Here is a 72089-nt window from a genome sequence, read left to right as displayed (position 1 = left end):
ATCGGGGCTACTGAATCTAACTCACTTGCTAATTTTGAGGTAAAGGAATTAGGATCTCATCTCTCTAATTTGACTTCTCTTGTGACACAGATGGCCCAAGGAGGCGTAGCTCAAGTGAAAGCTTGTGGAGCCTGTGGAGTGATAGGGCACGCCTCTTAAGCATGTCCTCAAGCCCAAGTCAATGCAGTTGAGGGTTATCAGAGGAAATGTGACCCTCATGCTCCAGTGTATAATTCAGGATGGCGAGATTACCCTAATCTCAAATTTGGAGGTCAAGGCCACGACTAAGGGCATAGCAATTTCAGTAATTCCAATCAACCTTCATCATCCTCTTCAAGTATGTCATTAGAGGATATTATCAAATCTTTGGCTGACCATTCCTTAAAATTCCAGCAGGATATCCACCAGCTGCAAAAAGACTCCCTACAATTATCTCAGGATACAAAGGCAGGACAACAGGAAAGTAGGACGAGTATGGAAAATTTGGGCACTCAAGTCACACAATTAGCTGTTGTGGTGGGTCGTTTAGAAAACAAGGGTTCTGATAAGCTACCTACTCAGTCAGACCATGCCAATGTGAATTCCATCACACTCAAGGAGCTTTCATCACCCGCACCCTCCTAAAACACTTCACCTCTTCCTAATAAGCCCAATGAAGAAGGTCAGCAAGATGAGAAAAATGAGACCGAACCTGAGGCATGCCCACCTACTCCTAAGGTAAGTACTTATCCTTTGCCTTCAGTTGAACCTTACACACTAAGGCCCTTTTCCTAGTAGGTTGGCGAAGCCAAAGCAGGAAAACAAGGACGAATAGTTGATCAAAATGTTTAAAAAGGTTCAAATCAATATCCCCCTTTTGAATGTGATCCAACAGATTCCAAGGTACACTAAGTTCCTCAAAGAACTTTGCACCAAGAAGAGGATAGGTAAGGATAAGAAGCGGGTTATGGTAAGTAAAATTGTTTGGACTTTGCTTAAACATAATATGCCTGAGAAATGCTGAGACCCAGGTATGTTTACTTTACCCTGTATCATTGGTAGTAGAGTCATTCGACATGCCATACTTGATCTAAGGGCTTCTATCAATGTCATGTCTTATCATGCATATGACGATCTTTAATTAAATTATTTGCAAAAAAAACTATTGTATGTATCCAATTGGCTGATAGATCTTACATTCAGCCCTTAGAGATGTGTTGTTTCAAGTTAAAGATTTGATTTTCCCTGTTGATTTCTATATTCTGAAAATGGATGAGATCTCTTCCCCCTTTTTCTTCTACAATTATATTAGGTAGGCCTTTTATAAAAACTGCAAAAACAACAATCGATGTTGATAAGGGTTGTCTCTCTGTAGAGTTTGATGGAGAAATGGTTGCATTCAGTATCTATGATGCTATGAAATTTTCTGAGGAATATCTATCTGTTAAAAATAAAAGCATAGAGAAGAGAATAACACACAGTTACGTGGAAACCCTAGTACAGGGAGAAAAACCACAATTTAGAGACTTTTCTTATTATTTTTAAAACTGATACACTAAATACACATGGACACACTGTATAAATAGACAGTAGAAAACCCAAGGGGTCTACACAATTACATAAACGCCCCTAGGTTAATAACCCTATTTTCAACACTCCCCTTCAAGTTGAAGCATAAATATCGACAAGGCCTAACTTGCTTACACAATAATCAAAGCTTTGTCTCAGTAACCCTTTCGTAAGTACATCAGTAACTTGTTGATTTGAAAGAATATAAGGGATACATATGTTTCCACTATCCAACCTCTCCTTAATGAAATGTCTGTCTATCTCTACGTGTTTAGTTCTGTCGTGTTGAACTGGGTTATTTGCAATACTGATGGCAGCTTTATTGTCACAAAACAATTTCATCGGAAGCTCATTATCTTGCTAGAGATCTAATAATACCTTCTTCAACCAAATTTCTTCACAAATCCCTAGACTCATGGCCCTATACTCAGCCTCAACACTAATTCTAGAAATAACTCCTTGTTTCTTACTTCTCCAGGTGACTAGATTACCCAGACAAATGTACAATACCCAGACGTCAATTTTCTATCAACCACAGACCCTGCCCAGTCAGAGTCAGTGTAGGCTTCAATAGATCGTTTTTCGGTCTTTTTGAACATTAGGCCTTTACCAGGAGTTCCTTTCAGATACCGAAGGATACGTTTAACTACTGTCATATGATCCTCACAAAGAGCTTGCATAAACTGACTCACAACACTTACTACATAAGAAATATCTGGTATTGTGTGAGACAAGTATATCAACTTCTCGACTAACCGCTGAAACCTTTCTTTATTAATAGAAACTCTATTATTCTTATCACTGAATGATAAGAATGATAGAGTTCCTGTCAACAGGTTTATACTCAGTCATGCCTGTTTCCTTTAGTAAGTCCAGAGTATATTTTCGTTGAGAGACTGATATACCTTCTTTTGAGCGAGCCATTTCCATTCCCAGGAAGTATCTTAGCTTCCCGAGGTCTTTAATTTCAAACTCTTGTGCCATTTCTGTTTTGATCCTTATGATCTCTGCATCATCATCCCAGATAAAACAATGTCATCAACGTAGATAATAAGAACAACTATCTTCCCTAATGTCTATCTTTTTATAAAAAGAGTGTGATCAGAATGTCCCTTAACATACCCCTGTGCTTTTACAAAAGTTGTGAACCTGTCAAACCAGGCCCTTGGAGACTGTTTCAATCCGTATAGTGACTTCCTCAATCTACACACCTTATTCTTGAATTGACTCTCGAACCCAGGAGGGGGATCATATAGACTTCCTCTTCAAGTTCCCCATTCAAAAAAGCATTTTTAACATCAAGTTGGTGTAAAGACCAATCTTTATTCACAGCAACTAACAAGAGCACTTGGATAGTGTTATGTTTAGCCACAGGAGAAAAAGTTTCAAAATAATCTACTCCATAGGTTTGAGTAAAGCCTCTTGCAACAAGTCTAGCCTTATACCGATCAATAGTCCCATCTTACTTGTATTTTATAGTAAACACCCATTTACATCCAACTATCTTGTGCCCTTCAGGCAAAGCCACCTGTTCCCAAGTTCCATTATTCTCGAGAGCTCTTATTTCTTCCATAACAGCAGACCGCCATTCTGGTTTTTTCATTGCATCACTTCTGTCATTTTGAACCACCTTAGTGTCCAAACTAGTAGTGAATGCTTTGAACTCGAATGTCAGATTACTATACGTCATGTAACTATGCATAAGGTATTTAGTACATAAACGAGTACCTTTCCTCAGAGCTATAGGAAGATCAAGCGATGCATCACGTTCTATCACCTCTCTAGGCTTCTCACCATAATCGACTATCTGTGTATCAGAAACTTCAGTAGTATCCTCTACATCATCATTAGCATGAATCATTTCATTCTCTACAGTTTCCCTTTCTGTCACTCTTTCAATACTACTGCTTCCTTCTCCCTTATCTTGCTTGCCTTCATCAGTCTCCATACACACATCAACATCATTAGTTTCAGGGATATACATACCTAGATCTGATGGCGGGTCTGACTCCTGCACTGGAGCCTGCAGTTCTGGTTCGACAGGTGACACTACTTCCTTCCTGAGATTCTTCCTATAGTAAGCTTTCCAAGGAACTTGGTTGGTAAGAAGGACCAAACTGTCATGCTCAAAACTAGGTTTAGACAAGATTTGAATGGAAGTTGACACTAAGGGAATAGCATAAGATGACCTGTTAGTCTTTTCATTCATGTTCTCCCCTTGAAGATGACTAACAAGGAAAAATGACTGATCCTCAAGGAAGGTGACATCCATGGAGACATAGTACTTACAAAATGACAAGTGATAGCATTTATATCCACGTTGATGGAGTGGATATCCAACAAAGACACACTTCTGAGCACGAGGAGTAAATTTTGTGCGGTTTGGACCATGGGAGTTAACAAAAGCAACACAACCAAAAACCCGAAGAGGAACATCAGAAATCAATCGAGTAGTTGAAAATGACTCTTTAAACAATTCTAAAGAAGTATGAAGATTAAGAATAAGATAATGCATCCGATTAATGAGATGGGCAGCAGTGAGAACTGCATTTCCCCATAGGTATGACGGAAGAGTGGCAGATAACATAAAGGACCAGGCTACTTCAACCAGATGATGATTTTTATGCTCAGTTACTCCATTTTGTTGCGGAGTGTAAGCACACGAGCTCTGGTGGACAATACCCTTAGAAACAAGAAAATCCCTGAAGGAGACATTGAAAAACTCTCGCCCATTATCACTTCGTAAAATCCCAATCTTTGTTTTAAATTGAGTTTCGACAGTTGTATAAAATTGTTGAAAAATAGATGATACTTTAGATTTGTTAGTGAGAAGGAAAACCTAGGTAAGACGGATGTGATCATCTATAAAAGTGACAAACCACCGTTTTCCAGTGGAAGTAATAATTGGTGAAGGAACGCATACATCACTGTGAACAAGGAAAAAAGGACTCAAGGGTTTGTAAGGTTGAGAACGGAAAGAAACACGACGTTCCTTGGCACAAATACACACATCACAATTTAAAGAAGAAGTATTAACATTGCGAAATAAATGCGGAAATAAATACTTTATATATTAAAAATTAGGATGTCCCAAACGAAAATGCCATAACATAAAATCATTTTTAGAAACAGAGAAATTTAAGGACATAAACGCAGTTTGATGATTATCTCTAGATGAAGCTTCTTCAGAAAGGAAGTATGGTCCTCTATCGTGTCGGGCAGTGTCAATTGTCATCCCTGATTTCAGATTCTAAAACAAAATGGAATCAGGTGAGAAAATTACACTTCAAATCTCTTGTTATTTTACTGACAGACAACAAATTATACGATATTTTAGGCACATGTAAGGTATCACGCAGAATTAAACAGAGAAATATTGCCATTCCCTGCAACAGAGGCAAAAGACCTATCTGCAATGCGAATACGCTCATTACCAACACTTGGGATATATGACATAAACAATTCTAAAGAGCTCGTAAGATGATCTATGGCTCCTGAGTCCATAATCCATGGCTTTTTACCATTTATACTAATCAAGCCAAATGAAGGACCTGACTGTGCAATTGCACTCACCCCAACCATACTCAAGTTGTGCTTATTGTCAACAGAAGATTGCTTCTGAGTCTGTTCATCTACTGAGTCACTTACCAGGGCACAACTAGTATTAGATTGTCATGAGACTGTCGTCGCCTGCTGTTTAAAGGCTTCCCGTGCAGTTTCCAACATTGGTTCTTTGTGTGCCAGAGCCTTTTACAATGTTCACACACAGGTGGGGGGTTTTATCACTGTCAGCACTAGATGACTTTGCAACGAAAGCAGTTGCATCAGTTGTAGGAATGGAATTATTCATAGCACACGACCAATCCTTTTCAAGCTATGTTTCGGAGCAGACTTCTCTAAGTGAAGGAGTCGGGCGTTGGCCCAATATTCGACTATAGACACCATCGAATTTAGGGTTTAATCCAGCCAAGAACACGTAAACACGATCTGCCTCTTCGATTTTCAAGTATTGGGCTCCATCTTGTGCACAATTCCAGAAAGTTTCGTGACACAAGTCCATTTCTTGCCACAACATTGACAATTTGTTAAAATAAGATGTGACGTCCATGAATCCTTGTTTGCATTCATGGACTTATTTCTGGAGCGTATATAGACAAGATACATTCTATCTTTTTGAGTACATATCTTGTGCTGCCTCCCAGATATCCTTGACGGTTGCAGCATACAATAATGGTCTCCTTATTTGAGGCTCCATACTATTCACCAAAAACGAGCGTAACAGTGAGTCTTCTCCTTTCCAGATTCGTTCCTGCGGATCGTCAGGTGCTGGTTTTAGAATTTCCCCTATCAGGTACCCAAACTTGTGATGCCCTTCCAGGGCCATTCGGATTGATTAGAACCAGGAAATTAATTCTGGCCATTAAACTTTTCCCCTACAAGAAGTCCTGCAGAATTACCCACTGAACCAAATAAATAAGAAACATTCGATAGAATAGGGAACGAGTTTACCGGGTTCTCTGTATAAACTGGTTGAACAAGATTGGGATTTACGTCAAACATCGTATCCAAATCTAAAATCTGTTGTTGCAGATAAGCTAACCATTTTTTCACATCGTCTGGGTAATGAGTCGAACCACAAGTGACCGAAATCGTGTTTACTACTTTCTGCTAAGACGACATCACCGACTGGACAGAGGTCGCCGACACCTGTGAAGTACCCAGCCGATCGAACGACTCGAGGTGATCGCCGACAGACTGGCTCGTCGTTGGGTAGTAAATAGATGGCTGAAACCTACGGGTAGGCTGACTCGCCGTTGGGTAAACCAGACTTAACGCAGATGGACGGCCAGCTCCATTTGACGCAGACGATTGATCGACGCCAGCTGCAAAGGTATCAAACACGTGGTCGACTGTCGTGACGTTCGTGTTCGGCATAGCTCGCTGGAAGTCGACCGGATCTAATGCAAGCTAGCCGATCGACGCGACCCCAACCAACGAAGTCGTCTAAGGAAGCACGATGGACTCTGATGGCATGAACGACACCCTATCACCTGGAACAGTTGGATCGATCTGCCTATGGTCTGTTCGTCTATCAATCAAAGCTTTTATCTGACGCGGTGGCGCCCACGGATGACGACTCTCCATCGACTACTGTTAAACGACCGAAAGTAACTCCGGTAAGGCTGCTTGAAAACATTCTTTTACAGTCGCTTGAATTGCCGTCATCATGTCAAAACTCGAAGTTCCATCTGCAGAAGATGTATGTGCTTGATTCTCTTCCATAGCTGTTAGGGTTTCGTCGCCTAGCTCTGATACCATGTTAAAAATAAAAGCGTAGAGAAGAGAATAACACACAGTTACATGGAAACCCTAGTATAGAGAGAAAAACTACGATTTAGAGATTTTTCTTATTATTTTTAAAACTGATACACTGAATATACAGGGACACATTGTATAAATAGATAGTAGGAAACCCTAGGGGTCTACACAATTACATAAACGCCCCTAGGTTAATAATCCTATTTTCAACACTATCCCTTTGTATGATTGAGATACAGGATCTAGTGGATGAGATTGTTTTACATGATGTTGATGATAACTCTGATAAGTTAATTGCTCGATATATTAATTTGGATTTGCATGACTTTCATGATTTATCTCTCTCTTCTATTGATGTTAACAATCACGAGGGACTTTTTTCTAATGTTGTCGATTTGTAGGTACAAGGGATTGAGTTGAAAGCTCTCCCTAGTCATTTGAAATACATGTACCTGGGGGAAGGAAACACCTTTCGAGTTATAATTTCCAGGGAGTTGACACCCACCCAAGAGGAATCTTTAGTTGAGACCCTGAAAACTTATAAGAAGGCCATTAGGTGGACTCTTGATGATCTTGAGGGAGTAAGTCCTTCTCTTTTCATGCAAAGAATAACCTTAGAGGAAAGAGCCAAAGCCACGGTTCAACTTCTAAGAAGGCTCAACCTCACAATGAAGGATGTTATTCTTAGGGGTGTTCAAAAAACCCGATAACCTGACCAACCCAGACTACTCAACCCAAAGTAAGGGTTGGTTTGGGTTAGATTTTATTTTGGGTTGGGTTGGATTAAAAATTTAAATTCTGGGTTGGTTCTCGGGTTACTCTCTTTTAGGGTCGGGTTGACCCGTCCCGACCCGAATATATATATAAAACAAATAAAGCTGAACCGAAAGGAAACTCACCGCCTAAACATAAATGAAGCTTGACCCTCCCTCACCTCGTGCTTGTCCGGTCGTCCCTCCCTCCCCTTGCTGCCTAAACCCTCGTCCGGTCATCCCTCCCCTGAGTTGCCTCGTCGATCCAGCCTCACGCCTTATGCTTCCGGTCTCACAGACCCAAATCTTCAACTTATTTGGGCCTCCGACTCCGGCCTCACGTAGACCTTACGCTTCTGGCCGTCGATCACAGACCTCATGCCTCCGCTTCTAGCCATCGATCGGGGACCTCACACTTCCGACTACACGTCTCTGACCTCACGCTTCCGATCCGACCTGTTTGTGCTTTTTTTTTTCTTTTTTCATGTTATTTTCTTATTGCTTAATGTCTGAATTAAATATAAAGTATGGTGTTTAGTAAATGTGAATGAGAAAGGAATTATTATAATTTCCTAAAAAAATCAAGTTGAAAGCAAATGGATATATGTTTGAATCTTAACCTTGTTTCACACAAGCCCACAAATAATATATGTTTTTGTTCTATCAAAATATGTATAATCCTTACTAGTTAAATCATAGTCTAACTTGTTAAGGTATAAGTAACACTTTAAAATGTCAAATCTTCAAATTCTTAGCCTGTTGTTTGTTTAAATTTGAGGGAACACACACACACACACATATATAATTCAAGTGTATCAATGCAAGGACCTTGTTGAGAAAAGAATTTTATTGAGTATAGCTTAAAAGGTAAGATATGAGACTTTTCTTTAAAAGTTTTGGTGTGATTTTTTCAAAAGAAAGACAACTAAGGGAGGGGAGATTTAAGCTCAAGATATGGAAGTAACGGAAAAAAAAATGAAGTAACTAAAAAAAAAAGTCCAAATTCAAAATAAAATTTTAAAAAAAAACAGTGACCCAACCCGACCAAGCCCAAAAATTTTGGGTTGGGTTGACCCTTCAAAACTAAACCGATAGGGTTCATTATTAGTCAAGCCGAATTTCCGAGTTGGTTCACAAAATTCCTCCAACCCGGCCCATGTACACCCCTAATTGTTCTTAAAGAAATTATCAAGCTCAATGAGGCTAGTATAATTTACTTGGTTCTTGACAGTAAATGGGTAAGTCCTATCCATGTGGTACCAAAGAAGACCGACATCACGATTATGGAGAATGATAAAGGTGAGTTGGTGCTGATGCGCGTCTGAAACAGATGGAAGATGTGCATTAACTTTCAAAAGCTCAATGAGGTAACTAAAAAGGATCACTTTCCTATCCTTTTTCTTGACCAGATGGTGGAACGGCTTGCCGTGAAGCCATTCTTTTGTTTTCTTGATGGGTTTACAGGATTTTACCAATTCTCGATCTCTCAAAAGGACCAAGAAAAGACTACCTTCACTTGCACTTACAGGATCTATGCCTTTAGGAGAATGTCATTTGGGCTTTGCAATGCCCCAGGTACATTCCAAAGGTGTATGATGAGTATTTTTTATTTCATAGAAAGGTGCATTGAGGTTTTCATGGATGATTTTATGGTTTACAGAGAGTCTTTCGATGATTGTTTGCATGTTCTTGGTCTTGTGATGAAACATTACTTTGAAACTAATCTTGTGTTGAATTATGAGAAGTGTCACTTTATGGCTTCACATGGCATTGTTCTAGGATACTAACGGAATTGAGGTAGACAAGGCAAAGATAGATGTTATTGCAAACCTCCCCTATCGTACTTATATTAAGGAGATTCGTTCTTTTCATGGTAGTGCAGGTTTTTATAGGCATTTCATCAAGGATTTTTTAAGTTGGCTCTACCACTATCTACATTGTTGCAGAAGGATGTGCCATTTGAGTTTGACAAAGAGTGTCAGAAGGCCTTTGACTCTTTGAAGGAAATGTTGACCACCACCCCGATTTTTTTGCCCCCACAATGGGACGTTCCGTTCGAGATAATATGTGATGCTAGTAATCTAGCAGTGGGAACAGTTTTGAGACAGCGGGTTGACAAGAAAAGTCATGTTATTGCTTCGCATTGAGGACCCTAAATCCTACCCAGATATACTCACCATGACTGAGAAAAAGTTTTTGGCAATTTTTTTGCTTTAGACAAATGTCGCTCTTACATTCTTGGCTTTTCTATTACTATTTATACTGACCATTCTAATCTTAGGTACTTCATGACCAAGAAGAAGTCTAAGGCTCGACTTGTTCGAGGGATGCTTCTTCTTCAATAGTTTAACTTGACCATCAAGGATAGGAAAGGAGCAGAAAATTCAGTGGCAGACCACTTGAGGAGGATTGTGCAAGAAGAGGATCCTATGCCTGTACGAGAGGCTTTTCCTGATGAGTTCCTACTCCAGATCACCATATCAACACTATGCAATATGCTGACATGGTAAATTTCCTTGTTACTGGTAAGTTCCCTTATGATATGCCTAGTTCTAGGAAGGCTAAACTAAGAAGTGACTCGAAATACTTTGTGTGGGACCCACTATACCTTTGGAAGATTTTTTTCTAACCAAATCATTAAGAGGTATGTTCCCGATGAGGAATTCGAGTCCGTACTTTTATTTTGTCATAAGATGGTGTGTGGAGGGCATTTTAGCCATAAAAGGATTGCTAGGAAGGTTTTAGATAGTGGGTTGATCTAAAACTCTTCTTTTGCTGACTACTTCGCGTTTTGTACATCCTATGAGAGATGTCAGAGGTCGAGATCTTGTCTAGGAGAGACGAAATGTGATGGAACACGAGACAAACGCAACAGAATTAGGATCTAATTATACTCTAATTGCTTTTAATTCAAAGGAAACTAGCATGTAATTGAAGGAAAAACAATAAATAAAAGTGGATAGAAAGCAATCTTTGTAGCTCCCGAACAACGCTTTTTCTTGCTGAATCTCGACCCGAACTTTTCGGACCACCACTAGAGTTGGCCTACTATCCTCTGGACTCAAAACTGAGTTGTGGGACCCGGTGGATGAAGAAAACCGAGAGAGAGAAATAGATGAGAAAAGAAGATGAAATTTTGGTTTTGGGTTTTCTTTTTTTCTTTCTTTCTTTCTTTCTTTCTTTTTTTTTTTTTTTTTTTTTTTTTGCCCAATTTTTAAAAAATATTTTTGCAAAAATGGCCAAAATTCTTTTAACCAAATTGAAAAGCCTAAATTATAGAAAAAAAAAAGTCATGCAACAATTACATGAACAAAATCCATAAAAAACCAACACCAATAATCCACTATCTTAGTAGGCTTAATGTCTCTACTATAAGCCAACATCTAGCCCACTATTTTGTTAGTGGAATTATCTAACAAAAGTTTGGATTTTTCTACTAACTTTAGTCAAAGAGCAAAATAGTCATTTGGTCAAAGTCAAACTTTGACCAAAAAGTCTACATTTTGACTTTTTACGATTTTTCCGTGTTGACTAATTTTGACCTCCCCAGCATGAATCCGCATTCATTTTCTCAAAATTCAAATCACATTTGAATATAAGGTCAGTCAAAGTTTGACTTTTCAAAGTCAAAAGTCAACTCTTCGACTTTTTACATCTTTGACCATTTCCATCATTTTCGAGCTTCCGAATATGAACGTATTCATATTCTTGATATTTAAATCACATTTAAATATTAAATTTGTATCTCTAAACTGAAAAATTCGACCACCATATCACATATACTTCTCAGTTTCTCTCTCTTCACCTAATTCGAACAATTCGAATTATTCTATCATACTGTTCTAAGTTTATTCCATATGGGCTAGTAGGGGAACCTAATGGACCTGTAGATCATGGGCTCCAACGATCCGAGATTAGCTCGCTAAACTCTTTAGACGAAGCTAATCAACATTCATTAACTAACGGGTCATTCCACTATAGTCCCGTAGTTGTACTCCCCTCACTATAGATATATTTGTGTCCATTTGATATAACCATGATTAGTAAGCTAATCCTTCACAGGTTGTTCGTAATCTCGACTGGGTCATAAAAACCATTTTACCCCCAAGACTACATCGTGTTCCTTAAGTTCCACTGATCCTCTAATTAATAATTGGTTTAAAACCAACCTATAAACCGAATCCCTCTCGGGCCAAGGAGAGGGTGGGGCCCCTTATTCAAGACCTGGATTCAGTACTAAAGGGAACAACCTATCTACTATCCCTATAACGGGTAGGAGTGAATTCCGTCTTGCACCTTATGTTCCCAGCTATCCACCCGATCTTACCCCTAAAATGGGAGGCTTATTGGGCTAGCGATGATGAGCTGCCCTCATCTATGTAGATCTAAGGATAATTCCGAGTGATTAAGAGTTCATAGTTAGCTCAGGATTAAGATTAAGTTACCTAAGTCATCAATTAACGAAATAGTCAGTTTTATACATAAAACGGCATTTAGAACGTAAAAAGTGACTTTTTCATGGTTCAGTCTTATGCAAACTCATTGCATAGGATGCCCCCACTCACATATCTCTATATGAACGATTCAGGATCACATCATTTGTACTAACTACAAAGTGGGCCGCATCCATAGTGTCCCCAGAATAAGGCGCCCAACCTTATTCATATACTATAAATTTGGCTATATATTTGAACTTAATTCACATTTATATCACTACATAAAGTTCAAACTATATTAAATAGCCTCAGGACCTTAGTTTATTGGATTCAAGATTACAATTTCAATAACAACTTTATCGAAAAAAAAAACAGAATATGTTTATTAATTTACAATCCAACAAACTCCCACTTAGACTAAAACTCCTAGTGAAGTAACACAATGTTGAATTTAAATGAGAAATATATGAGTACAATAAACATATGAATACAATAAACTAGGGCATATACCCAAAAGTTCTCCCACTTGTCCTAGTTTACAAACTTCGTAGATCTAGACTCTGTAGGTGACCTTCAAACACTTTAGCCGTAAGGGCCTTTGTAAAAGGATCAACAATGTTTTGCTTAGAAGATATCTGGGCCACTACGTCGTCTCCACGATGTACAATCTCTCGAATCAGATGGTATTTGCGCTCAATATGCTTGTCGCGTTTGTGGCTTCTTAGTTCTCTTGAATTTTCAACTGCACAACTATTATCACAATATAGGGTGATAGGCAGATGCATATTTGGAACGACTTCCAAATCTGTCAAGAATTTCCTCAACCATACTGCTTCCTTTGCTGCTTCACAGGCAACTACCTATTCAACTTCCATTGTGGAGTCCGCAATACAGTTTTGCTTCACACTTCTCCACATTACTGCTTCTTCATTCAGAATGAACACTGATCCCGATGTAGATTTTCTTGCATCTTTATCGGTTTGAAAAATCAGAGTCAGTGTACCCAGTAAGGATAAAATCCTTAGTACCATACACGATCATGTAGTTCCTCGTTCTCCTAGGATACTTGAGGATATTGTTAACGACAGTCCAATTATCATATCAAGGATTGGACTGATACCTACTGACTATCCCTACTGCATAGCATATGTCAGGTCTAGTATATAACATTGCATACATCAGGCTCCCTACTGCGGAAGCATAGGGAATGCATCTCATATTCTCAACCTCTTGAGGTTTCTTAGAACATTGATCCTTTGACAAATGAATTTCATATCTGTAAGGTAACAGACCTTTTTTGGAATTTTGCATCTTATACCTGGACAACATTTTGTCTATATGAGTTACTTGAGACAGGGCTAGTGTTCTGTTCTGGCGGTTTAAAAAAATCTGAATCCCGAGAACATACTGCGCATTTTCTAAATCTTTCATTTGGAACTGCGTTGCTAGCCATTTCTTGATGTCAGTTAGGTACTTCATTTCCAATGAGTAGAATATCGTCAATATATAAAACTAAGAACGCGATAGTAGAATTGACGATCTCCTTGTAAACACAAGGCTCGTCAACATTCTGTACAAAGCAATAAGATTTGATCGAAGTATCAAATCTTATATTCCAAGATCTAGAAGCTTGTTTCAATCCATAAATGGATTTTTAAAGCTTACAAACCTTTTGATCTTGACCCTGTGCAATAAACCCCTCTGGTTGAGCCATATAGATACTCTCCTCAAAATAACCGTTTAGAAAGCTGTCTTGACATCCATCTGCCAGATTTCATAGTCATAAAAGGTGGCAATGGATAAGAGTATTCTAATCGACTTAAGCATGGCAACGAGAGAGAAAGTTTCTTCATAGTTCACTCCCTCTCACTGGGTATAACCATTTGCCACAAGTCGAGCCTTAAGTTTATGTACTTTACCGACTTGGTCTCGTTTTCTCTTGTAGATCCATTTACAACCAATTGGTTTTACATCATTTCGTTGATCTACAAGTTCCCAGATAGAATTGAAGTACATAGACTTCATTTCGAGGTCCATGGCTTTGACCCACTGATCACGGTCCACATCTTTTATCGTCTGTTTATAGGTCGATGGATCCTCTATGTCGTCATTAGGTATGACGACTTGTGTCTTTGTTAAACCCAAGTAACGGTCAGGCTGATGAACAACCCTCCCACTACATCGAGACATTCTCAACTCTTGAGAAGGATGTGACTGACCAGATGTACTAGTTTTATCTACTACTTTAGTAGATGAACTAGCTCTATCTATAGCGTTTTTGGAAATTTCATTCAATACTAGTCTACTGCGAGGTTGATGACTTCTTATGTGGTCTTCCTCTAAGAATGTGTCATTTGTCGATACAAATACCTTATTCTTTTGAGGATCGTAAAATAGACCACCTTTTGTTTCTTTTGGATAACCTACAAATAGGCATAGTTTTGAACGATGTTCCAATTTTTTAGGATTTTGCACCAACACGTGTGCCGAGCATTTCCAAATCCTAAAGTGACGTAAACTGCCTTTACGCTCTTTACATAGCTCATAAGGTGTTTCTGAAACACTTTTAGAGGGAACATTATTCAAAATATAGACAATAGTCTCTAATGCATGTCCCCAAAAGAAATCAGGTAACAAAGCTCATCATTGAGTGAACCATGTCCAACAAGGTTCTATTTCTTCTTTCAGATATACCGTTCTACTGAGGCATATTAGGTGCAGAGAGTTGTGACTTGATTCCGTGTTCTATCATATAGTCCTGGAATCTTAAGTCCATGTACTCCCCACCTCGATCTAATCGTAGTGTCTTAATTGTTTTACCTAACTAGTTCTCAACCTCAACCTTATATTCTTTTAACTTTTCAAAAGAATCGGACTTGTGATGCATTAGGTAAATATGACCATACCTTGAATAATCATTGATAAAACTGATAAAATATTCATACCCACCTCGAGCTTTGACTTCATCGGTCCACAGAGGTCTGAATGTACGAGCTCTAAGAGTATTGTGGCTCTGAGAGCTTTTCCAGTAAAAGATCTCTTAGTCATTTTTCCCTCAAGACAAGACTCACATAGAGGTAAAGAATTGTCTTCTAACTGATTTAGGAGTCTATTATTAACCAATCTCTCAATCCTTTTGAGATTTATGTGGCCAAGTCTTAGGTGCCATAGATAGGCATTAGAAGAAACTTTTTGTCTTTTATTCTGAGTTTCGGCTGTTCTAAACATCTCAGTATTTAAGATAAATTTTTCTTTAGTTGGTCTTAACTTATATAAGTTGTTTTCAAGTATAGCAGAACAAATTTGAATACCTTTTCTGAAAACAAACGCTTCATTAAATTCAAAAGATATTTTATACATTTGTTCCATGATATAAGCGATATATATTAAATTCCTCTTCATAAGAGGTGCATACAAAACATCTTTAAATATGATATATCTATCGTTGAAAAACAACTTCAAGTCTCCCACTGCTTCGGCCGAGACAACCTCTCCTGTTCCAACCTTGAGTGTGATCTCGCCTTCTTCAAGCTTTTTCTAGGAACTAGTTTCATGAAAAGAGAAGCAAATATGATTAGTGGCTCCTGAATCCAATATCCAGGTTGAGATATCATCCTCTACTAAACATGTCTCAGCAACTAGTAAATCATATTTACCTTTGCTTCTTTCAAGGCAGGACCTGAGGACATTCCTCAGTTAAGACAAATCTCAGGTCATCTATTACTAGTGTTAAATTCAGATTAGTTTTCCATGTTGAGTAATTATCGTCGTTTAGTTTCTCGGAAGCTAAGAGTTGATCTAAAGAGCTAGTCATGCTGAAAAGAAAAACATATCCTTTTTAGTAAAAACATTAATCTTTTAAATCCAATCAAGTTTAGCAAAAAACTATAATTACCCTTCATTATTATATTTTGCATCAATATTTCAACGGTTTAGAATAACCTTCACCGAGGAGTGATCGACTATTCCTCCGTTGAACCACGACTATCTTGGCTAGATACCATCACTAGAATAACTCTTATTCTGATAGTAACTCAGTTATCGCTACTTTGGTTAAAAATTTACTAACACTTAGTGATTCTCGTAAGTGTGACCCTTCATTTTCAGACCTCAAAGATCGAAATCATTATGCTCCCGAAGTTGGAAAGACAAGAATGAAAATGGACCTGAGAGACCCTATCTATTTCTAGAGTTCGCGGAGTTCCAAATCTTATAATACAACCTTCCGATTGGTAAGGTCGCTCCAGGGCAGACATGCAGGCGCATTATAGGAATCTCACGGTGCGACCTAATGGAAGAGACCGTAGGATGTGTTGACACACTTTCTTCTCCCACTTACTATGAACAACTTCCCGTATTCACCTTGGTATTGACTCATGCAAACACTCTCTGAATGGAATCTGCTCCCAAACAGCCCAAAGCCAAGCATGAATCTCACGGTGTGAACTCTTAGGGACGTTAGAGCTAAAAGTACATTACTTCTCTCCAGCTGAAGTGTTCTAGACGGTTAGGGTATAAAATACTTAGCGATACATTTCGGCTAACTAAACATATCCTAAGTCTAGGTGATTCATCCGAGTATAACTTTTATACTGGATTTTTAACCTACGATGTCTAGGTGATAAACAAATTTTATTATCTCACACCGCTGACGCATGCTCATAAAACCGGTTTAACCTAACTTAGACGCTGACTCGATATCTAAGTAATAGGTGTTTCGTGAACCGTCAACTTAAAAACCTTCAACCTTAGTCATCTTATCTGACTTTTTGCCAAGATCTTGTCGGGTGAGTTTTCTTGTAACTTCGGTTTTACAAGATATTGACCTATTTTCTATGAAAATTGGGATTGCTTGATGGTTAACCCTAAATGAGCATGCATCTTATCTTTCTTATAGATTTTAGAAGTCTAGGTTATTTTATAACAATTATAAAATAAATTATAAAAATTATAACCCTAGAGCATTCATCTATAACATGCTTCCTTCAATCAAACATGCTTTAATATAACACTTATATTAAAATTAAGCATGCATAGTATATTTTTTATAACACTTATAAGATATAACAAATGCATGTCACATGCTTTTCCTATGGTGGGGTTTTAAAACTATATGGCATACTATATGCATACATAATCATACAACATTATACATCACATACATAATAGGTAAACAACACTAAAGTGGATCGATTTTGGCATTAAAAACAAATAAATAACTAATTTATTACAAAAATTAGCAACCAGTTTCCTGGAATGGGCTTCAAACACTTTGAACCATCTGGAACTGCCAAGAAACCACTCAAACCGGCCTAAAAACACCAAAAACCAAGTTGAACCGGTCAAACCGGCTCAACTAGGCCAAATAGACCGATCCAAACCGTCTGGTCAATGCTCGTTGACCCAGTCAATGGATGCACGGGGCGGGGCGAGTCGACGGAACACACAGGTCACGAGCAGACGGGAGGCGAGTCGGATCTGGACGGGCAGGCGACAAAGCCAAGCACGCGTGCGAGGCAGCTTCGGACGGGAGAAACCGGGTCGGGTCACGAAACCGATCGAATACCTTCAACGACAGCTAGCGCACATGGGCTACTCCGAACCGAGTCGGATTCGAGCTCGCGGGTCGGGTCTTGGAACTTAATTCCAAGTCTGATGGCCAAATTCAGGTCTCTGATGCAATTTTTGTCCAATTTAGTCCATATTTCATTCAACACTTGAATAGAAAGAAAAAAAAAACACCCACCAAAAGCAATTGAGCATAATTAAAGCATGTTCTGATACCACGTGATGGAACACGAGACATACACAGCGGAATTAGGATCTAATTACACTTTAATTGCTTTTAATTCAACTGAAACTAACATGCAATTAAAGGAAAAACAGTAAATAAAAGTGGATAGGAAACAACCTTTATAGCTCCCGAACAACGCTTTTCCTCACTGAATCTCAACCCAAAATCTTTCGGACCACCACTAGAGTTGACCTACTATCTTCTGGACTCAGAACCGAGTTATGGGACCCGGTGGATGAAGAAAACTGAGAGAGAGAAAAAGATGAGAAAAGAAGATAGAATTTTGGTTTTGGGTTTTCCTTTTTTTTTTAGCCCAATTTTGAAAAACTATTTTTACAAAAATGGTCAAAATTCTTTTAACCAAATTGAAAAGTTCAATTTATAGAAAAAAGTCATGCAATAATTGCATGAACTAAATCCATAAAAACCCAACATCTATAATCTACTATCTTAGTGGGCTTAATGTCTCTACTATAAGCCAACACCTAGTCCACTATTTTGTTAGTAGAATTATCTAACAAAAGTTTGGATTTTCCCACTAACTTTAGTCAAAGGGCAAAATAGTCATTTGGTCAAAGTCAAACTTTGACCAAAAAGTCAACATTTTGACTTTTTATGATTTTTTTATGTTGACTAATTTTGACCTCCCGAGCATGAATCCGCATTTATTTTCTTAAAATTCAAATCACATTTAAATATAAGGTTAGTCAAAGTTTGACTTTTCAAAGTCAAAAGTCAACTCTTTGACTTTTTACATCTTTGACCATTTCCATCATTTTCGAGCTTCGGAATATGAACGTATTCATATTTTTTATATTTAAATCACATTTAAATATTAAATTTGTATCTCTAAACTGAAAAATTCGACCACTATATCACATATACTTGTCGGTTTCTCTCTCTTCACCTGATTCGAACAATTCGAATTATTCTATCATACTGTTCTAAATTTATTCCATATGAGCTAATAGGGAAACCTAATGGACCTATAGATCATGGGCTCCAACGATCCAAGATTAGCTAGCTAAACTCTTTAGACGAAGCTAATCAATATTCGTTAACTAACGGGTCATTCCACAGTAGTCCCGTAGTTGTACTCCCCTCACTATAGATATATTTGGTCCATTTGATATAACCATGATTAGTAAGCTAATCCTTCACAGGTTGTTCGTAATATTGGCTGGGTTATAAAAACCGTTTTACCCCCAAGACTACATCTTGTTCCTTAAGTTCCACTGATCCTCTAATGAACAATTAGTTTAAGGTCCAACCTATAAACCGAATCCCTCTCGGGTCAAGGAGAGGGTGGGGCCCCTTGTTCAAAACCTGGATTCAGTACTAAAGGGAACAACCTATCTACTATCCCTATAACGGGTAGGAGTGAATTTCGTCTTGCACCCTATGTTCCCAGCTATCCACCCGATCTTACCCCTAAAATGGGAGGCTTATTGGGCCAGCGATGATGAGCTGCCCTCATCTATGTAGATCTAAGGATAATTCTGAGTGATCAGAAGTTCATAGTTAGTTCAGGATTAAGATTAAGTTACCTAAGTCATCAATTAACGAAATAGTCAGTTTTATACATAAAACAACATTTAGAACGTAAAAAATGACTATTTCATGGTTCAGTTTTATGCAAACTCATTGCATAGGATGCCTCCACTCACATATCTCTATATGAACGATTCAGGATCACATCGTTTGTACTAACTACAAAGTGGGCCTCATCCATAGTGTCCTCAGAATAAGGCGCCCAACCTTATTCATATACTATAGACCATTTTGGCTATATACTTGAACTTGATCCACATTTATGTCACTACATAAAGTTCAAACTACATTAAATAGCCTCAGGACCTTAGGTTATTGGATTCAAGATTACAATTTCTATAACAACTTTATCGAAAAACAAAACAGAATATGTTTATTAATTTACACACTACGAGTTTTAGGACATAAAATCCAACAAAATGCGACTTAACTCTATTAATGTGTGTGAGGTTTTCGATATCTGGTGTATGGATTTCATGGGGCCCTTTCCTTTCCTTCTTCCAATAGGCATATGCTAGCGTGTCTGCAAAAAAAAATAATAGTGTGCACATGTGCATGGATAGAGGTGAAAGAAGTTATCTCTGTCGTGTCTAGTTAGGGCTCGCGAGAAAAGAGTGATAGGTTCCTGGCGGTGAGGTGTGAAAGCTAGCCCTCTAGGTAAAATAAATGCTCTCTATGTTTTGCGTGTATGAGTTTTAGGCACTCTTGGCTAGTATTGCTCTTTGATTAGCAAGAATGGTACGTCTTGGTCTAATAACCGAGCCGAGGGAAGATGAAATGGAAGTAGGAAAAAACTTTTCTAGGCGCTTTTCGATTTATGAAAAAGTTTTCATGCCTTAGTGTTCATTCATACATGGCTTTGATTGTAAAGGTTTTTTACTTTTTTTTTATTTTTTTATTTTTTAAATAATGAGTCTCAGTGGAGTAATTAGTTGAATTTGGATTATTATGTGGTTTATTTTGCGACCCTACGGATTGTTGAGACTTGAGATAGGATTCGATAAATTGAGTGAATAGTTTCTTGTCAATTGCATGATTGAGCGTTTTGACCTTGCTCGGGACGATCAAGAATTAAGTTGGGGGTGTTTGTTAGCTCTCAAAAAGAGCTAATTTTATGTCCTTAATCCTACTGATTTGGATGATTCTTGTGTTCTATTTGTCTTATTTTGTAGGAAATTGATCCCATGAAGCAACTGTGTTGTTGAGATGAAAAATTGAGCCAAAAGGATGGAAAATTGGGGGTCGGATGCACTAAACTGAGCGGCAATGTCAAAAAGACCAGAATGCCATGCTCTAGCATTGCAACGCTCACCAATTTTCTTAATCCAACGCTCGTTTGACACTTGAAGGCAGTATGCTGGTGTGCAGGGCAATGTCACAATGTTGCCTCGAGCGCTATAACACTCCAAAGATCTCACAGCGTCATTGTCATGACACCACCCCAACGCTCTAGCTCAATGCTACATGACAGTAGCTATCGAACATGGAACCGTTGCAATGCTACGAACTTCAACGGACGAACTCCTTCGCACGTACAACCGAGCGTCATAGCCCCATTGCAACGCTTCCTCAACGTTGAATTTGATGCCACCGCAGCGTTGCAATGCTCTCCCTAGTGTTGTGATGCTGGGCCAAATCTATATATGGGTATTTTCTATTCTAGCCGAGGGTGTGAAGAAAAACAGAGTTTAAGGACGTTTTTGGGAGCCGATAAGTCGAATTTTTGGGCAAATTTCATCATATTCAACCTTCTTTCTATATCTTTGATTGGTTTTTCAATATGCTTATGCTAGGCTAGATAAATTTTTCTTGGAATTAGTTGTATGTTTAAATTCTTGAAGGATTTCTGGTTAATTTACCGAATTGTTGTGAATTCTTTGGGATGATTTGGTTTAATTTTAATAGAATTTTTCTAAATTGATATGATAAATTAGTTTATTGAAATTTTTGTTTGCAAAATCGTCATAGCCTATGCAAAAATTGATTGATTTAGTTGAGCAAATTAGGATCGTATGTGTAAAGTCTAGACTTTTTCTAACCAAACTCAGTATGCCCTGATTTAATCGTTCATAATTAATCATGCTATAAGATATGACTATCCGACTGTCTAGACTTTTTCTAACCAAACTCAGTATGCCCTGATTTAATCGTTCATAATTAATCATGCTATAAGATATGACTATCCGACTTGTAGTATGTCTCAACAATTGAACCCCTTCGTAATGCAATTCGGTCTTAACTTATATTTAGTTAAGAAAGAAAAGTTGTAAATTGGATTAGGACTAATTTGATTTAATATCGAATTTGGCTAATTTGGCTATTAGATTTTTTAATAGGTTGAGGGATTCGCAGATTTAATACAGTTAATTGGTGCCTAATGATAGAATATTAAACATATATACTAATCTCAAGGCTTTTTCATTGATTTAATCCAACCCTTTTTGTGTGTTCATTTTTTTTTCTTTACATTGCATGTTAATTTTTAGTCATTGTTTCCACAAATCCAACCAAATTCGCATCACTTGGAATTCTCTAATTAACCTGGCTAGTCATTAGTTTCCCTATGAATTCGACCTCATTCTTACTATTTTACTACGTTTGTGGGTATTAAGTATGAGATCAGAGATTTTATTTCTTTGTTTGAGTTAGTGATCATGTGCGACAATTCTATTATTTTTTAACTTTGAACAATGGTTCATGCCTATCTAAGCCATACCAAGAACCCTCTCATAACACCTAACATTAGGGGTGTTCAAAAAATCTGATGACCCAAAAAACCCGATCAATCCAACTCAACCCGTGCGGTTTGGGTTGGGTTGAGTTCAAATAATTAAAAATTTTATGGGTTGGGTTGGTTCATGGGTTCACTTAATATAATCTAAACCAACCCGAATTTATCATTAACTTTAAAATATTTTTTTTATTACTTATAACACAATTATTTATACTTATATTAATGTTAATTTTATTTAATTCCAATAGTTTTGAATAATTTATTCTTCAACAACTCTTAAAAGTAGTTTCTTTGCACTTTAGAAAGAAATTTTTCACTATATAAATTGAAATTGATTTGTTAATCTTAATTCAATATATGAAAATAATTAAATTAGATTTTTACATATTTACGTTTCGCTTATTTTTAGAACAAAATTTTAAGTAAATGACCCAATTAACCCAACCCAACCCAACCCAAATATTTAATGATTTGGTTGCGTTGGGTTCATTTTTTCATAAGAGTTATTTGGATTGAAAAAATTTACAATCCGAACAATTGGGTAGGGTCTAAAAAGTCTTTCAACTCAACTCAACCCTATCCATGAATACCCCTACCTAACATGGCCTTCACATGGCCAAACCATGCAAAATTCTACCAATGAATGTCTATAATGATAATATATATGTGTGTGTATATATATATATACACATATTTTCATGAATGGAGCAAAGTCTCCTCCAAAATCTTATGCATGGCCTTGAGGTACCTTTCATGAAGTACCTTTTACTTCAAATGGGCTTGAGCCCAATTGAGGTTTAACTCAATTTTGCCGACCCCTCTTTCTTCTCTCTTTTTTATTTTTTATTTTTTCTTTTTATGCGTTGTGCTGAGCTCCTTTAAGGTCGGCTGAGCTTGGGCAGTCGGGCTGCCTTGCCAATACTCGTGGGTTGGCCTTTCGAAAGTGGGGTCGAAAAGTTGTCGATCCCTTTCCTCATATTTATTTACTTGTTTTATTATTTTATTTATTTTCTTTCATATATATAAAAGTCATCTAAAAGCTTATTGGTTCGACCTCTTAGCTCATCCTGCCTTTCTTTGTTCAACCTACTTTCTCAACTCAATCTTCCAATTGGACCTACTCTCTTAACTTGGTCTCTTGGCTTGACTTACTTTTTTAGCTCAAATTGGTTGAGCTAACTAAGGTCATTTCTCAACTCAATTATCTTTACCCGAATCTTGGCTTGAACTCAATTAATTAGGTTTAATTTTACCCTCCACATGAACGATATGATACTATTGTAGAGATATCTAGAGAGCTATCATCTGTAACAAATGGTATTAGAAGCATGTATAATACAAATGCAACAAACAAATAAAAAGGTAAAATAATTTCAATGGTATGGTACTTGTGATAATGTGGTTAAGTTTTACCATATATGTGAGGTGCTCTAAAGAGAAGAATAGTTAATCTAGACAAGAATATACTTTTGTTGAAGCTAGAGAGATGAACGAATAGTTAACTATCTAAAGGAAAATTATATGGTCCTTTGTTCGATGAGAGACTACAAATGTTCTTTGTTCAAGGGAAGAATTGTTGGAAATATAATCAAAATTTCACCTTGCTTAGATAAGGGGAATATCATGACTATGGACTGTGATCGATAACATATTCAATGGTATGGGACTATGATACTAGAAAAAACAAAGCTACAAAAATTTATGTCTAAAACGAATCATATACTATCATTGAATTGATATGTAAAAAATTCTAAAAGAAGACAAACCTAATTATACGAGTACCAAATAAAGCTGGTTTTGCAAGTACAACTCTTTCGCTATTTGCATTTGATAATTGCACATACAAATTTATTGTCTATCCAACAATGACATAACTTATCTATTATATGTTAGCTTCAACCAATTGACTTGTATTTTTGTCCATTAACGTTTGACCTACAAACATATCCATATAAACGAATAAAAAAATGTAAATTTGTGTCAATACTTTTATTATAGTTTAAATTACCATGGCTAGACTTAGTTTTGTGCCATTATAAAATAAAATATCTAGGGTTTAAGAACCAAGATAAGGAATAAACACTCTCAAACGCCAAATAAGGTTCAAAACACATTGATAATTTTGAAAATAAGTATAAATGTAAGTATTTATAGAAAAAAAAAATTGTGTGAGTTAATCTATAACAAATAATAAGCTATATTATATAATTTATCCATCGACTTTACTCTTTTTTTGTTTGACAATATATGGAATGAAGTTATCGAACTTATGTCTTTGAGGTTAATAATATACGTACCATGTCAATTGAGCTATATTTGTTTTAGTGAAGTCTCATATTCTTTCAGAAGTTGCATAATTACATTTGATCTTTCATTAACATTTAAAAGTTATCATTGAAGTAGAAAATCATTAAAATATTTGACAAAAAATCAACGTATCCAAATGTTAATTAGTTTCAAGAGTAATTTTGAAATGTCTATTGAAAAGTTAAAAATAATGTTACTAACTTCTTATATAATAAGGCTCAATTTGGGATTGCAATTTGCAAACCTAGAAAGTGATTTTGGAAAAATCTTAACCGTCTCCCTTGTTTGATAAATCAAATTATTAATTAATTTTTTAAAATCACTAACTAATGTGTAAAAGCTTAGAGTAGTAGCTTTTAGATTCAACTTCTCTAAAAATCGATTATTTTCTTAACCATTAAAATAAATATATTATAATAATATCATTTCTTAATAATATATTTTGTATGTATATTTTCAAAATTTTAATTAATTCAATTTCTTTGTAACAATTATTTTTCTTAAGCCCTTATCAAATAATTGATATCAAACAAAATTAGTTGAAATCAAATTATATAAATATATAACAAATTATAAATTAATTATTAATGTGAAAATAATTAAAATAATAAGCATACTTTGCTTCATATAATTAATTTACACAAATTTAGTATTAATTTATCTAACATTGTAACTATTTTTTTTTAAAAAAATTAAAATTAACATTTATCAAACACTATTTTATTTTCTTTCACTGTTGAATTTTCATGAACAAAATCTGGCAACAATTATTTTAAAGGGTAATTGCAATTGGTAGTATTTATAGGAATAATAACTAAGTGTATAACATCATTTTTAAAAAAATTGCAAATATAGACAAGTCTATTAGCGATAGACTTTTATGACTCTACCAATATATGGTCTATCACTAATAAACTCCTATCAATAATATGGTCCATCACTGATAGATTATTTAAATTTAGTCATATTTACAATTTTATTTACAATATGTTATATCTGTTATTGCTTTGGGTTTAATATCTATATTTGCAACTATCCCTATTTTAAAAGTTACAACAATCCTAAACTAAGCCTAAATATATATGTTAAACAGGTGATGAATTTTAATGGTGTTTTTTAAATATAATTTAGCCATAGTAATAAACCCTCAAAATGTTGGGCCTCAAATCAAAATTAGATTTAAACTTTTCTTTCAGGGCTTTATATACTCATACCCTCGATAAATAGATCTAATTACACAATTATTTAAATTTTTCTATATTTTATAAGAACAACTTCATGGACTATTATTTTACATATATGTATGACCCAATTTACCTTTCGACCCTCTTACCATTCATTTCTTTAAAGATACAATGATATTTATATCAAAAGATGTAAAAAAAAAAATTACCACAGTTATAGATTTTTCAGAATGATTTTTTTTCCAAAACCCACCTAAGTAAGGAAATTTTATTTAAAATATATAAAATTGTTATCCTCATAGATGAAAACAAAATTTGGTAAGAAGATTCAAAGGAGAAAACAAAGAATATTTGATATATACAATACTATATATTTGAATTTTCTTGAAATAAACCACGATATATTTGATAAGTGTATGAACTAGATAACCTGTACAATATAGTGATTTATTTACCGAACAATATATGTAATGTATGTTTACACTTTTCAGTATATTTGTAAGCATACATAAAAAAAAAAAAAAAATCATAGTTCATGTGATGTTTATTTACACTTTCTAATATATTACCGATATATTCAACATATATTTGAAATATCAAAGAAGGGGTGATCAATTATCAATTAATAATATGAAAAAAAAAATAAATGAAATGTTCTAGAATACAGAAAACATTAATTTGAAATATCATGCAATAAATGAATATCAACCGAAATTAATAAATAACAAAAAAACGGAGTAAAACTTCGAAAATGATGTTAATAAAGAAAGAATTGAATATTTCAAAAAAATAAAATTCCCATATAATTAATACTAAATTGTGTTAAAAGTTTAATATTAAATATGAAAAATAATATATTTTTATTTTAAAATATTAAAAATTAAAAGACGAGAAAGAATCTATCAAAAGATTAAAAAACATCCCAAAATATTGTTAAAATCTAGTTATGAAAAAAATACTAATGCTTATGACATTCCTGAAATATTAATTATGGCAAATTTCTTAAAATTTTATTTTTTAATGGGATTAAAGACGTCCAAATTTCCCACGGGGACAGGGTCCGGTATTCCCCATCTCCAATTAAGCGGAGAGGGAATGGGGAAAAAATTCGCGTGAACTATCACCCCGATTAGCTTCCACATATTTATCTAGTATAGTTATCTAATATTACGTTATTATTATTTTATAAATATTACATTTAAATTTTAAATTTCATTATTTATTGAAAAAGATAATGAATACGTTTAAATTTAAATTATATATGTGAATAATTTGATTTGTATTTAATTATTTATACTTAAAAGTTAATTAGTTTTTTAGGCCAAAATTTGAGTAATTTATCTTTAAATTCAAATTATTAGGTAAAATTAACCATAGTAAACAATTTAGTGATAAAGTTAATTATTTAATTATAATTTACAAAATTTCGAGAACCGATCCTCGCAAATTATCAGGACTTTCACGGAATAGAGAATGAAATGGGGATGGGATGGGGAATGACATCTCCGGCTCGTAGACATCTCTAAATAAAATAGGTGACACGTGGCCGTTGAAGTTGAGCCTGCCTGGGAGAGTACCATCTGTGAGTGGGCCGCGGGAGTATCGTATGGGCCCGGGTTCGATCCACCCGTTATCTGATTTAGAAATCTCAAAACGACAGCGTTTCGATTCCTCCGCTGACTTTTCCCAATTGACATTGATGCTTCCCTGTTGCGGAGGAACACTTTGCGCCATTTTCTGCAGAACACATAAACCCCTCAAAGCTGTCTTCCATGCGGGAAAATCATCTTCCTCCATAGCCAAATTTCTCATTCCTTATCATTCAATTGCTTATTACTACCCAAAATCTCGTTACAGATAAAGAGGGAATTCGGAATGTCGTGGCTAAGATTGGCAGTGAGCAAAGCAGTGGAGGTTGGGAACAACAATAACCTCACTCGGGTCGTCAAGAATTATGCCGACACCGTCGTTCACCACGCCGGTCAAGCCGTTGCGGAGGGTGCCAAAATTCTCCAAGATCGCATTGTACTTCCTCTGTTTCAATTTCATTTTTTTCCTTATTAATTTTGTTGGTTTGGTGTCGTTTTGAGCTGCGGTTGAATTTGGAAATGTTGAATGGTTCGTTATAATCTCGTAAATTTGTGTATTTTTCTTCGCGTTGATATCTTCTCACATTCATTTTCTTCATCTGGTGTCATTTTTGCGCATGTGGTGGGATTTGGAAATGTTGGATGGTTTGTTTATTATTCGTTTAATTTTGTGTATTTTTCTTCGTTGATATCCCTCCACGTTTCGTTCTTTATGTAAAAATCAAGTATTTGCTGAAATGTCACGCTGAAGCATTCAGAAATCGACTTCAGAATCTTTTGTGGGAACACGAGGATGGGGGGAATTTCGGGGTAGTACCTTATAATATTTGAAAATTGAATCGGAGAAATGGAAAACAAAGTACTGAATATCGATTTCGGGGTTTCCATGGAAACAAAGTGCAAACCTATTTGACGTTTCTGGGAGCTGTCACCTAAAATTGTCTTCCTAGAACTTTGTTAAAGATTCAGTGTATCCATCGTTCAATCTAGTACTTATTATTATTTTTTTTCCAACCATTTAGTTTTATCTTTTACCTCAGGGTCCTGGATTTCTTTCCGAGCGTTTTTGGTTGGTTTTGCTGGTTCTGCTTAACCACTTACGGTTTCCTACCAGGGATATTGGCTATTCTACAATTGAGTTCGTTTTTTTGGCTTTTATCGTGTAGGGGGCACGGAATTTCAGAAGCATCAGGCAGACTATACAAAGATTGGAAGAAGCTGCTGTGTCTTGTAGGGGCCCTGAAAGAGCTCAGTTGTTGAAAAGATGGTTGGTTGTGCTTAAAGAGGTCAAAAAATTATCTGATGCACCCTTGGAGGAGAAAGCAAAGACCCTGGAGCAACATCTTGCTTTTGAAGATGCGAAGGAGACCCCAAGAAAGCCTGCTATTGTGAGCACATTTTAATTATTATTATTATTTTTTTTAAATCACCTCTCCCTTCAAGTATTTTTATAAATACTCGTGCTTACCCATATCTAATGGGCAGTTATCGTTCATAGTTGATGCATTTTCAAAAACCTTGGTGCATTTTCATGAATTCCACATTCTAACCTCATGGATTTTAAAAATTGCTAAAAGTTGCTTTGCACATTGATTTTACAATATTACGGAGATCCAGAAGGATATCTAAGCCTATAAATATGCATTCTTTCACTGTGCAGCAATTAGAGATGTAAATTAAACTCTTTTGACCTTTATTTATGAGAGGTTTTTAGATTTTAGTCTTTTTTTTGGTTCTGCAGAGTGAGGGACTCAAACCTCTAACCTCTCGGTCAAGGGTACATACTTTATGTCAGTTGAACTATGGTCATGTAGGCGAGAGTAGTTAGTCTGCAGAACTTCTTTACTTCTGTGTTTATTACGTTCTGACCTTTACCATTATGAACAGATTTTGTATTACGATCCTGATGTTGGAGGGGAGCCAATGAACTTTTGTGAGGTTTTTCTTCAAAGTCAAGCTCTGGAGGGAATTACATTATCTATGGTATGTTAATTTCATGACGTCCTTTCTCTAAATCTGTTACTAGTTCCTGGGAAAGCTGCAGTTGTGCATGTTTACGGTGACCTAATTACTCTGGTCTTTTGAATGCACCAAAAAGGACAATATGATGTATTTGTTCATTAGTAGGATGTTTCTGCATAGGTTTTGATGCTGGATCAGGAACTTATTGGGCCCAAATTGAATGACCCATTTTAGCTTTTGACTAGGATGGAATCATGGAACGCTCATACAAAAAGATGTGTGCTTTTTATTACTAAATTTGTTGATGAAGAGATACATAGTTCATTAAATAAGATAAATAACCTGTTAAGAAATAAAAATGAACTCTTGCATTTAAAACACTGTAGTTTCTTAAGAGTGCAAATATAAAATTTGAGAGAAGGAAGACCATTGCATGGCGGGTGGTTACAATTATAGTTTTTAATTTTTCTTTGGAATTCAAGATTATACATGCCGTTTGGACTTGTCTTATCGACAACATTGGTCGATATCGAATAAGCCACCTAAGAATTTTTCTTTTATTTCAAAGGTCAATTTTGAATTCAATGTGTAACCATATTTTTATATTAAAAGAAATGTAGAATTCAATGTATAACTGTGCTATCTCAGTGCTGATTGATGTAATTTTTGTTTAGGGGAATATGGAAATTTATGCAAAAGCTTCAAGTTTGTGATATTTTTTCCTTTCAGTTATTGAACTATGCATGTTAACTAGATTTTATTCAAAATGGAGAGGCAGCACATGGTATTTGTGTGAGGTGGAGATATAAAAGGTTGTACTATGAAATGATGATGGAAACAAGTTTTAGTTCCACCTTCTTTGACGTGACTTATGAATTAGATTTATTGAATATGGTGGAAATATATGCAAGTGCAACATCATATTTTGAATTGTTTAGTTGCTATTTTACCATTCACCAACTTGTCTTTTTAATTGGTCATGAAGGAGACACCAACAAATTAACTATTTTCCATGCCACAGATTCTTGAAGCGCCAAATGAGGAAGAAGTGTCCCTTCTCCTGGACATGTTTGGGTCTGTCCCTCACTTGAGCTAATAGTATAGTTCATTATCGCTGTCTTGAAGTACTAACTATTAAAAATCCAAGCTTCAATTTTTCATTGTGTTCATATTCATTTCATAAAGAAAAAAATTTGTGTTCTCATTCATGAAGTTAAGGGGATTATTTTATTTTATCTTAATATTTCGTACGAGGTGGAGATATTTGGAGTTCTATACTTGGACCCTGACCATCATTATCCTTACTTTTCTTGACCTCAATCTGTTACCTTGAATTTGAGATTGGTTTCCAGTCAATGAGTCATCTGCTTTAGCGTTCCGTGCCTCTATTCCGAGATAAAGCTCTCTTATCTGATCTTGTATTTGTTGTTGTGTGCATGCTTTTTTTTTTCCTTCTTTAAAGTAATTCACTTATTTGGTTTCTGATGGGAATATGAATTTACACTGATATTTCTTTGAGATCAGCTTTTTCTTGAAGACATTTCTAATAAGACTTCCTGCAGATTATGTCTAATTGGGGGGAAGGAAGTTCACAATGCAATAGTTAGCAGCATACAAGATCTGGCAAAATCTTTTTCCAGCTATGATGATGAAGTATTGGTAAAGTTTTAAGAATAACTCATATTTTTTGCCTTAAAGTTTTTGAAATCCACAAGGGCCCTCTCATTCTACAATTTCTTTATGTATGAAAATGCTTTCTTCTTATTTCTCGGAGGATTTCATCATCCAAGTTTAAACATGTGCAAGTTGTAACTGTGAGTTTTGTAGGCTGCTACGTTCCCTTTTGGAACCAAGTATCTAGAGCCTTTCAGAAATAGCTAATTACTTTAGAGCTTTTTCATTCTCTGTTCATATTTTGATAAAGAGATGTTATAGTCTGAAGCTTAAGATATGTTAAGCATAACAGATGGTAATAGTTATATCCTAATGAAATAGAAGACTTACATGACAAGTTAGGAAAAAATTGAAGTGTCTTTGGCTGGTGTTTGTCCCCTTTTTTGGGCTTTTGGTGTGAGATAAATAATAGACTGTTTTCTGGCATGGAGAGGTATTGTAGCGATATTTGGTCCCTTGTTAGATTATATATTTCTCTTTGGGCTTCCTTGGGCTTCAGTGACCAAGTCTTTCTGTACTACTTGTTGGGTCTTATTTTGTTGTTGGATTGGAACCCCTTTTGTAGTATGTTGTTTGGTTCTTTTTTTTTTTTTTTTTGGGGGTGTAGGATTCTCTTTATGTACGTCCTTGTGTTCTTTCATTTTTTCTCAATGAAAGTTCGATAAAAAGATAAAAGGAAAAGAAAAGGAACTGTTCTTCTTTTTTAAGTTTAATTATTATTCATATTAGTATTAATCATCGGTATGTTACAAATTCAACTCTAATGGTCTTCATATGATTTCTGCTGTGTGGATTTATGAATTAGTTAGACAGGGCTGCTAGGCCTATCACATTTCCTCATTCCATTTCTTTTATTTGTTCAAAGTTTTGTGGGAAATCTTAAATACAGGTGAAGCGGGAGGAATTGCTCCAATTTGCTCAAAGCGCAATTTCAGGGTTGAAGATCAGCGCTGATCTTGGGAGGTGGGTAAGAAATGAGTTATTTTGTTCTTTACCACTTGGTCGCTACTTCTATAGCTTTTGTATGAGTGTGAAGTTATATTATTTATTACATCTGCTATATAGCAATTATGTTATTTAGTGGGTTTAGTAGCTTTAGGGATCGAGGTTTTATTTTAACCTTCTTGTTTCATTTAAGAAAGGTTTCTTTTGTTGATTTAGTCTATGGGGGAGTCCCTTTGTGATCTCCTTAGCTTGCTAGTGGTATCAAAAATCTTCTCATGCCTCTACAAATTCAGTCATGTAATGCTTTCTATTCAAAGAAAAAAAGGTGCCATGTAGTCATTTCAATTTTCATCTGACCACAATATTAATCCTGTCATACCCATAGATAGTGAGCATATTGAAGAAAATAAAGAACAGTTTGATACCAGATGCCTTTCCTATTCAAGCATTGGTCGTAGGGGATTGATTTTCACCTTCAAAGATGATGTGCTATATTTTTTATATTTTTTTCCCTTTTATTTTTTTGATTTCATACTGCTGCTGCTAGATACCTGCTCAATGATTTTCAGTCTCTTAATGAAAAAATAATTCTCAATTTCTGTATGTATTTCCTAAGTAATAAAGAGGATACCCCAGGTCTAGGCTGCGTGCTAAAAAGATGAGTTTTGGGATTGGTATGTTGTCTCTTTATTTGAACTACACCCAGAAGCACAACTTCACCTGCTAAGACGCACTTCATAGGGGAAAATGAAATTAGATGTTAAATGGTCACAATAAGCTAATATAATGGTCTTTTCTCTATTATTTGTCTGGGATTCTGGCCACAGGGTAGATACTGAATTGTACAATTTGAAGACAAAACTTGAAGGAATGTCAGCTTCCCCAATGTCATCAAATGCAGATTATGGCAAGACATCAGAAGAAACCACAATAGAAACAATCGAGGTGAGCCTGTTAATGGAAGTTATTTGTGGTCATTATTTTTTTAATGGAAACTATGGAACTTTTCATCGATTCAAAGAAAAAAAAAAAAGGTAAAGAAGGTTAACAAAAACAAAAATGTATCTGTTAATGCATTAGACTATGGATGAGTTTGAGGTGCGTCTTGGGAAAAAAATGTTTTTGAGTGAACCCTTTATTTTGTAATCTAAGCACTAGACTTCTTCTTCTTCTTCTTTTTTTTTTTTTTTTTTTTTTTTTTTGTGTGTGTGTGTGTGTGTGTGTGAAGCAAACAAAGCTTTGTCTACTTTAAGGATTTATTTATTTTTTTAGAATCTCTCAAATTGTTTTATTATTGCAGATTTTAAAAAGTGCTTTTAATTGTTTAAAAGCACTCAACCATCATGATTTGGCCACCTACCTAGGATTTAATATCCTACGGGTTCCATTTATACCCAAATGTTATAGGATTAGGCGGTTTGTCCTCTGAAATTAGTTGAGGTGCACGTAAGTTGTCTAAAAATGTTTTTAAAAACTCTTAAAAACTGACACAACACCACAATTTTTATAAGAAAAAAATGTCCTACATAAATAAACATACGTTTAGTGCGGCTGATAAATATGGCTTGAATTCATTCTTGATGATTTTCAGAGCAGTGAGCATCTGTTTCGTATTGTTTATGAATTGTTCTTCCGACAAATCTTAAAATTTTTATTACGGTATCAGTGTATGTATATTCATTGTCTGAAGGCTGTACATTATACTTTATTTCTCATTCCAACTTAGCTATTATCAGACTGAAGAGTGCAATTTACTGGGTGAACGTTTGTTTCTCTGAAAAGTGATATCTTCACATGTACCATATAGTGTGTACTACTAAGTAATCACCTTTTGATATGTCGTATGAACTGTCAAGTAAAGTTCATTTATGAATTTGACGGAGTGGAAAAAGGTCTTTGGTCACTGTCCCATCCATATGGCAGGCATTGAAAGCAGCACTCTCACACATACGAATTTGTTCTAGAGTGGAAGGACTTCTGCTGAAGAAGAAATTATTAAACAATGGAGATTCTCCTGAAATCCATGCTCAGAAGGTATTGATCTGGAGATGCCTTGACCTGTCAGTCAAATTTTTTATTTTTACCCATCGTGTTAAATTTAGCCTATGGGCTGCAATAAGTGGTATACAGCTGTAAACTTGTCTACTTATATACAGATTGATAAACTGAAAGTTTTGTCAGAGTCTCTTTCAAACTCCTCTGTGAAAGCTGAAAAGCGCATTACAGACCATAGGTAAAGATCCCAGTATCCTAAATGGCAATGAATAAGAATTCATACGTGTAGCTGCTTTTTCTTTGCTGATATATGTTGATATTCACTGTATTATCTGTTTGGGACTTCAACACGAGAAATTGTTTATAGCTTATCAAACTCTTTTCCATTTGAATCTCTTCTCGTTGATGACTGGTTTTTTTAAGCTTTTGGGCCTTAATTCCTTAGTTTAGAGTTATAGGAAATTCGTTTGTAATTCCAGCTTGTCTGTGATCCTTCACAATCAAAAGGCTTTTCTTATCTAAGCGTCTGGAGGGGTTTTTCATTGCTAACCTATACTATAAATCGTATGAACTGATGTGATGGTGCTTTTTTCTTCCCTTGATATCTGGAAATTAGAAACAAATATATGTATTTGGTATTTCTCATTCTGAGGAGTAGTCAAAAGCCAAGGAGGTAGGAGGTAGGAGTTAGGAGATAGATTTAGGCTTAATACCTCTCTGGAGGTTCTCTATATCAAGTGTTTTTTTTGTAATTTTCTCTTTTTTCTTCCATTTACTAATTTCCTGTTGGAATGGAAGTAGATCTTTCTAATCCAATTAATCCTTTCAGGTTGACTTTTTGTCTTTTTAAAAAGCGGTGCACCACGAGGGATGCCTGTTTTTACTTTTGACATTTCATGTATATATTTTTGACGCTTTCTTCTGTTTTCATTTGCAGATCGCAAAAAGAGGAAGCCCTAAATGTTCGTATCACCAAAGCAAGTGAATCTGGTGAAAAAGAGAAGGTTGGGTGTTCTTTGGAGTACCGTTTAAAAATAGCTTTTGGTTTATTTAAATAAAAATAGTTTTATTTTAGAAAATTATATCTCATGGGGTAGTTTTATAATTATTTTATATGTTTTATTTATTTATTCGTGGGATAAGAAACAGAAATGTATAAACAAAAATCTACCACACAACCTAAGGCAAAAGGGGTGAGGAGCCCCCCTCCTGAAAGAAATAATGAAACACTGCATTTCATATAGGATTTGAGCTTGGCTATAATGGCAATGGGATATCTTGTCTCTTAGGCACCACAAGGAAAGTAATTTGTACATTTTGCCATATAAAAGACTTATCTTCAAAGATCCTCAGATTTCGTTTCTCCTAATTCTCCCGGTCCCAGATAAGCACTCGGCAGTACACCTCCACTACGGAAAAAAACAATATGAAAACAATATGAAAATAAAAGAAAAAGTAGAAGACAAATAAGAGATATCTTCACCAACCAAATTAACAAATTAAAAAGGGGAAAAATACCTTTTTGATCCCTAGGTCTAGTTTCTATATGGTCCCTAAGTTTCAAAAAGTTATATTTTTAGTAAGTTTTAAGTTTGGTTTCAATTTCGTTCTAGGTTTCAAAATCTTATGATTTTATCCTTGAGATTTGAGTTTTGTTATGATTTGGTCCCTAGGTTTCGAGATTTACCCTTTTAACCTCGATTTTTCACTAAATATGCACTTTATGTCTTTAGTGTTACTGTCTATTAATTAATTTAAAAGAATTATAATTAATTAAGTTTCACTATTTTTCATCGCTATTGAAATTTAAATTTAAAATTTCACTTCGTAATTATTTAAAGTAATTAATAGGCATTATTCCAATGATTGAAAGTAAGTATTTAGTGAAAAATCAAGGTTAAAAGTATAAGTCTTGAAACTTAGGAACCAAATTAAAACAGAACTCGAAGCTTAATGATAAAATTGTAACATTTTGAAGTCTAGGGACTGAATTAAAACCAAATTTAAAACTTAAGGACTAAAAGTGTAACATTTTGCAACTTATGGACCAAATAGAAACTAGACCCAAAACCTAGGAACAAAAAAGATATTTTTATTAGGAATAGTTAAACTGTTTTTAATGAGAACCAACTTTTATTGAGAAGAAAATGAAAGAATGCAAGTTTTACACCCTTTCTCAGATTACCCTCTTAATCCGAGAAGAGATGTGAAGACAACAGTTGTCAATCCTCTTATGACAATTACTGCCCAACATACTGCTGTAATCTTGTTTTCTGAGCACCTGTTAACCTAATATACAGTTCATATCTTATACTCAATATATGCATAACTTCTACACCAACTTTTTAACTCAGTGTGCTACCATGCAGAGAAATTCACATTTATTTACATTAACGATATTAAGTGTTTATATTTACAACCCTTAACTCAAAATCCTACCCTGAACCCCATGACATGTACAAACAAACTCAGAGTTAAACAGACATGGTGAGCCACCTAAGCTTCAATTTCTTGAAGAATCCTAAATAGTGACTGACGGGCAGATCTACTCGGCTTCGGGATGTCGACCACTACTTGGGGAGGAAAACTTTTAAAAACATGAGCTTAGGATACTCGGTGAATGACTATTTAGTTCATACTTTCTTTCATAAATAACATAATCATGCTTTCATAAACATTTACATGATCATAATCAGGGTTTAGAAATTATAACTAGAAAACATAAAATCAAATCGAATAAAAACCCTGCAATAAGGCTTATCAGTATCATACTGTAAAATGCCACTATTCCATTGTCTGAACATGGGGGAGAGCCTTTTTGCTCAATCCCTACTATGCTAGTCTAGACTGGAGTGAAAGCCCTTTTGCTCAATCATCTACCAGCCTGAGTTGAGAGAGAACCTTTTTGCTCGATCCCATCAACTTCAATAACATAAGTCATGCATGCATGCAGAGCTGGATTGGGTTCTGACCCCCTTACCATACGTTCGGTGTTAAAGATCCCTAACATAACTGAAATTTGGGTACCTTACCATACCTCTGGTACCAACATTGGAGTAGGGTTCATATAAGGCGCAAACATTGAAAACATTTAATGAACATAAAACAGAATACCCATTTGAGTTGATCATACTTCATAAATTGTATATCATCGTATAATGCCTTGTAACATCAAGCATGCTTATAAAACGTGGGCATAGGCTTACAGAAAACACATGCTGAACTTATAAATAACTTCATCATTAAAAAACGTAGATCATGCGATCAACAATCATTTTAAGGCATGCGTTGAGAAAATCATGATATAAAACTTCATGTGAACTGCCTATGCGTTGAATTTCATTCATAAAAAGTAGCATTGGAAAACATTGTAAAAACTCGTCAATCATTGTCTTAAGCTACTTATCCAAGGGGTCTGTAAGCCTCTCCCACTTGCGTCTGCCTTGTAATAAGAAGAGGTCCCTTGGTTAAGGGACTGTTTGGATTGACTCAAGAAAAAAATGTTTTTCAAAAATTTCATTTTTATTTAAACACTTTTGATAAAAACTTATTAAAATATACTTGAAAAGCTATTTTGAGTGGTTGCCAAACATTCCAATTTCTTCCAAAATGACTTATTTTTTAAATTAAACACTTGAAAATGTATTCCAAATACACACTAATGTCATTAGCTCCCTTTTGAGCTTAACATAACACTTAACTTATCATTATCGCATCATGACTGAGTTCATCGCATCACTTATACTTAGCCATTTTACATTCCTCTTGGTTAAAGACTGGCTACCCTCTCTATTGGGTGCTCAATGGTCATGAGGGCACACTTCTGTGTCTATGCGTCGATCCATAGTATCATTTCAGATTCCAATCTTTTAAACCTTATAATTCTAATTCCAGCCATCAATTAACTAAATTTCTTCCCATGAATGTGCTAAAAAAACTTCTTAACGAGTTGACCTTAGAATCGTCTATCTTTGCTCTCAGGGGAATGGGATATTCTCAGGAATTGGCTAGAAAACTTCAAGTTCCTTCAAGCTTGTCCAACAATCCCTTAGCACCTTTAGAACTTCATAGGCACTCACACTTCTTCTTACGTGTAAGCAAAATTTGGCAAAACTGATTTCTTCCTTGCAAACCATATTTATACTTGAGCTTGCATGTGAGCTAATCTCAACTAATCACTACCTGGCATGCTAATCCTTAACTTAGCGTCTCTAAGGTTTCCATTTAACCTACTAACAGGTGATTAAGCCTAATGCTTAGTTTAATTTTCATCGCATAGAGCTTGCGATCACTTAGGCCTCATCATTGGTTATCGCATACTCCTAGCTGTAATTGCATTGCCTTGTCTTAGGTGTTCTTAGCACACCTTCAATCTTTACTTAACACACCTCTTCTTATCAACTGAGTGACCCATCATCGCATCTGTCCATGGCAGTCTTGCCTATCAACTTCTAAACTTCACGGCCGCTAATTCTCTTGCGACCATCCTAGCATTTTGCCTTACATCCCCTTTAGAGTGCTTGTTTACTGTTTAGGCAACTTAGCTATTTGCATATTGCCTATACTGCCATTCTCCACCTCAGGTGAAGTTGGTCGCATACTTCTCTCACAAGCCTTACTAAACATCAAACTTGACAACTAGCTTAACTTCCTTCATGACCTTCCACATACTTCATGGGCTATACTTTGGCATAGTTTCTCTTCCCTAAATACTTGGCCGCATAGCGTTTTGGAAGGGTTAGGCCGCATACATTGACATGACTTTGTCGCATGGACCTTCCGTTTTCCTTCTAAGTGTGAACCCCTCTTCAATTCACCCGAGATCCACACTTTATACTTAGAATATTTTCTACCTTCAAAATGCTTGAGGGCCATCCTTTTAACACTTAGAAATTTTCTTCTCCCTTAACATCTCATACATGCTCTTACATTTCATATTATTACAAACATTACCATTATCATAAACATACTTACAATGACATTAAACACATAATTAAGAGGACTTAAGCATAATTAACTAGTAAATCGAGTTTAGGGATTTACAACAAGGACATCCTAAAAAGTAATAAGCCTAGCAAAAGGGAGCCCAACTAGTTATAGAGGCTCAAATCTCTAGAAGAATGAGACCTAGCGAGTAATAATGAAAAAAAGAAAACTTCAATGATGACCAAAGAATAATTACAAAAAATGTCATCTCAAACACTTAAATAGAAATTTTGAACCTAATGAGAGACTAGAGACCTTACATTGAAAGGGTCCCTACCGGCTCCTTTAAAGGTCTTATTGTTCCTCTTTCTCCCATAAAGTGCACGAATTTTTGCATGCCACGAGATCCTCCCCTCTATCAAGTGGAAAGAGAGGGAACTTCTCGATGATCTCCTCTTCATGTCGTCTTTGTGTTTGGCAAGTTGGAATCCAAACACGCCAAAATAATCCAAAGGATATGATCCAAGTTTTCCTCTGCCCTCTGATGAAGAATGCAACAAAATTGACCCACCAAAGAAGGCATCTTCCTTGAAAGCCAATCAAGTGTGTTCACCCTTTTGTGGATAACTAACCAAGCAAAGAATTTAACCTTCTTTATAACCTTCTTTTTTTGAAAAATCAACAATATCATTGGTTGACCGTTCTTTATAACTTTCACCTTCTATGGAGTAGAAAATATGGTGTCCCTAGAGGGAGAAGGGTCCGATAAGCAGCGAAAGAATCAACAGCAAGAAAAGCCCCCGATAGAATTAGGATTCCAAAGACAAACATTCCTTCTCCCCTGCCTAAGTTGAGATTTCCTAATCAAAGATAGGAGAATCGTTACCTTTGTTGTTTTCCTATTAGACAAAGAGCGTCGGAAATTGAACGAAGGAGAGGGAAAGCTCCCAAAATGATACAAGAAATAACATCAGCCACAAAACAGTTTTTCATATAGGACAATGATACAATCATAGGGTTTCCACCCATTTATCCTCCTAGAAGTACATTTCCTTTTCGACCCACAAAAACAATGAACAAGGTTAGGAAAACAAGAGAACTCGTTTTCCATTTCTTTCCATAAATTTCTGTAAGTGCCTTTGATCCCACCAAGCATCCGCTCATAAGGATGACGACCGTACTTCATCACTATAACCCTCTGCCAAAGGGTAGTAGACTCGAGGGGGAATTGCAAGAACTATTTTGCTAATAGGGCTCTGTTACTAATCCTTAGATTCCCTTATTCTACCCCCAAGGCTTACCGGCTTCCTTACCACATCCCAGTTCACAAGATGTGCCCCTTTACTCTTTGCAGAGGAAGTCCCTCATACGTCTCTCAAGACTGTTATGCACAGAACACAAAGTTCTGGAAATGGAGAAGTAGATAGATCCCACTCGACACTGAGCTAATGAGGGTCATTCTGCCACCTTTAGAGAAAATATATCTTCCACGAGGCCAGTCTTTTTCTCAACTTATACATTATGTCAGGATCTTGATCGTGTTTTGATCTTGAATCGTATTAAGGACATACTTTGCGACATTATCTTATTGTGTATGTTCGATCATATTTCATATCCATTTTGAACTCTGTTTCACGTATATGGTAGAGACTTTAGCGATGACACTTAATTACAACCATACAGATTATTTTCAACTTTTATGCAGAAATCTTGAGTTTATGTTTTCAATTATTACAGGAACTAGCTATAGAAATTGCAGAACTTGAAAGACAGAGAGATGATATTGAAGCTGAATTGAAAAAGGTTTTTCTCTGTCTTCCATCCATGATCTTTTGGTTAACCATGATATAATGAAGAATTGAGCCTTTTTTATACGTGTTGCTCATTTACGTACTTCTATACATTTTTATGCTATAGTGTTATCATTGATATAGAAGTCATGCCTGTGCCTGAGATACCCGAGTTGCCTGAGGATTTTTATAAACTTGTAATTTTAGAAAAGCCCAATTTTTGTGTAGATTAAAAGAGTTCACTATGGTTTTCCTTTATCAGACGTAATCCACATTTTTATTTCTACGGTTTCATGAGTGGCTTATGAAATTTGTTTATTCATAGAATTTTAAATTTTATGTTCTTTTTTTCCACTTTCCACACTTCTGTATAGCTGAACATATATTGTTACTATATGGCATAATGGCGTAGGTTAATATCTCCTTGGCTGCTGCACATGCACGCCTTCGTAATATGGTGGAAGAGAGAGATCAGTTTGAGGAGGCCAACAACAAGATTGTCGCACATTTGAAGACAAGGGTGCACTTTTTGTTTACTTTTGATGTACTATTATATTAATTTCTTGTCTGTTCTCATCTTTATTCATTGTATGGTCTCTCTGAATTCTTTCAGGAAGACGAGCTGTTAAAATCCATTGCCTCGTGTAAGGCAGAATCAAATGTTTTGAGTATTTGGCTTAATTTTCTGGAAGATACGTGGAATATCCAATGCCTATATAGAGAAAATAAAGAAAAGGAGGTCAAGTATGTATTTTAGGCCATGCTTGTTTTTTTTAATCAATATTTGTGGTTAGTATTAGAACTTTTCGAAGGGATTTTTTTGGAGTGCTCTAGTGAGGGAATCTGCAAATGAGCTTTGCACAATGTTTCTTCTCTCAATCGAGGTTTGTTATTCTTAAATACTTGCTTCATTTCTTTCTGAAGTGATGCGTTGGAAAACCATGAAGGTTACTTTGTGAACTTGGCTATTGATCTCCTATCTGCTTATAAGGTATTTATAATATTCTCTGAGAATATATGTATCCTAAATGTAACATGAAATATGTTTAATAATTTATGAATAAGCTCTGATCTCCCATGTTTGAAACCTTGCATGGATCACTTGATATAGAAAGAGTTGGAGTCGTCAATCAGCCGTATTGAAAAATTTGTGGAGAATTTAAAGAATCTGAGGCAGAGGTAACCTTTTTTCTTTTGTCATCAAGATCCTATTTTGCTCTGAAGCATGGCTACTTATCTATCAGATCACTCTGGACAGGTCGGAGGAATCCACACTGGAAAATGATGAGTCAAAAGTTCTAAGCCCTACAAATAATCTTGAAAAGGAATATCTAGGCTATGAAGCAAAGGTATAAACCATTGATTACTTATCCAAATTTATTTTAATTTCAATGCAGGATGCAGTTGGTGAATAGATTTTGTTTTACAGTTTTAATAGATTTGTTTATTTATATTATTATTATTATTTTTTTTGGTGTTAAGAAACATTTCGTCGATGTGATATAGTTACAAAAAGTGGGGAGATAAAACTTCATGCCTAAAGAAAGTTGCAAAAAACATTTCTAATTGGCAATGAGAGAAGTCGAGCCACAAATATAATTATTATAAACAGAGGGATGCTTCTTTTGAAAGTAATGGGCGAATCATTCATAGATGGTAGAAATCTAGGCTCCACTAATAGGATAAAGAAACTAAAGTTTCTATGAATGGTAGAAATCTAGGCTTGACTGATTGTTTTATTCTTTGGAGAGGGCAGACTCATGTAAATTTTTGGGAGTGTTTGGCTCACCAATATGAGTTGAGTTGAGTTGGTATAATATACAAACTCAATGTTTGGTCCACCAATTTTAAATATTGGTGGAGTTGAGTTGGTATATTTTATCAACTCATCCCACCTCTCCCTTCTTCCAATGCTTTCAATGTCTCCACCCATCGGCCCATTGTTGGCGACTATCGTTGTCACAGTTCGAGAACCAATTCTGGGCTTCGACAACCACCTCCAATAACAACTCTGGCGACCTACTCCGATGACCAATTTTGGGCTCCGGCAACCACCTCTGGTGATAACTCTGGTGGCCCAACTCTGATGACCACCTTCACGCGAACCCGACCAACTCCGACGACCAATTTTGGACTCCAGCAACCATCTCTAATAATAAACTCCGACGACCAACTCCGACAATTACCTCAACTACAAAATTTAATGAAAATAACCTTCTATGACCACCTTCGAGTGAACAACTCTGACGACCAACTCCGGTCTTCAACAACCACCTTCGACGACAAAAACTCCGACAACCAATTCTAATATCACCCTCTTGCGCCCAATTTCGAGCTCTGACAACCATCTCCGACTTCGACGACCACCTTCATGCGACCAATTTCGATGAAAAACTTCGGGTTCCGAAAACCACCTCTGACGAAAAACTCCGGCTACCAACTTATACCACCTTCATGCGCCAACTTCATATTCTAACAACCACCTCCAACTACAAACTCTAGCGAAAATCATCTTTGATAATCAACTTCGACATCCACTTTCGACTAGTATAAGACTGATGACTGTTAAAGTATGTTGTAGGGTTGATTATATAAATAAGAGTATTTTGTTTACGTTTAGTGCTAAAATATATTTTTATTTAATTGACTTCATATATCAAATGGGTGTTAATAATATTTGAAAAAGTATGTATATGTAGTTGAATAGTATGTAACACAAAAAAAAAAAGTCGATAAAATGAAGATTTTTTTCTTGGAACATTTTCTGACAAGAAATAGTGAAAAATGGAGATTTGTTCGGTAATGATCCTCCAAATTTGGAGGAATTGAAAATGAAACTTCCATTGGCTGCTAAGATGATGGGGGAGATTCAAATAAAAAAATTTATGATAGAGTAAAAATACAGTACAACAACACAGAAGAATAAGAAAAAGAAGATAAAATTCATGGAGAAAAATTAAAAATCAAAAGTTTTGATTTCTCTTTGGTTTCCCATTTTATTTAAGTATATTCTGCAAGAAATGTAGTGGGTTAATCATTGTTCATTACCCGATAAAAGAAAGAAAGAAAGAAAGAAAGAAAGAAAAAGAAAAACTTAAAAATTAAAAGAAAAAATTGCAATCCATATTTTATTCAACACAAAGATGAGTAGAATTATGAGTAATTTTTTAAGAGGAAAATAGTCATCATAAAATCAGATTATTTAGAATTCAAAAAACTGAGCCAAATATCCTAGAGATATGAACTCAACTTTGCATCCCAAACACAAACATATGAACTCTAGACATCATATCTGAACTTCGCGTCCAAACAGTCCCTTTATATCATCTTAACTCAAGATCTCATCTTTCCTCTCTCTCTCTCTTTTTGTTTGCATAAGGTGGGATGTTTGGTTTGGTTTCTCATATAATATTCTGGGTTATTCCTGTTTTTCAGCAGGAATGCTTCTTCAAGAATTGAAGAGAAAAAATGATGCTTGTGCTTCGTTGCAATTGTGAATGATCTTTTCTGCATTATTAATTTATGTAGGTGTGATCTGTCCTATCAAAAACAGAAGAAAAGGGGAAAAGAAAGTAGTTGCGATCTAGTAACCCAGTCTTAAATCAGATTGACTTGTGCATCTAATTTCTTCCTTCCAAAATGTCTCATTTTTTAATTTGGAGAACACCATTGGGGTTCCTGCCACTTTCCAGTCGATTTCAGATCTCTTACTATCAATAGACCGGAGTGTTCACAGTGCACATTGCTTATCATGCTGGTTTCCTTGGTTTTCTTGTCGTCCTGCTTCTCTTGTGCTACCTTAGTACTGTGGTCTCTGGTTGGGACATAAGCTAAGGTCTAGGAATTTTTTGGAACCTATCATAAAAATTGGAAATAGACTACAGCTGGAAAAATGTTTTCTTCTTTTGAGAAAGACCTTCATCGACTTTCAAGTAGGATTCCTATCTGCTAATCTTTTCCGTTAAAAATTTGGGCTTAGCGACTGATGTTTTAGAGAAGTTAATGAGAGATTCCTTGGGAGTGGGTGGATAAGGAAAACAGTTCTTTCTTTGGTAGATGGGATGATGTGCCTAAATCTAACTGTGAGGGAGGTCAGAAATCGAGAACCTTCAAATTAAAAATAATGGCTTCACATGCAAAGTAGTTGTGGTGGTGTCTCTGGAAATTCGTATCTCTGAACATATCCCATTTTTTTCCCCTCTTTTTTCTTTTTCCTTTTTTCCTGTCTCCATTTTTCTATTGGGAATGGGCTGTGCAAAGTCAAGGTGGAAAGATGATGATGGATACTTTTTGTAAATTTAAAATTTGTTCAAGGAGAATAAGAGGTCTGTTATCATATGCCTCCTGCCTCCTTTCATAATGCTTACTACTACCGGGTGGTAAGGATAATAAGGGTATCTTTGTTTATTTTTTTTCTCCTCCCATTTGGGCAGGTTTCTTCTAACTTTCTGGGAAATTTGTTCGTAATTTGTCTTGTATGGTTTGTTGATTGAGCTTCTGATCCTTTCATAATAGAGGCAGGTTTTAGTGTTTCAGACCTTTGACTCTTGTGCATGGGCTATTTATGTGAAGAGAAATGGGATAAATATTCAAGATTTGTTCAAGATTGTTAGGATGTTAGAATGCTGCACTGCACTTCACTACTCTTTCTTTCGGATTCTACTTGTTTTGAGTTGTTTCTTGTTTTTTTGCTATATCTTATATGTATAATCGGGATGGTTATACATGACTTGCAAATTTTGAGTGGGTTCGTGCATGGGGCTTGTCTTCCGGTGCAGTGTTTGGCCTGTTTTTGTATTGTTTTAGTTTTTAATGAATACGTTGCAAAAGATTGTCCCAATTATAGGACATATATCTGCTGCCTTCAATTTTCCTGCCAAGTGTAATATTGACTTCATCTTGGATGTTGAACAATTATAACCTTGATCTGTTTTCTTGTTTCAGATTATTACTACCTTCAGTGTGGTGGATAACATGAAAGAGCAGTTTTTGGCTCAGCAAGCTCAAGTTTCCAGGTATGATCCAAGTTTCTGTGACATGCGCATTCTATTCTAACACTCATGACTCATCTATGTTACATTTCCTCATGACCCAAAAGTAACTCTTCTTTTTACCTCAAATCAGGAAAGATGATTCTAGAGTTAAAGATTTGTTTGATGATATCGAAGAACTACGGGAAAAATTTGAATCTATCGAGAGACCCAATCTAGAAATCGAAACTCCACCTCCAAAACCCGAAAATGAATCTAGAGAGGAGGTGGAGAGTAGTAATGTTCCCCAACCTTCGATGGAAGACAAGAAGAACTCAAAGATCGAAACTGGTAAGCATCCTGAACTACCTGCAGTCAAGGTAGAACAAACACTAGATGCTGCAGCTGAGCTAGCAAAGCTGGAATCAGAATTCGGGAAAGTCAGTCACGACTATTCATCAGAAGACATTGGTGAATGGGAGTTCGATGAGCTCGAAAAGGAACTGAGATCAGGTGACTCAGAGAACTAGCTGTCATATTATGTACTCATGAATGAACCAGCCTAATTTATTATGAAGAAAGGTCATAGGTTTGCTTTTGGCATACCCCCAACCCCGAAGCTGCATGATTTCATCATAATCTTTCCTTTGTAATTGTTCTCTGTATATTTTCTGGTTTTTTAATTTGGTCACTTGTATAAACACTGGAACATTTATGTTGTAATATAAAGCCAAAGAAGGGAAACAGTCGAATCAAGAAGACTTGATATGAAAGTAAGTCCAACCTTTTAGATAAACTGGTATTCAAAGGGGTAAGTTATTAGTTTCTTAAGCAAACCATCCTTTAGTGGGAGACCCCAATGTTTTCTGACGAATCAGTTGGTGCGGGGTTAGAAGATTTTTGTTAATACTGATATGTCTCAGAAAGGTTTCCTTGATATGGTAGTTGGAATTTGTCTCATCTTTTAAAGGACAACATGATGGTTAATGAGCCTCCTCTGCCTTCAAGGATAGGGCACAGAAAGTAGTGGGCTGAAACATGCCTGGCCCAAATCTTTCTTGAAAGGGCAGTTCTTAAATACTTGTAGTTTTATCTTTTTGGCTGCAACTCATTGTTTTGAAGTTGTTTGGGTGTTGAGTTGATTATTATAATGGGTAATTCTAACTTGTGGGTGATAATAATCTGTACCTATAACTAAGTGTGAGTTATAATAATTTGGAATTTCAACTATCATAATGGTCATGGGAGGCTCCAACATTAAGTGGACTATAATAGTCCTTTTCACCTAAGGCAAAATGGGAAAATTTCCTATACTATGAAGTATGGACGATTTTTCATACTATTATCATCGTGTGTCACATTAATGTACTTTTATAAATAAAATGAGTGAAATAAATAAAATGAGATTCACTTAACATTAACGTGGAGTTCACAAAAATTTATGAAGATAATTTTATAGTTGAACAAAGGAATGCATAGTTCTAATACTAGAAAAATTCTTAGGCAAATTGATAGGCAAATTGAGGGCCAAGCACCCCGTTGGTGGATGGAACAAGAAATTTCTATGGCTAATAAGCACCCTATCTTGATAAATAATAATAATAATAAAAGTTTCAAGTTGTCAGCCCTTAGGCCTTAGCCAATTAGAAGATAGCTTTTCATCCTGATTTTCTGGGTGGTGGGTCTCTGAGATGAATCTTATTTGTGGCTCTTAAATGTAGCCTCTCTCTCCTCTTCTTTCCTTCTCTCTCTCTCTAGAATTGTTATCTTGATTTTGATTAAATATTTGAATTACTTTTGTTTTGTGATGTCAGTGAGTTGGCCTCTCACACTCACTCAAGGGGTACTTGCAAATTTACATTTTGTGATTTGTTTATTTTGCAAAGCACGTTTTTAAAAATTTTAACATTAGTTCTGAAAGCGTGTAGTTTGTGAAATCGTAAAGTTAACTTTGTGGTTTTAATTTAATAATATGCATAATGTATATAGGTTTCTTTCAAACTTATCAACAGGAGGGTTTAATTTGTTAATTTATAAACTATGGTAATGATTGGAACTGTTTTTGAAACATAAAGATACAATTTGTAAATTAAGTAAAACCATAAAGGTGGAATTTATAAAGTATGGTGAAAATGCTTTAATATATACTAGAGAATTTTTGGAATGGAGTCTGAATAGAGGATTTCCATGGTGCTTTGTGTCAAGATGTTCTTGTTGCTTAGTTTGTTTTCAATTTCTTTTTACACTAAAAAAAGGTGGAATTTGCAGCAATTATTTCCATTTATAAATCAAGTTGGCAAATTAGAAACTCCTTTGTGATGGACAGTGAGTTTTCATCTTTTAATGGTTGGTTTTTTTAAACACCCTTCTAAAATTTGTTTTGTATTTTTCACACTTTTAAATTTTTTAGATTGAGATTAGACACTTGCTAGATCCAATATGATAACTTTATAAATTATCCTATATAGTCTTTAGTTATAGATTATAGTTATGAAGACTGTGATACAATAATAAAAGTCTCACAAGACATCAACAGTTCAAATTTTGAATTCAAAACCTGAGTGTGCCAAAATATCATTAAAAAATTCGACTTTAAACTTCTTCGTTGTCAAAGAAAAAAACTTTGAAACTTCTTTGAAAAACCATGATAGATTGAGTTTTTGTCGAGACCAGGTTGTGTAATTTGATAGGTAGATTTGCTAATTACAAACTGTACTTCTGCAGATTATAAATTTCAAAATCAAACACATAATTAAAACTCAGGTTTCCTTGACTTATTCCTTTGTACAAACCAAACACAAATTACACAACTCCGAGTTATTTTTCATTTTATTTTCTTAAAGAAAAGATTAGAAAAAACTAAATAGAGTAAGATACACAAGCATCCTTGCAAAACTAACTCTGAGTTAACTCGGATCTTATTAAAATCCATGAGCAAATCATTCCAATCAAGTTGAATACTATGCTTTTGATCTACATTTGCAGAGCCCACAGACAAATTCTGAAGCTTCCTGTTTCTCCCTTCTTGAGCATTTTCACATGTTGTGGAGTCCATGTTTCACCCTCTGAGTCTAATTATATCAAAACTGTAAGCATTTTGGAACTGAGAACTTCCAAAATTCTAAAATAAGTTATCTTTGAAGAGAGTAAGACAAATAAAAAACGTGGAGGAATGTATTAAAAGCAGAGGACAATGGTAAAAGTATCAAGCATTTAAGGCAAATAAATCCGGAATTTCCCTCCTCCACTATTAAATGTCTGGACATTGTTAATTCTCTATGGGGTCAATAACTTTTTCATATTGCCCGAAAAATTTATAAGAGCAGTTTAAAAGTGAGTTTTTGATGTAAAACATATAAAACAAAAAGAAAGAAAATAAAAAGAGGAAAAAAGATTTCAACACTAACCAATCAGTGTATTTGGATTGGTAAGATTGTTGAAAAGTAAAGCCACCCAGGAATTCAGTAGACAGAAATAAAATCAGACAAAAGTGCTTCTGTGGCAGCCTAAGTAATGTTCTAGTTGAAAGAGGAGCTGTCTTCAATCATGTTTTTGTTTATTAATTTATTTTATTTCAAGGACCACATGGAAATATGAAGGAACTTAGCATGCTGTAAGAGAGCAAAAAAGCCTGGTTTTAGGGCATGGTTTGGTTCTTAAAACTGATATTTGTCTGGAGAGCCAGACAGCTGTTGAAAAAGATGGCTCTACTAATTTAATTAATTTTCAGGTGCCCGAACTAAGAATCTTAGATTAGCATTTAGAAAGGGAACTTTGAGATTTTATCCCTTTTACTCTAAGCTACAGAAAACAATATTGTTTTGATTGAGTTACCTTCTACATCTATTCCTTTGGAATAAAGGTTAATGCCTAAGCTAACCCTTTTTGTTTATTTGGTTCTAATTTTCTGTGTATTATTTTGTTTGATGAATTCTTGTCAACTGATTCTTTAATAATGGTTGAGAAACATTTTACCCAATTTCAGTGATTTGCAAGCAAAGTAAGCTCCAATGAAAAATATGCAAAATTTCACTATTTTAAATTCTTAATGGTTTTCTACATCACTATAAAGAATAATACTAAAGAAAGAGACCAGACTAATTTAGTGCATTCTTTTGTAGTAGCATAGTGAAAAGCAATGAGAAATCAGCCACACACACCCAGAAAAATTAAAAAAAAAACTAGTTCACTATGCGTTAAAAAAGGAAAAAGATAAAGAAAAAAGAAATAGTTCACTGAGGATTAATAAAATTGTGATAAGCAGGTTAGCTCCAATTATGTTCTAATTTCCTATTTGGAAGCATTATTAAAAGAGTATCAATTATAAATTCCCCATACTTTATTCTCTATAGACCTGATATAAAGTCCAGCATCCTCATTTGTAAAGGTGCTCCTACTCTTGAACCACCTGATAAAGCACAGTTTCAAATAAGCAAATTCCAGAGAGAGAGAGGGAGTTACTAGATATGGCTGTTGACATTCCATCTTGTGATCCATCTGATGATGACTATATAGACATGGAAATTGGTTCATACACCAACTTTCACTGCTGCTCCAAAAGCTCTCCACGACAATCCAGAGAGTTCGAGTTTCAAATGTCTTTGAATTCTCGGGGGAGAGAGCCGACGACTTCTCCAGCTGATGAGCTCTTCTACAATGGAAAGCTTCTTCCCCTTCATCATCCCCCACGCCTGCAAATGATAGAGAAACTCTTGCAAAAGTCTAGTTCTGATTATGATTACAGAAAAGACACGTTTGAAGAATTTTACACCACTCCATTATCCACTTCTGTCAATACACCTACCAGTACTCCTTTTGAATCCTGCAACATTTCTCCTTCGGAATCTTTTCGGATTAGTAGGGAACTAAATCCAGATGAGTATCTTCTAGAGTATTCAGCAGATGTGAGCTATTTGAATGGTGAAAGTTTGAAAAAGTCCTGGACCAAAAAGCTTAAGCATTCTACCCTTTGTCTCAAGCTGAAAGCTTCCAGGGCTTACATCAAATCTTTGTTTACTAAATCAGGTTGCTCAGATGAGTCCTGTGCAGCAGCTGCAAAGATTGCAGATGAAGGATCAGCTTCAAAAGCGAATGAATATTCAAAAAAGAGCGCTAAAGTGGAAAAAAGAAAGCCATTTGGACCAATTTCGAGCTCGATTGCTAATTCCAACAAAGACAAAGGCAATACGGAAAACAGTAGTCGCAACAGAAGATCATTCTCAATGGTCATTAAGAGACAACCAAATATCAAATCACCATCTTCTGCACCACAATATCCCTCTTCCTCTTCATGTCCAAATATTTCGAGCAGGAATTACCTAAAGAGATGTGGCAGTGTGAATTCGGAGATTGAGAACTCAATTCAGGGAGCAATTGCACACTGCAAGCAGTCTCAATCTCAGCAACCATTGCGTTCAAGGAAGACAGTTAGTGAAGTTGGGATTTACTTATTATCATCTTCCAGCCTTACAGTTTCAGATGATCAGGAAATACCAGAACTTTGCAGGGGCTGATAGAGACCGATAGAGAATAAGAAAGTACAGACTTATAAGATATTAATGACATCTTCTTTCTTCTTACTAGATTCCTATCTTGGGGTATGCTATAAGTCAACGCAAAATGTTGTTCATGGCTATCTGTAATTTGTACTGTTGAGTACAATATGTAGGACTTTATGAACATGCAACATAAGATGTCTGTCTCAAACAATTTCAGCAACTATTTCCGATCTTTTTATTAGATAAACTCGAATCTCTAATAAATAAGCACCAAAGATGCCCTTCTAATTAATCAACAAAATTCATAGAGCTCACTATACATTCAAGAAATCCCCTTCTCTTTGCACTAACACTCTCGGAGTAAAAATTTCCATTATGTAGGAAACCATCACTGCTTTAAGGAGGAATTTATTAATCAGGTCTGAAAAATTAGGCACCGTACAGCTTGAAATTGTAAAGTCTAGAATTGGAATGCCTGTACTTTTAAAAATCTAGAGTAGAAGAAAATTCTACATCATACATTCTCGTGCAATGTACGTACACCACACAAATTTCCAGAGTTTCGAAAAATTAATGTAGAATCCCCATTAATCTAGCTCAAATCCACACAAGAAATTAACCTAAAAATTTCATTATTCTGTGTAAAAAGCTATTCACGAATTTGACTGAATCTATTCTATAAGCTTTCAATTACTCGGGCGCAAACTACACTATCCAGAAACCTAAACTAGAAGACGGCAATGCATGTTACTTTGTTCTCGATGAACAGAACATTAAGTCGATGTTCAAAATTCAAATAGTCGGCGATATCATCATAATTTCTAAAGAAAATCTTTCGATAATCAATCAATTTACAGTTCTTTGATCATAGGAAAAAAAAAAGAACAATCAGGATTCCGAATACATAATTCTCTGCCTTCCAAAATTAGAGCAACCACGATACGCTTTGAGAAATCGAATGTAGAAAAATGGAAAAGAAAGGATTCACCTGAAACAAGCACCGTGTTCAAAGCCATGGAAATGCTTGGAGCAATGGCTAGTGTGTCACGAAGGAAAATTTCACGAAATGACCCACTCTAAAAAATTTTTATTGGATGACCTTTTCCAAAAAACTTATGACTGACGTTTTGTTCTTATAAAATACCAAATTTATTCTAAATTTAAAAAACTCTTCCAACTATACTACAAAGCATTATTCATCTTACTTTTTCGCTTACATCTTCTCTCAATGTGCGATTTTGACTCTTGTTTTCTCTCATTTTTGCTCTCGTACCTGACTTGTCATCTCCCATCTTCATCCGAGCGTTTGGCCATCTTCTTGCTGGTCGTTTGTATACATTTTCCACTGTTGTCGATCTCTGAAAGGTATGTGACTCTTCTCCTTGAATGTATGTTGATATTTTTTTAGGATTCTTGTCGGTCGTTTAGGGTTCGCAAAGGGTTCGCGCCTACCATTTGTTAAACAATCTCTCAGCTTTTGTTAAATGATCATGTATTCGTTCTTAAGAGATTGCTTAGATAATCCTAGACGAGCGTTTAGTATTCTTTAATCGATCGATTAGAGAAACGTAAACGATCGTTTAGAAAAAAAAATGTATGAGCGTTTAGTGGACTCACTATGCAATCATTTAGGTATTTGTAATGTGATTGTTTAGTTATTTGTTATACGATCGTTTAGGTATATGTAATGCAATTTTTTAGTTGTTTGTTATGCGATCATTTAGTTGTTTGTTACACGATCGTTTAGGTATTTATAATGCGATCGTTTAGTTGTATGTTACACGATTGTTTAGGTATTTGTAATGCGATCGTTTAGTTGTTTGTTACACGATCGTTTAATTGTTTGTTATCCGATCGTTTTGTCTTATGTTACACGATCGTTTAGTTTTTATTACGCGATATTTTACTTATTGTGTAATGTATACATTTGTTACAGGTTGATAAGATGACTGTCTCTGCTGAGAAATATTTTCTGCTACAATTTCTTGCCAAGTGCATAAAACTGCATCAGTTATTAAGAATAAGTTGACAAAAGAGCAGATGAGAATGTTTAGGACAATGGCTTTTGGTCCACTATTGGCCGTAGATCTTGTATTTAATAGGCAACTTTTTCACTATTTTCTGTTGAGGGAGGTAACGGATGTGAACCTAGACGTTATATCATTCAACATATTCGTGAAGAAGGTAACATTCTCCTAAAACGATTTTAATCTGATAACTAGGTTGTGGTTGACCAAGGAAATTGTAGAAAGAGAAACAAGCGATGAGAGACTGCAACAACTCATTCTTGGACTGAAGGACCCAAATGATAAAGATAGTTATTGCAAGGATATGGAGAAGCATTTGAGAAATTTACTTCTACAAATGATGAAGATGTCGTCAAGGTTGCATTGGCATTATTCATCGAAATGGTGATAGTTGGAAAAGACAAGAAAACCCAAATTGATGTGAAGATATTTAGGATTTTTTATGACCCAGAAATATTTAGACATTATGACTGGTCTTCTGTCATTTTCAAATATACCTTGAATAGCATGAAGACTATCATACGTGGGAAGCAGAAGGCACATGAGAAAAAGAAAGCAGAAAATGCTCATCTTGCCTCATATTATTATATATAGGGATTTGCACTTACATTTCAGGTATGTACTTTTGTTTCCATTTCACTTTAATATGTGTGTTAATATTGTATGTGTAACAAAAGCTCCCATATTATAGGTTTGGGCTTACGAAATTTTATCCACGTCAAGTAAGTTCATAGCCACCAAAGTCAGCAAGGTTACAATTCCTAGAATTTTTAGATGAACTTGTTCTTGTGCTCCATCTTATAAATCATTGAATAAGAATGTATTTCAGCTAAACAAAGTAAAAATATCTTGTAATGGGTACATATAGGGATAGCTTAGAACAGAACAATATGGAATTTTTTAGGAAACAATACATTGCCCAGTTGTAGGCTAATCAATATGTATGGTAATCTATACTTGAATTTCTTGAAGTAATTTGCACTATATATCTATGTTGAACCGAATAATATTAAAAAAATACAATGTAGAACAAATATGTTGCCCAGTTATGGAACTGTTTAGGGTACAGTGAGGTACCCTACTTTGAAGGAACCACTTTCTTTCAATTTTTTTGCACGGACCCTCCACTTACATTCCTCTGCCGAACACCGTATAACTAGCAAGCTCTTCGTTGACTTCTTTACATGGTAGTCGAAGTTCTTTATAAGTGTTCGCTTAAAATTGAACATCGTACAATTAAGCAATACCCAATCAAATTTTAAGAAATCACCCAGTAATTGATAAGCGATCACACAACTATTTATAAGTGTCTGCTTAAAATTGTATACGCGATCACGTATATACTACTAAACGATCGTTCAGTATTATATACACGATCGTTTATATAATACTACATGATCATGAAGTAGAATATAAAAGATCGTTTATATAATACTAAACGATTATAGAGTATTATATAAACGATTGTTTATATAAATACTAATTGATCATTTATATAATTAAACAAGCCTTTATATTGTAATAAACAATCGTCTATATATTGCTATACAATCGTAACCTTAATAAATCGTTCCCAAAATCCGCCGGCGCCAGGTGTTTTGTAAAGGTTCTAACCAACTGTATTCGTTTCAGAAAAATTTTGGGATGAAAAGTTTGCTCATGGAACCGAAAATATTTCTTCAATGCTATTCAACTAGATGCCCTCGATCAACTGGACCCATTTATATGGCAAAGAAAAAGTGGCACGGATTTCGTGGGTTTAAAGTTACAGTTTCTGGGTGACGGTTTTGGGATGAAAGTTTCGTGCTCAAAATGAGCTCTGTTTCCAAAACCCTCTAGTGCCAGATGTTTTGTTAAGGTTCTGACCCACCATATTTATTTCGGGCCAATTATGGGTCAGAAAGTTCGCACACGAAAATTGACGTCTAGGGCACCTTGATCAAGAGCAGAAGCCTTGAGAGCATGAGAAGTACCCATAACATAAAAATCCCTCCTTGACGCCACCCTACTAGATGAAGGAAACTGATGAAGGTCCCTGTGGAAAGCAGGGATCGTTCCCAATTTTCGTTTTCACATAATTATAAAATTACAGAGCATAAAAAAAAATTATGCATTACAAACTAAAAATTACAGCATGCTGATTACATAAAGAATAAGGAAGAAAAAACGCTTTCCCTTGAAGCCAAATTTCTTCATGAAATCCCTCGATTCGGATCACGAACCCTTTGTTCTGGATCTTGATTTTCATACCAAGACAGCACCACTTGAGAACCTTCTATATTCTCTTGGGAAGAAGAATATGTAGGAGTGGTGGGCTCTACACAATCTTGGAAGAGGGAAAAAAATAGGTTGAGAGGATTTTTTTTCTTTTTTCAGAGAGCTTTCTCTGACATTCAGAGAGATTGGGGAAGACTAACTAACTGATTGCCCCCCTCTGTAGTTCCATGATCTCTTTGAGAGAACTCCCTCCCTTTAATTAAATTAATAATATATATATATATATATATATCAAATATAACAAATAGCCTATAGTTTTATATTGTATCAAATACAATATAACCTATATTTTCATTTTCTCTCAACATTACATGACATTTAATATAAATCATATTTATATTAAATTCAATTATATGGATCTCATCCATGTAACTAATATTTGAATCATATTAAAATATTTAATTCCTCTAAAAATAAACTTTATATTATAATGTATCAAATATATTATATTAATTATTTCACACATAATTAATTTAATTAATTATATCACTCATAATTAATTTAATTAATTATAGCATACATAATTAATTTCCTTAATTAATTGAACAATTCAAATTAATCCAAAACTTAGTTCTCAATAATCTTTGTTGATCTACAGGGGATCTTATGGACCCGTAGATTTGAAGCTCTAATGATATTTGAATAATTAATTAAACTCTTTAATTAAATTACCCAACATTCATTAACTGTTGATCACTCCACTAAAGATCGACAGTTGTACTTTTCGCAATATAGATATATTTCTGTGTCCATTGAATATAACCAGTCAATAGTGCGATGACCCTTCACAAATTGCTCGCAAGTACAATTGGCCAAAATTACCGTTTTGCCTTTGTAGTTACATCTAACTTCTTAAGTACCATTGATCCCTCTAATGAACAATAAGTCATAGTCTAACTATGACCAAGTCTCTCTTGGGCCAAGAGAGGGTGTGACCACAATGTTTAAGCCCCGGAATAAGCCGTTAAGAGAGTAATTTATCTACTTACCTCAATATCGGAGAATAAGTGATTTTCGTCTTGTGTAGCTGTGTTCCCAGCTCCCCAATCAGACGAATCCCCAAAATGCTAGGTATATTGAGTTGGCAGTCTGGCCACTATCACCCATACAAATCAAAGGATCGCCTTCATAGGCAGAAGTTCATAACCTACTTAGGATTTAGGTCATGTCACCTATGGTCATCCTGGTGAAATGCAAATCTCTATACTATTAACGACTTTATATAATGAGACTAGCCACTTCATGGTCAGATCTTATACAAACTCTTTGTATAGGATACCCCCCTCACATGTCTCTACATGAATGATCAGGATCATATCATTTGTAGCATTTTACAACACCTGTAACATTCACAAAGCGAGTTGTATACGTAATGTCACTAGGATAAGGTACCCAGAGTTATCCATCTACTACAGACCGTTTAGGTTATTATTTAAACAAGATCTACTTGTGTGTCTATAAATACTTTTTTAAATTACATAAAATAATCTAGAATCTTAGTTTATTGGATTGAGTGTATGCTCATAAAATAACAATTATTTTATTAACAATAATTTATTTATACAATGCTTACAAACTACGAGAATACAAGAGATTCAATCCCAACAATCTCCCATTTGTCCTAAATCTTAGGGAGCCTAATGTACAATACAAATAAGGTACAAAATACAATAAATTAGGTCATACACTTTACTCAGTAACATCTCCCACTTGCCCTAGACAATATGTCGCATGGCCCGTAGAACCAGACTTTCTAGATGACCTTCGAACACTTTAGTCGTGAGAACCTTTATAAATAGATCAACAACGTTGTGCTCCGAAGCAATCTTCATGACAATCACGTCACCTCGATGCACAATCTTCTAAATCAAGTGATATTTTCGCTCAATGTGTTTGTCTCTACGATGATTCCTAGGTTCTTTAAAATTTTCCACAACACCATTGTTATCACAATAAAGTGTGATGGATAAAGACATATTTGGAACAACTTCCAAATCGGTAAGGAACTTCTTAAGCTAAACAACCTCTTTAGCAGCTTCAAAAGAAGCTAGGTATTTGAATTCCATAGTGTAGTCTGCGATGCATCTTTACTTGATGCTTCGCCAAACTATAGCTCTTCCATTAAGAGTAAACACTAACCCTAATGTGGATTTCTGAGAATCTCAATCAGTTTGAAAGTCAGAGTTCGTGTATCTTATAAGGATCAAATTCTTATCTCCATACACAAGCATATAGTCCTTTGTTCTTTGAAAGTACTTGAGCATTGTTTTGACCACTGTCCAATGATCTAATCTTGAATTGGATTGATATCGACTGACAATCCCTACTGCATAGCAAATGTTAGGTTTGATACATAATATTGCATACATAAGACTACCAACAGCCTGTTCGGATTGGTGTCCTAATTCTCCCAGAGTCCTGTTGTTTGTAATATATACACATTGTTTATGAATAAAATAAGAGTTATTTCATTCTGGCATTCACTCATATCCAATAAATAAAGCTTCATGGTTATTGTATGTAAACTTAAGCATGTATATGAGATATACAAGTGGATCATGCCTTAAGTGATAACCTAAATAGGTATGTAGTATAAGGATTAAGGAGGGATTTCTGATCCTGGTGACACTATAGATACGACCCGCTTTGTAGAGGTTTGCAAGTGTTGTAAACTACTATAGATGGTAGATCCTGACCATTCATGTAGAGACATGCAAGCAGGGTTGTCCTATACAAAGAGTTTGTATAAGGCCGGATCACAAGATGATTTGTCTCTGTATTATATAACGCTGTTGATACTAGAGACTTACATCTCACCTAAATGACCATAGGTGACATGACCTCAATTCTGAATGTTTTGGGAACTTCTACCCTTGAGGGCGGTTCTTTGATTAGTATGGGTGAGAGTGGCCAGATTACCAACTCAATATGTCTACCTTTTTGGGGACTTGTCTGATTTGAGAGTTGGGAACTCAGTTACACAAGATGAAATTCATCCTCAAAGTAAGGGTAAGTAGATAGATTGCTCCCTTAAGAGCTGATTCCAGGGCTTAAACATAGTGGCCACAGTTTTTCTTTGGAAGAGAGGACTCAATCATAGTAGGAATATGACTTATGTTCATTAGAGGGATCAGTGGTACTTAAGGAGTTAGATGTAACTACAGGGGCATAACGTTATTGGTCAAGCTATACTTACGAGCGATCTGTAAAGAGTTATCGCACAGTTGATTGGTTAAGATGGACACATAATATATCTGTAGTAAGGAGAGTTCAGCTGTCGGTCTTTAGTGGAGTGTCTGGCAGTTAACGGATGGTGGATCCCATGACTAAAGAGTTTAGTCAGTTATTCACGTATCGTTAGAGCTTCAAGCTACAGGTCCATAAGGTCCCCTTAGTAGCTCAATGGATTCAAGTTGAGGATCAGTTCTTGGTGTTGATTTGAAATGTTCAAATTGATAAGAGGTAATTCAATTATATATGATATGATCAATGTGATGTATGAGATACATCTAGTGGAGGATTAATTTAAATGATATTTACATTAAGAACCATAGAATAGAAAAAGAGCAATGGTTTATATGTTTCATGAGATGAAATATAAAAAAATATAGGTTATAAATAAAGTATGGTAAGTTGGTTATCATATATATTAATAATAATATTAATTATTGAATAATTATCTATTTTTCTCTAATAACCAATTGAGTGGGAGGTTGTTGGTGGTTTCATGGTAACTGTGAGATAAAAGAAAAAATGTTTTCCTAATTTTAGTAATGTTGAATTGAGATTTCCATTCTCGGAAATTACTTACGGAAAGGTTGTCAAGTAAATACGATTTACTAAACAACAGCTTGGAGAGACTAGACGATCGTGGAGTGTTTCTATATGATAGACACTCAGCTGGCTGATGAGCTAAACGATCGTGCAACTTCTGTTAAACGATCACATAACTTTTGTTAAGCGATTAGGCATCGTCTATACGATAGACATTGTCATCTCCCACTTGCTCAATTGTTTACACGATTGTTCTTCCTCTGGTCTCTACCTCTATCCAAGTCCATACAGAGCCCACACTTATGGATTCTCACATCGAGAATACCAAGGTAGCCATTGTGGTGGTGTCATACTCAACTCGACACAGTCAAGTGTGGAGGTCGTTCATAAAGTTTGGAGTGTTCGTGATCTTGAAGATCGCTGTGTTCAAGTTCGCTGTGATCGTGCAGTGTAGCGGTCGTGATGTACGAGCATTCGAGTGTTGCAGTCTTACAGGTTGTTCGAGCGTTCATGATCAAGGGTGTTGAAGATGAGTCTTCAAAGGTATGTTAATTCTATGCCTTAATCTTTAAAAAAATATGTTGTAATTTCGATTTGTGCATAGCTTGTTGTTTTCATTTGTGACTGTAATTGTGAATGTTCATATACGATTGGAATTTGGAAAGATCCTACCGCTGCTCATGAAAATCCTCATGTCCGATTTCCTTTAATTGGTATCAAAACCAGGTTGTTCTGATATTCCAAATTTCACTTTTGTTTTGAACTTCTTTTACAGTCGTGGTGGGTTTTCTGCATTGCGTTTAATTGTTAAATGCGTTTTTTGGATGGCATTGATGAATGTTTGCAGGTTTAATTGCCTCTATTTAAAGCTTTCTTTAAATTACAAAGTGTTAATATGTAAGGGCCCTGTGTTTTTGGGCATAATTAACATGCAATCAAGTCTATAATTCAAAGTGTTTGAGTTAGTCGAGTCGTTCGTGATGAAGTTTCGAAGCATGGAGATGCAATTCTCAGTGAAGAAGAAGATCAAAAGTTGGTCATGTCGTATAGCCTCAAGTAAACGATCGTTGGGATTTATCTAAACGATATTGTAGATTTTTATATACAATCATGTAATATTTACTAAATGATGGGGTAAATTGTTTACTCTATCGCGTAGCGCTGGTTGCCCGATCGCATAGATGTTAGAGGTAGACGATCGTAGTGGGAGCACATGATGCTCATAGTTTAGAAGGAGCACGCTAAATGATCGTGTAGTTAGCATGCTCATCTCATAGTCACTGACTACACAATCATGCGGTATACGATACGAAGGCGCTCGCTCAGCGATCATTTAAATGATCATGCTTCATCGCATCATAGTCGTTTAGACAATCGTTAAGGCTTGCGTTGTGGAGCACACTGCACGATCACATACCTCATGCTCATTGCATAGTAAAAGGTACACGATCGTTGTTAAATGATCGTTTAGCTCATGGAGCATTGGTAAACGATTGAGCAAAACGTTTGTTCTTTCGTGTAGACGATCGCGGAGAAGTTTGGTACACGATCAGCAGAGACAAGCGAACTTCGACCGAACGATTCAAGACCCAGTTTGCCTAATTGAACTGGAGATTCTTTGTATTTGTAATAGTTAGCTTTAGTTTTTTAGGATTTTGAGGCAATTTTACTCAGTTCATCAACATTCGTTTATTATACATGTATGATGCATGTATGTGGTTTATATGGCAAAGTGTTTGACATATAGATTTAGAAACCCACCTTAGGTTGTGCAATTATTCATGCATCAAGTATTATAAATGTTATAATATTGTATGAAGAAATTACATGAAACATTGCACATGCATCATGAAATATAAGAGTTATATTTTTGCATGTAGTGAGCATATTCATGCATCATTTTTATATTATAAGCATTATAGTATAAGGGTGTATGGAAGCATGTTTTGCTTGATTCGTTGCTTGTTTGTATAAGAGTTATATAAAAAGGTAAAAATGAATGAACATTGCATGAAGCATGAAACTTATGTTGTTTATAAGCATTATGAATGCCTTTTATGTGTTAGCTTCATGTTGTGGTTGATTTTGGTTTTTTCCATTATAAGCGTTATAATAAAAATTAGAACTAAAACCGATAAGAAAGAGCTGTATGCGAACTTAGGGTTAACTCATGTTTTAAAAGGGTTTTAAAATTGGATTGAGATAGACCTAAGTTCAAAGGTTCTAATGGGATCGGCAACCTAGTTTAATCTTTTTAAAATCGGTTTAATAGGATTAAATTGATTGGCATAAAAGATTAAAATTGTATTAAATCTATCTATAAGGGACCTTTTGTCTAAGGCGAGTTCTATCTAGGCTGGGGTACTTAAGCTGACGGAAATGGAACACCCCTACCTGAGAACCTAGCTGGAAAGGTGAATTAGATAGATTTTCAACAAGCATGCGACAGTTGGTCAAAGACTCCATTAAAGAGTTTAATGGATGATGATCAAAAGTTGTTTCAACTATCCAAGGTAAACATCACTCTTGGGCAAACCTAAAATGTCACTTAGTTAGAATTCTTAGCCGTGTTTTTTCTAAGTAAACTAAACCCTAGGTTATAAAATACTCAGTGGGAGGAAGAGATGTATCTGATATGTCAATGATTCTACTCACATTTCTCTTTGAATGTTCATACCGTGAGATTCATGCTTGGCCGGGAGCATCCCCTTTCGGATGGTGTTTGCATGAGTCAATATCAAGGTGGATGGAGAGAGTGTTTATAGTAAGTGGGCGAAGAGTGTGTATCAACACGTTCTACGGTCTCTGTCATTGGTTTATACTGTAAGATCATTCTGTATTCCCTCGTGGCGCCTTAGGTGCGTCCTTCTTCGGATGAGTTTTGTGCAGTTGGTCAAGATCAAAGTGAACTCCAGAAATGGATAAGGTCGCTTTAGGTTTTGCCCCAATCGGATTGATTGCTTGGGGCAGATCTCTAGGGCCTAAAATAGTGGGTCACACTTACAGGAGGTTGTAAATTAAGTTAATGATCTCTTGACCAAATCAATGATGGCTAGTCGTTATAGGAGCAAGAGTTGTTCTGGTATTAATGACTGGTTGAGAATTTCTCAATTCAGAGGAGGGACAATTGACCTCCCTTTGGCGGTTTTTGTCCTAAACCTTTAAAGCATCATTGTGAAACTAGATGTCACATGATGTTCATGTTAGTTTTGCTAAACCTTATTGGGTGTTGTTTGTTTTTTCAACGGGTATTTGCTTAAAACCTAACGTAGGTCAATGTGTTTTTGTTTTCAGCAACTTGTTAATATTTCCGTTTAATGCCTTTAATTTGACCAATTACATACAATGGAAAGAGTCTTATAAAACGTATTTCGTGGTAAATGACCTCGAATTTGTCATGGTTGAAAAATGTCCTCAAGTCCCGACCCTTGATGCATCGCGAAGTGTTCCCAATGCATATGAGGTATGGATGAAGGCTAATTCATTGGCCCGACTTCACATTTTGGCTAGCATACTTGATGTTTTGGCCAAAAGGGTTGAGAACATGGTCATTGCATGCGAGATCATGGACTTGTTGCAAGAATTGTTTGAACGTCAGTTCTTACTTTTTGCGTACAAAGGGATGGATGACAAAACCAGTAGTGTCAGTTCCAAAGTTAAACTCCAGGAAGAGGAAGCAATTGTTGCTAACTCTGTTACAGTTCATAAAAGAGAAGTTTTCTCTAAAATGGAACTTGAAACTTATTTAGGTTATGATATTGATCCCACTACTCTTCAAAAGAGGAGGATGTCTAAAAGCAATAAATGTGATTTATTGGTCTTGTAGACGTGTTTGGTAGAGAATGATGATTCTGCCTGGATCCTTGATTCGGGCGCTACTAATCATGTCAGTTCCTCTTACCAAGGATTTTCCTGGCAAACGTTGCCACAAGGAGAGATGACTCTACGAGTCAGTACTGATGAGGTTGTTTCAGCTGTTGTTGTAGGTAGGCTGAAGTTATTTTTGGACAAGAAATGTTATCTATTACTGCATAATGTTTTCGTAGTTCCTCATATTAAGAGGAACTTAATCTCGGTTTCTTGTCTCATTGAACAAGGATATATCGTCTTTTTTTTTTTTTTTTTTTTTCTGAGAATAACATGTTTATTTTCAAGAATGGAATGGAGATTGGTTTTGGTTCAATGGAGAGTAACTTATATGTACTGAGGCATTAGGACAAGTGGAAGATTGTTGGGATTGGTGACCTAATTCTCCCAGAGTCTTGTTGTTTGTAATATATACACATTGTTTATAAATAAAATAAGATTTATTTCATTCTGGCATTTACTCATATCCAATAAACAAAGCTCCATAGTTATTGTATGTAAACTTAAGCATGTATATAAGATATACAAGTGGATCATGCCTTAAGTGATAACCTAAATAGGTCTGTATAGGATTAAGGAGGGATTCCTGATCTTGGTGATACTACAGATACGACCCGCTTTGTAGAGGTTTGCAAGTGTTGTAAACTACTATAGATGGCAGATCCTGACCATTCATGTGGAGATATGCGAGCGGAGGTGTCCTATACAAAGAGTTTGTATAAGACCAAACCATGAGATGATTTGTCTCTGTATATAATGTCGTTGATACTGGAGACTTACATCTCACCTAAACGACCATAAATGACATGACCTCAATCCTGAATGTTTTGGGAACTCTTATTTTTTAGGGTGATCTTTTGATTAGTATGGATGAGAGTGGCCAGATTGTCAACTCAATATGCCTACCTTTTTGGGGACTTGTCTGATTTAGGAGCTGGGAACTCAGTTACACAAGATGGAATTCAATCCTTCCCCGAAGCAGGGGTAAATAGATAGATTGCTCCCTTAAGGGCTGATTCCGGGGCTTGAACATAGTGGCCACAGTTTTTCTTTGGAAGAGAGGATTCAATCATAGTAGGACTATGATTGATGTTCATTAGAGGGATTAGTGGTACTTAAGGAGTTAGATGTAATTACAAGGGCATAACAGTTATTGGTCGAGCTTTACTTACGAGCGATCTGCGAAGAGTTATCGTACTGTTGATTGGTTAAGATGGACACATAATATATCTGTAGTAAGGAGAGTGTAGTTATCGATCTTTAATGGAGTGTCTGGCAGTTAACGGATGGTGGATCCCGTGACTAAGAGTTTAGTTAGTTATTCACATAACGTTGGAGCTTTGAGCTACAGGTCCATAAGGTCCCCTTGTTAGCTTAGTGGATTCAAGTTGAGGATCAGTTCTTGGTGTTGATTTAAAATGTTCAAATTGATAAGAGGTAATTCGATTATATATGATATGATATGTGTGATGTATGAGATACATCTAGTAGAGGATTAATGTAAATGAGATTTACATTAAGGACCATGGAATAGAAAAAGAGCAATGCTTTATATGTTTCATGAGATGAAATATTAAAACTATAGGTTATAAATATAATAAGGTAAGTTGTTTATCATATATATTTATAATAATATTAGTTATTGGATAATTATCTCTTTTTCTTTAATAACCAATTGAGTGGGAGGTTGTTGGTGGTTTCATGGTAATCGTGAGATAAAAGGAAAAATGTTTTCCTAATTTTAATAATGTTGAATTGAGATTTCCATTCTCAGAAATTACTCACGGAAAGGTTGTCAAGTAACTACGATTTACTAAATGACAACTTGGAGAGACTAGATGATCGTTGAGTGTTTCTATATGATAGACACTCAGCTGGCCGATGAGCTAAATGATCGTGCAACTTCTGCTAAACGATCGCATAGCTTTTGTTAAACGATTGGGCATCATCTATACGATAGACATTGTCATCTCCTACTTGCTCAATTGTTTACACGATTGTTCTTCCTTCAGTCTCTGCCTCTAACCAAGTCCACACAGAGCCACACTTCTAGATTCTCAAATCGAGAATACCAAGGTAGCCATTGTGGTGATGTCATACTCAACTCGACACAGTCGAGGTTTTGTGGAGGCCGTTCGTGGAATTTAGGGTGTTCGTGATCTTGGAGATCGTTGTGTTCGAGTTCACTGTGATCGTGCAGTGTAACAGGCGTTGTGTACGAGCGTTTGAGTGTTGCAGTCTTGCAAGTTGTTCGAGTGTTCGTGATTAAAGGTGTTGAAGATGAGTCTTCAAAGGTATATTAATTCTATCCTTTGATCTTTAAAAAAGTATGTTGTAATTTCGATATGTGCATAGCCTGTTGTTTCCGTTTGTGACTATAATTGTGAATGTTCATATACGATTGAAATTTGGAATGATCCTTCTACTGCTCATGGAAATCCCCATGTCCGATTTCCTTCACAGCCGATGCATAGGGAATTCATCTCATTGTCTCAACATCTTGAGGAGTCCTAGGACACTGTTCCTTAGACAATACAATTCCATGCTTGAAAGGTAACAATCCCTTCTTGGAATTATGCATCAAATATCTGACAAGCATCTTGTCAATATACGATGCTTGAGATAAGACCAACCTTTTGTTCTTACGATCCCTAATGATCTGGATCCCTAGAACAAACTGCGCCTCTCCCAAATCTTTCATTTAGAATTGGGCAGCCAACCATTTCTTTACATCAGTCAGAAAACCTACATCATTCCCAATGAGTAGGATATTATCCACATACAACATGAGGAAAACTATTGAGCTGTTGATGATTTTCTTGTAAACACAAGGTTCATCAATATTCTGATTAAAGTCATAAGATTTGATTGAAACATAAAATCTTATATTCCAAGATTGAGATGCTTGTTTCAGTCTATAAATGGACCGATTAAACTTGCAAACCTTTTGCTCTAGATCTTGTTTAATGAATCCTTCTAGTTAATTCATGTAGATGGTCTTGTCAAGATTACCATTCAAAAAAGAAGTTTTGACATCCAATTACCATATTTAATAGTCATAATATGTGGCTATAGACAAGAGAATTCTGATAGACTTTAACATGAAAATAGGTGAGAAAGTTTCATTGTAGTCTACTCTCTCAACCTGGGTATAACCTTTTGCCACAAGTCTAGTTTTAAAGGTCTGTACCTTTCCATCTACACCTTTTTTTCTCTTGTATATCCATTTACAACCTATAGGTTTTACCCCATCAGGTTGATCTACAAGCTCCTAGATAGAATTGAAGTACATAGACTCCATTTCTTGATTCATGGTTTTAACCCATTCATCCTTGTCAACATCTTCCATGGCTTGTTTATAAGACAATGAATCCTTAACACCATCATCAGCTATGATGTCTTGGGTTTAAGTTAAACCCATGTAACGTACAGGTGGGTTTATAACCCTCCCACTATGTCGAGGCAATCTCAACTCTTGAGATGGATGTGAATGACTAGACGAACCCACATCAACAACTCTTGTTGATGTATCAACCCCTTCAACAACCCTTGTTGAAGTCTTAATAGATTCATTAGAAATTTCACTTAAAATAATTTTGTTTCGTAGTTTATGATCCCTTATGTGGTTTTCTTCTAAGAAGGTAGTGTTTGTCGAGACAAACACTTTATTCTCACTTAGATCAAAGAAGTACCCACCTCTCGTTTCCTTGGGGTAGCCTACAAATAGTCATACTTTTGAACGGGGTTTCAACTTTTTGGGATTTGCCATTAGCACATAGGCTGGACATCCCCAAATTCTAAAGTGGCGTAAACTACCTTTACAACATTTCCATAACTCAAAAGGTGTTTCAGAAACACTCTTTAAGGGAATGTTGTTCAAAATATAAACAACAGTCTCTACTGCATATCCCCAAAATGAGTCAGAAAATTGAGCATAGCTCATCATCGACCGAACCATGTACAACAAGCTTATGTTTCTCCTTTTCTATACACCATTTTGTTGAGGTGTACCTGGGGCTGAGAGTTGGGACGTAATTCCATGTTCTATTATATAGTTTTGTAATCTTAAGTCCATATACTCTCCACCACGATCATATCGTAGTGTTTTTATCTTTTTACCTAACAAGTTTTCAACTTTAGTCTTGTACTCCTTAGAACTTTTCAAGTGCTTCAGACTTATGTTACATTAGGTATATATACCCATATCTAGAATAATCATCTATGAAAGAGATGAAAATTCATACCCTCCTCGTGCTCTTATATTCATTGACCACAAAAGTCTGAATGTATAAGCTCCAATGTCTATTTGGCTCTATAACCTTTTCCAATAAAAGGTTGTTTTGTCATTTTTCCTTCAAGGCATGACTCACATATAGGTAAAAGTTTTCTTCTAAACCATTTAGAAGTCTATTTTTTTTTTTTTTTTTACCAATCTCTCAATCCTATTGAGATTGATGTGAACCTAACCTTAAATGCCAAAGATGAGCATTTTCTTTAGAAGAAATTCTCGGTCTTTTACTAGTTGTTTCCATTTTGAACATTTCAGTATTTAACACGACTTTTGTAACTCACGGTCTTAGTACATACAAGCTACTTTCCATTGAACCAAAGCCTAGTTCCATTTCATTCTTAAAAATAAGCACTTTATTTTCAAAGAAGGATAAAAAATACTTTTGTTCAATCAAACAAGAAAATGAAATTAAGTTCCTCTCGAGGTACTACATATATGTCATCCAATAACATATATCGTTTTTTGTCCAAAAATTACTTAAGCCTACCTATAGCAATAACTGAAACGGCCTCACCAATACCGACTTTAAGAGTCATCTCTCCAGCTACCCATTGTCTCCAGGAATTAAATCCTTGATAAGAAGAACATATGTGATTTGTAGCTCCTGAATAAACTATCCAGGTGGAATCATCATTTTCTATGAAGCACGTCTTCAAGACAAATAAATCAAATTTATTTTCTTCGGAGTTCTTCCTTTTGCCTTTTCCAATAAATCAAATCAGGTGCTCTATAACCTTTTCCAGTAAAAGGTTGTTTTGTCATTTTGCTTTCAAGGCATGACTCACATATAGGTAAGAGCTTTCTTCTAAACTATTTAGAAGTCTATTTTTTTTTTTTTTTTTACCAATCTCTCAATCTTATTGAGATTGATGTGAACCTAATCTTAAATGCCAAAGATGAGCATTTTCTTTAGGAGAAATTCTCGATCTTTTACCAGTTGTTTCCATTTTGAACATTTCAGTATTTAACACGACTTTTGTAACTCACAGTCTTAGTATATACACGTTACTTTCCATTGAACCAAAGCCTAGATCCATTTCATTCTTAAAAATAAACACTTTATTTTCAAAGAAGGATAGAGAATACTTTTATTCAATCAGACAAGAAATATAAATTAAGTTCCTCTTGAGGTACTACATATACGTCATCCAATAACATATATCGTTTTTTGTCCAAAAATTACTTAAGCCTACCTACAGCAATAACTGAAATGGCCTCACCAATACCGACTTTAAGAGTCATCTCTCCAGCTACCCATTGTCTCTAAGAATTAAATCCTTGATAAGAAGAACATATGTGATTAGTAGCTCCTGAATAAACTATCCAGGCAGAATCATCATTTTCTACGAAGCACGTCTTCAAGACAAATAAATCAAATTTATTTTCTTCGGAGTTCTTCCTTTTTTAGAGAGTAGTGGGATCAGCTTTACAACTTATATCATAAACTCCAAGTTTCATCTCAGAGGACAATCCTCGTTGATTAACTTCACTAGATTTAGCAACAATTGCTTTCTCTGTTTGTCCCTTGACATTCAATATGGACTGGAGTTTATTTAAGGTGCTGACAATACTGGTTTCATTGTCATCAACCCCATTTTGCTTGAATTGTGAGAACTTTTGTTCAAACAATTCTTGCATTGATTGCATGATCTGATGTGCAGTGACCATGCTCTCAAATCTTTTGGTTAATATCAGGTATGCTTGCCAAAATGTGAACCTTGGCCTTAGAATTAGCCTTTGTCCATATTTCGTATGCATCACAAACATTTTGTGTTGCATCAGGTGTTGGAACTTGAGTACAATCCTCAGTCATGACAACGTTGAGGTCGTTAACCACGGAAAAAGTTTTAATTGAATCTTTCAACGTTGTATAATTAAAAACGGTCAAATTATTAGAGGCAACTAACGGAAAATTACAGTTTGACATTTTTGCTGAAAAGAAACAAAATGATCTACATCATATTTTAGCATAGCTCTAAAACATCCAATCAATTTAAAAAAAAAAAAAACTAAATGAACCCCATATAATATCTAATTTTGCAATGATGTTTAAGTGATTTAGAACAAAAGCCACCGAAGAGTAGTTAGTTGTCCCTTCACTGAACGAAGACACTCTCATCCAATTATTACACTAAAATAACTCTTATTCCTATAAAAATCAATCATCATTAATTTGGTCAAGAAATTATTAACTAACTTAACAATTTTTTGTAAGTGTGACCCTTCATTTTAGACCCTAGAGTTTCACTTCAATGAGCCAACCGAAGGCAAAAAATCGATTGGGGCAAAAACCAAAGGGATCCTATCCATTTCTGGAGTTCACCTTGATATTGACCTACTGCACAAACCATCTGAAAGGGGACGCTCCCAGGACTCCTCGAGGCCCTCCAAGAAGATCTCACAGTGCAAACCAATGAAGGGGACTGTAGGACATGTTGACACACATCTCTCTCCCACTTACTATAAATACTCTCTCCATTCACCTTGATATTGACCCATGCAAACACCATCTAAAGGGGGACATTCCCAGGATACTTCAAGGCCAAGCATAAGTCTCACGGTGTGACCATTAAGGGAAAGTATGAGTGAAAATTGACGTATCGTATACATCTTTTTTCTCCCACTGAGTATTTAATAACCTAGGGTTTATTTAACTTAGGAAAAATACGGCTAATTATTTTTACTAAGTGATTGTATAAGTTTGCCCAAAAGTAACACTTACTTTGGATAGTTAAACAATTTTGATTACTGTTTGTTAAACACTTTAACAAACTTTAATCAACAATTACATGCTTGTAGCAAATCTATCTAATTCACCTTTCTAGGTCAGTCCTCAGGTATGGGTGTTTCGTTTCTGTCAACTTAAATACCCCAGCCTAGACAGACTACCCTTACATAAAAGGTCCCTTATAGATACGTTTGCTACAAACTTAATCTTTTATTAAAACCAATTTAATCCTATTAAACTGATTAAAAAGATTAAACTAATTTTCAATCTTATTAGAAATTTGTGATCTTAGGTATATGTGAATCATATTTTAAAACTCTTTCTTATTGATTGTAATTTTAATTTCATTAATTATAACTCTTATAAGGAATGAAACAATTAAAACCATTCACATTGCTAAGCTAGACATTCACAAGGTATTTACTTTTATAAATAAACCTAGGTGTCATGTTTCATGCAATGTTTATATAACTTTTATATAATAGGTAATGAACTAAGCATACATGCTAACATAGAATCTTATATTATAACACTTATAATGTAAATGATGCATGGATATGCTTTAATGCATGCATATATTATAACTCTTATATTATATGATGCATGAGCATGCTTTAAGTAATTTAATCATGCAAACTAATATGTTATAACACTTATAATATAAAGACGACGCATGAAAAAATGCATAACCTATGGTGGGTTTTAAAATTATATGTCATACATTATGACATATAAAATAAATATACATCACATGCACATTTAATAAAAATTGATGGACCGGGATAGTATGCCTCAAAACCAGAAAAAATGCTAAACTATTACAAAAGATTCGAGTCAGCTGCTTCGAACAGGTGAACTAGGTCTTGAACCGCCTGCCTTGAAGCATCGTCACTTGATCATGTAGCAAATCCTTTGATCATCGAGTAACGTACATCGAGTATAGACGATTGTGTAGCGATGATCACGTGGCTTAGGACTATGCGATGAGCATGAAAGTCCACGTGATCGTGCAATACGCTTCGAGTAACGTATGTTATGCGATCATGTGGCTAATGACTATGCGATGAGCATGATAGTCTACACGATCGGGTAGCAAGTGTTGAGTATCGTATACCAAGTGATCGTGTAGCTACTGACTATGCGATGAACATGATAGCCTACATGATTGTTTAGCGCACATGCCTTGCGTTGAGTATCAAATACTATGCAATCGTTTACTCCCGAGTGTCTAGCCAACGCAACATGATCAAGTAAACTCTTTACATGATCGTGTAGCATTAGCTATGCGACCATTTAACAAATATTACACGATCAAGTAGAACATTTCTACACGATCGCATAGTCAAATCTAAACGATCATCTAGCTTGAGCTACATGATGCGACCATCGATTCGTCTTCTCCATCAAAACGAATAACTCCTTCGTTTGAAGCTTTTTCACGAACGACTAAAAAACTTAAACGAATACAGACCCGATTGCAAGTTAATATTCCCAAAAACGCAGGGGCCCTTACAATTAACTTTTGTAAAGTAAATGAAAGCATTAAACAGAGACAATTATCCAGAAACATCCATCAACAACATCCACAAACACATTTAACACTTAAACATATTGCAGAATGTTAAAACCCACCAAAACTGTAAACGAAATTCAATATAGCAATGAAATTTGGAAACAAAACAACCTGGCTCTGATACCAATTGGAGGATCTCTGATTATAGAGGACCTTTAAGCGGAAGCGGATCGTCCAATCTCAGGGATGGTCAGGGGGCCATGAGGCCTAGTTCCTGAGCCTGTGGGAGGAATCTTGTATGGGATGGTCAGAGGGTCAACAGGCCTAGCTTCTAAGCCCATAAGAGGAGAAACTATGTGCACATAGGAGATAGAGTGGATATGATGAGTACTAGCTTAAACTATCTACCGTGTGTATAGGTAAGGTAGAGAACAAACTCATTCAAGATTGAGGTTTGAATATTAACCTTGTATTGTGATATGCTTTTATTACTATGAGTTGAAAGAGACGTGTTAAGCTGTTACCACTCCCTGGGCTCCTTGAACCTCATTCTTTTCTTCTATGTTTTTCTTCCTAGGTAGCGAAAGAGAGGAGTTCTAGGGTACTACTAAAGTCAAAGTCTGCCACGCCACAACCAC

The 72089-nt window shown here is 35.5% G+C and overlaps 2 protein-coding genes and 1 long non-coding RNA gene across 3 annotated transcripts; 2 read left to right on the top strand and 1 right to left on the bottom strand.

Moving 5' to 3' along the window:
* Positions 1-27286: 27286 nt before the first annotated feature.
* On the top strand, positions 27287-46272 carry LOC120081482 (structural maintenance of chromosomes protein). Its single transcript, XM_039036406.2, has 18 exons — positions 27287-27650; positions 28381-28602; positions 29102-29197; positions 30198-30250; positions 30739-30835; positions 31740-31813; positions 32623-32740; positions 33719-33829; positions 33952-34028; positions 34728-34794; positions 40454-40519; positions 40919-41026; positions 41120-41250; positions 41431-41497; positions 41618-41685; positions 41765-41855; positions 45451-45521; positions 45631-46272. Exons 1-18 carry the CDS (start codon positions 27501-27503, stop codon positions 46004-46006), a joined length of 2043 nt encoding a protein of 680 aa, XP_038892334.1. The 5' UTR covers positions 27287-27500; the 3' UTR covers positions 46007-46272.
* Positions 46273-48225: 1953 nt separating this feature from the next.
* Positions 48226-52109, bottom strand: LOC120082153 (uncharacterized). Its single transcript, XR_005483076.2, has 2 exons — positions 51963-52109; positions 48226-48547 (listed from the first exon to the last, which is right to left on the bottom strand). It is a non-coding gene; the product is annotated as an uncharacterized LOC120082153 (long non-coding RNA).
* On the top strand, positions 49696-51194 carry MAKR4 (membrane-associated kinase regulator). The gene has a single exon (XM_039037399.2). The coding sequence runs from the start codon at positions 49943-49945 to the stop codon at positions 50987-50989; it is 1047 nt and encodes a 348-aa protein (XP_038893327.1). The 5' UTR covers positions 49696-49942; the 3' UTR covers positions 50990-51194.
* Positions 52110-72089: the final 19980 nt, after the last annotated feature.

The sequence above is a fragment of the Benincasa hispida genome, chromosome 7 (assembly GCF_027475165.1).
Source record: "Benincasa hispida cultivar pf3 chromosome 7, pf3_genome.v1.1, whole genome shotgun sequence".
Taxonomy (NCBI): Eukaryota; Viridiplantae; Streptophyta; class Magnoliopsida; order Cucurbitales; family Cucurbitaceae; genus Benincasa; species Benincasa hispida.
This window is presented reverse-complemented; position numbering and strand designations above follow the sequence as displayed.

Bases quoted from the DNA above. Each gene is read 5' to 3' on its own strand.
- LOC120081482 (XM_039036406.2), top strand. From the start codon at position 27,501: ATGTCGTGGCTAAGATTGGCAGTGAGCAAAGCAGTGGAGGTTGGGAAC. The intron at 33,830-33,951 runs GTATTGATCTGG...ACTTATATACAG, and splicing joins CTGAAATCCATGCTCAGAAG to ATTGATAAACTGAAAGTTTT. The intron at 41,856-45,450 runs GTATAAACCATT...TTCTTGTTTCAG, and splicing joins ATCTAGGCTATGAAGCAAAG to ATTATTACTACCTTCAGTGT.
- MAKR4 (XM_039037399.2), top strand. From the start codon at position 49,943: ATGGCTGTTGACATTCCATCTTGTGATCCATCTGATGATGACTATATA.